This window comes from Gouania willdenowi, unplaced genomic scaffold (assembly GCF_900634775.1).
Source record: "Gouania willdenowi unplaced genomic scaffold, fGouWil2.1 scaffold_431_arrow_ctg1, whole genome shotgun sequence".
Lineage (NCBI taxonomy): Eukaryota > Metazoa > Chordata > Actinopteri > Blenniiformes > Gobiesocidae > Gouania > Gouania willdenowi.
Genome location: NW_021145193.1, coordinates 177,702 through 249,790, shown reverse-complemented (window position 1 = coordinate 249,790; position 72,089 = coordinate 177,702). Strand labels below are relative to the sequence as shown.

The window sequence follows — 72,089 nt, the reverse complement described above, 5'->3', positions numbered from 1 at the left end:
CTGTGGTTGTTGTGGTTGATGTTGAAGCAGGGCTGGTTAGGAGAGGAGCTGTCTGTCAGTGTGTCAGCTGACAGTGCACTTATCATTTCAGTTTTGGCTCTAATTATTGATTTATAATCTTATTATTTTTTATTATTTTAATTTTATTTGTTGAAATAGAGGTTCCTGACAAAGTCAAAAAGCCTTGATCAATAAACACATGAATGTGACTTTTATGTATTTAAAAACTAAAAACTAGTCGGTGCTGACACTAACACAAGACAAAGGTTAAAGCGTTCTCTGGTGGTCTACTGCCTTTATGGTTAAACACATTGATGTTAAAAACAGCCAAATGAAACTGCACTGGCAGTGTTTTCAAATGTTCATTCACTTTCTTTGCATAGGTGCACTTGTGGAAACTGTGTAACCATGGCAACAGAGTCAGAAAACATCTTCTCCAGGGAGATACCACAGCTAATGTCAATCATTAGTTAATGAAATAGTAATGATTATTATCTGCTAGCCTGGCTCACTTATCTTTTCATTTTTATATGTTACAAGAAGAATACATCAGCTTCTAAAGACACCTGCTTGTATGGTGGATCATCCAGGTCTGGTAGTAGTGTGTCTGAATGTGTTCTACCTGCAGAATGCATTCATTATATATACAGTATATAGAGCACACTATGGACCTCTACAGCTATGGAGATAATATGTTTGAAATGAAAGACTGAAATCACACAAATCAATGTATAAACATGAAACTTTTATTGTTGATGACACACACAAGTCATCCAAAACACATTTTTACACAATATGTTGTGTTTTCAGTGGTTCTAGGTACTTGGCATATAGAAGCTTTGTGAGCTGGTGTTGGGCTTTTGGGTTCCTCTCCCTGCTTGTGTTGTCCTAAGAATAAGAACTGAGTTCCCAGACGACCAAGGACATTATGTGGGGTTCAGACCTGCCCTTGACTGAACCTGGACACATATCTGCCAACCACCTGCTGCTTCTCAGGTCTGTCAAACTGAGCAGACAGATCTACAGGGACGGGGATTGACATCAGCTGGGGCGGAGTCCTCCAAGACCTTTTCAAATAGGAGGTCAAGGAGCTGATCCACGTAATCTGTGATACAGAAAAGCACTTTATTATCTTTACTGTTTAAAACCTATGTTGTTGTGTTTTCATATCTAATGATGGTCCTAACTAATTTTTTATTTTTTTTAATTTTTTGAAAAATATGCCTCGCTATAGTCTTTTGATTTTGGGTGATTTTTGTTTTTCATCATTTTTTGTGCCTTACTGCTTTCTAAGTCCTGTTTAAGTATGTGCATTATATTTTCAGCAGTTTTTATGGTGTAAAGATGGTCCTAACTCAATTTTTTTTTTTTTTTTTGAGAAAATATGCCTTGCTTTTGCCTTACTTTTGATTTTGGGTGATTTTTGTTTTTCATCATTTTTTGTGCCTTACTGCTTTCTTAGCTATATTTAAGTATGTGCATTATATTTGCAGTAGTTTTAAGGGTCTAATGATGGTCCTAACTCATTTTTTTTTTTTTAATTCTGCAAAAATATGCCTTGCTATAGCCTTACTTTTGATTTTGGGTGATTTTTGTTTTTTGTCATTTTTTTGTGCCTTACTGCTTTCTTAGCCCTGTTTAAGTATGTGCATCATATTTGCAGTAGTTTTTAGGGTCTAATGATGGTTCTAACTCAATTTTTTTTTATTTTTGAAATTTTTTAAAAAAAAATGCCTTGCTATAGCCTTACTTTTGATTTTGGATGATTTTTGGTTTTTGTCATTTTTATAATACTGAGTTCACGACACGATTCTCTCAAGATTTATTTTACAAAATGGGACTGTAGACAAATGATGATACTACCTTTTTTTTTTGGGGGGGGAACTAGAAAAATACTGTACTATTTTCCTTTTATTTTTGATTGTTAAAAGAATCCATTGATAAACTATTCAAAACAATGCAATTGAACTAAAAATAAATCTTGAATGAAATAAATAAAGGAATAATAAAAATGAAGAAGAAGCCTATTAATTTAAATTCTGGTTCTCTAGTAAACAATGCAAAACTACATAATAGTTCTTTTTCTTTTTAAAAGTGCAACTGAAAATGTATTTTGTGCCTTAACAATTGGACTTAAAAAAAAAAACACTCTGCACTGTCTCTTACGTCAGATTTGTTTGGACCAGCAGAGGGCGCTGGTAACCCAGTGGTCGGTTGGCATGCAGCTAATTTACCGGTGAAGAAGAGATGCTATGCTAGCAGACAGAGCTAATAGAAAAACATGACTTTTAAAGATATTCATGTAATATTACAGATATTCTTTTGGGGCTAAAGGGGTAAGGAATCATTTATGAACATGTTTAAGAGTAGAAGGCGGCCAGAAAGAAAGTAGTAGCAGATTCTGCCCGCCTCCAACACCTCTGGAAGGATAAATAGATAGCGGCCTCTGCTGTTTAAAAAAAGTACTGCAATTAATTTTTCAGAGCATCGATGTGAACTGTGATACCTATGAATCAATTTTTAACTGCCTTACAATTAATCGTTACATCCCTAGTGATCATGAATTAAAATGATGGTATAATTGTAATTTAAAAAATATGTTGCTGTTGTAATTGTAATTACATTAGAAATTAGTTCAGATAATTTACATTGTAATAGTAATTGCCATGAAAAATCTATAAAACTTATAATTTAGTGCTAAACTTGGGAACCATGTTACAGTTCTATGTACAGTTCTATATATAGTATTATTTGAGTGATACTTTTGGGTGTGACCAATACTAGACTGAGTATTACGTGGCCCACGTCTGGTCCAAACCTAAAGCTAATAAATGATTGCTAATCAGGATGCAGCAAGTTAAATTTACTAAACAAGAAATATTGAAAAAATATGTTAAATCTTAAAATAAGAAGGTCCTGATAAATATTCTAAAGCGTTAAAATAAGCAGAAATGGATGATTATTAGATTAAATTACTTGAAATCAAATTTCCTCCAGCACAATAATAAGTGAAATATACTGACGATAAACAAATGATATTTTTTTTTTTTTTTTTTTTTTTTTTTTTTATTTTTCAAATGAAAGCTTTGGAACAAGAAGAAAACAACTAATCTAAGTAAAAACTGACTCAGTATTAGTGAAAAATGATTAAGCTGTTTCTTGATACAAGTTGACTCATTTTGAAATAAACTTAAATCTATATTAAAACCAAGTTTTTGTTCTTAGAATAAACATCTTATCAGAATCACAACCAGTGATACACTCCACAGGCCAGAGAAGGCCTCAGTGAGAATTGAACTCACGACCCCTGGTTTACAAGACCAGTGCTCTAACCTCTGAGCTATGAGGCCCTGTGTGTGACACACACATCTCCAATGATCAGCGTATGAGGATCCCTCTTTTTCTGATGTAGCTTCTGTTTTCCTGAAGCTCTCTCAGTCTTCACCATGCTGTTAGCTTGTGTTGTTCTCATTAGAACAGAACTCTTATTCATTCCCATTCACCAGTGAGGAAAATCTATTATCCACCTTTACATGGATCTTGATAGAACAAGTAGAACAATTGTTATGATAGATTAAAAATGCTGCACTTTTCCTGGTCATTTTTGTTGCGTTCAGTGTGTAAACGAAGAGTAAAAACGGGACGTTCTACCTTCTCTCACAAAGCAAAAGTGTTTGAAAGCAAAAAATACACCTCTTCCCTATTGGTGAAAAACACACATCAACCAATCAAAATGTGATGACAACTCATGACGTGTGGTTGCTGAGGAAGCGGTAAAGTGTGTGTGACGCGCTGCAGCGCTTCAGACAGAGCAAACAGAGACGATGAGGGACATGATGAGTGTCTTAGGAGGACGACTAAGTCGGTGAACCATCTTGTTTATAGAGGAAAATAAATGTTCTACTCTTATAAACAGCGCTACATAGAGGAGAGGACATGGAACATGTAACAGACTGATCTCAGCTGCTCAGGCAGCAGAGGCTCCGCCCCCTGAGCTGAGCCCTGCAGACAGAGGAGGCTGTGACTCTGAGGAAGGAGAACAGCAGGAGTCCAGATAAAGACACTGTCCTCCCATAGTGCAAAGGACCTGTGTCTAATGTTATGATACTGTTCATCATCACCCACTGGTTCAGAGACACAGATGATGGTCAAAAAGCCCCCAAAGGCAGACTGAAGTGCAGGCTCCGCCCCCAGGTGGACACTAGGTGATGGGACACACCAGGTATTAATGGAAAGACAATGAAGCCTATGAATGAAAACAAACTTTCTTGTAACAATGCTTATACACTGTCTTGTTGGTGTAAATCTACATGTCTAATAAACTTAAACCTACACCATCCTCCCAGTCCTGTTATTCTATACAGTACTTAACAGAAACCTAAAAGCTGCTTGGTCTAGTTATTTTATTTATTTATTTATTTATTCAGTTCATTTCCGACACGGTTGCATTCACAGAAATTCATTTGACATTCAGAGCAAAATCATCATTGTTTTTTTTTTTTTTTTTTTTTTTTTTTTTTCCATGCCGGAAAGGGCGACGGAAAAAAGCATTATGCTTATCTAGATCCGTCCCCTAATTTGAACACAGATAATTTTACATCCAACCTCGTTTCTTCCCCTTTTTTTTTTTTTTTTTTTTTTTTTTGTGATGTGTTCTCGTCTGCAGTCATTGTTCCTGTTGTTACTCCTCATCACAGTCTCCCTCGTGCGTCCACGACATATCCACTTGGGTATGTGTCCTTTGGACACGGTATTTCGTGCTGAAGCAATTGCCTCGTTGAGAAGATTTTGTCAATGGTGCTCAATGACCAGTTGATGAGTTCCATGTCGTTGCTGTAGAGTTCAATGGAGAGTTGACTTGAGATCTGTATGTGTGTAAAAATGTCCTCCTCGTTTTGTTCTTAAATTGTTTCAGATTATCTGACTGTTGTGTCTCTTTGTCAAGGCTGTTCCAGAGGTTCATGGCTCTATACACAGTACTATGTTTGCCAACGTTTGATATGATCCTGTTTGGTCTAAACACATTATTATGTCTGAATTCGTAGGGATTTTGATTGTAAGTGAAACGTTTTTGGATTTGATGTGGTAATTTTTTTGATGAAGCCTTAAATGCATGTATTTGTGTGTTATAGTGTATTATTTCTTGCAGTTTTAGGTATTTTGACTTCTCAAATAAATCGTTTGTGTGTGTGTTGTGTGGTACTTTATGTAAAATTCTTATAGCTTTTTTTTGTTGTTTAAATAGTGGTTCAAGATACGTTTTATAGTTATTACCCCATATTTCGGAGCAGTAATTTAAGTGCGATGCTATGAGTGAAGAATATATTGTTTTAAGTGATTTGGTATGTAGGATTTGTTGAAGCTTCCATAGGATGTAACTGCTTTTGGCAACTTTGTTTTTAACTATTTGTATATGTTTTTTCCAGGTCAGCTTGTCGTCCATCCACACTCCAAGTACCCTATATTCTTTAACTTGTTCTATTATTTCCATGTTTAGTTTCAGTCTTATATCTACCGTTTTATTTCTCTTTCCGAAATTAATGAATTTTGTTTTACTGATGTTTAGGGCTAATTTGTTTACATCTAACCAAGTTTGAATTTTTAATAGTTCCTCATTTGTTGACTCTATTAGAGTGTTAATGTCTTTGCCTGTGCATAGAATGGTTGTGTCATCTGCAAACAATGTTAGTTTTAGGCAATTTGTGACTTTGAAAATGTCGTTTATGTATAGAATGAACAGTTTTGGCCCCAAAATTGAACCCTGTGGAACACCACATTGTATGGTTTGGCATTTTGATATGTGTTCTTCAAAGTCAACATATTGTCTCCTGTATTTTTTATAACGTATTTCTGCTTTTAATGTTTTTTCTGTTATATATTTTTTATATAATATGTTTTTCTTTTTGCATACGTTGGCTATTTTCTTATTAATCCATGGTACATTGTTTATTTTACTTTTGGTTGTTATTTGTTTCAAAGGGCAGCATTTATATATTGTCGTTATTGTGTCTGTAAATGTGTCATATGCTACGTTCACGTCTTCTTCCTTGAAGACACTTTCCCACGTCTGTTTTTATCTGTTGTTTAAAGTTTTCTAATTGTTTTTCTCCTTCCAGTCTCCTGTATGTCTGTGTGTTATGATTTTCAAGGTTTTCTTCTCTTTTGTGTTTAGTATCATAAATATTGGTAAATGATCAGAGATGTCATTTATTAATATACCACTCTTTATATCTGTGTTTTGTATGTTTGTGAAGATGTTATCTATCAGTGTTGAGCTGTGTTTATTAATTCTAGTTGGTTGCGTTATGAGAGGTTTTAATCCATTTGTGTACATGCAATTGGCAAAGTCTTCAATGTGTGTATTTTTTAAAGGATTTAAAATGTTTATATTGAAGTCTCCACATATCAGTAATCTCTTATTTTTGATTTCTTCTATCATTTTGGTTAGTTTCTCATTAAATATGTCTATTTTACAGTCAGGTGCACGATACAAACAGCAGATTATTATCTTACGTCCCTCTGGACTTGTAATTTTCACTGTTATACATTACTTCTTCCACAGTTAAACTCAAAGACTCTATTATCTCCATATCTATATTTTCTTTTATGAATAGTGCTACACCTCCTCCTGGCTTATGTAATCTGTTCTTATAGACAAATTTATATCCTTTTATCATAAAATCCATGCCTTTTTTTTCATTCATCCAAGTTTCTGATAGTGCTATTATGTCAAACCTATACAAAGTAGAGATGTAATCCTTAATGTCTTCAAAATTTGCATACATACTGCGACAATTACAGTGAACAAGTGACAGACCTTTTTCCTTCTTATTTTCCACTTTGAAGTCATTCTCTGTGTAGTAATGGCAGTTCGTGTATTGTTTCCAATGTGAAAAGTTGTTTGGGTCCACTTCGTCTACTTGATTAATCTCCCGTTGTTGATGTTGATGATGTTGCGGATGATTTTTAGTGATTCTGTCCATATCCATGACTTTTATCAGTGTTCTTGACTTTTAGGCACCTCATTCGTATTTTTCCAGGTCTTCCATCCTTTGGACTAGAACGGGTTTTCCATTTTCTCCTCCTGGAGGTGTGATGTAAATCCTGCAGCCTCTGGTCCAGTTTTTCACAATTTTTCCTTTTCTTCAGTTGGCGTGCTTTCCATGCGATACTTGCATTCTGCTTCGTCAGGTTCTCGTTCATAAACACCATCGTTCCGGCCAGTTTTCTTCCTTGTTTCATTATTTCAGCTTTATATTTCACGTTGGTGAATGTAATTTTCACATCTCTGGTGTCTTTGCGTTTTGGCAGCACTGGCGGGTAGTTGATGTTGTCTGGGTTCACTTCAATACCTTTCGAGTCCAGGTAATCAATCACCTGTTCTTCAATCGATTTTTCGTCTTCGCTGGTCTGATCCTCTGTTTGTCTTGTTGCACTGGCGTAGCTCCTTGGCCTTATCTTTAGGCCCGTGATGATGACATCCTTTTCTCTTTCTTTTCTTTCCAGTTCTTCAACCCTCGCATCCAATGTTTTTATCTTTTCTGCATTCTTTACATTTTCTTCTTTCAGTACCTTGACATCATTCTCCAGTATTTTCAATGATTTCTCCAAGGCATTCGTCATGTTCTCCATCTTCGTAGATAGTTCTTGTCTTAAGGACATGAGATCCTGTCTCATCTCCTGTTTCATGTCCTTAATCATTTCTTTAAGCTCTTCTTTGAATAGCTTAAAGTTCTCTTCCATTTTTGTTGGCATGTCTGGGCCCAGTTTTCTCTCTTCAGATGCAGCTGGTCGCTGCTCGCTGGTAGTCAAGGTCGTGTTATCAGACGGGAGTATAGCTTTTCCCGGAGAGCTCTGAAAACACGTCTTCTCCCTTCCTTGCCCACATCATCAAAAAGAATGAAAGAAGAAAAAAAAAGCAGATCTGAGTTTATAATTTAAATTTCCTACAATAGTCAAGGATGGACATCTGGACTAGAGCTAATATTTATTTAATAAGAGCTTTAAAAGACATGGATGGAGACATGACGACATTCATACAGACTTATTACTAGGGATGTAACGATTAATCGTAAGGCAGTTAAAAATCGATTCATAGGTATCACGGTTGATATCGATTTTCTGACAATTGAATCGCAGTACTTTTTTTAACCAGAGGGTGCTATCCGGAAGTGTTGGCGGGGACGGAGTCTGCTAATACTTTCTTTCTGGCCGCCTTCTACTCTTAAATATGTTAATAAATGATTCATTGCCCCTTTAGCACCGAAAGAATATCTGTAATATTATTTGAATATATGTAAAAGTCACGTTTTAGCTCTGTCTGCTAGCATAGCATCTCTTCTTCACTGCTAGAATATCTGCATGCCAACCGACCACTGGGTTACCAGCGCCCTCTGCTGGTCCAAACAAATATGACGTAAATCAGTGCAATCACGGTTTTTTTTTTTTTAAAGTCCAATTGTTAAGGCACAAAATACATTTTCAGTTGCACTTTTAAAAGAAAAATAACCATTATACAGTTTTGCATTGTTTATTATGGAACCAGAATTTAAATTAATAGGCTTCATTTTCATTTGTATTATTCCTTTATTTTTTTAATTCAAGATTTATTTTTAGTGAAATTGCATTGTTTTGAATAGTTTATCAAGGAATTCTTTTGACAATGAAAAATAAAAGGAAAATATTACAGTATTTTCTAGTTTTTTTCAACAAAAAAAAATTTGTCTACAGTCCCATTTTGTAAAATAAACCGTGAGAGAATCGTATCGTGAACCCAGTATCGTGAATCGAATCGTATCGGGAGTTGAGTGAATAGTTACATCCCTACTTATTACGCACACAGAACTGTTCCTTTCTCTGCCTCCCTCTGTGTGTCTCTTTCTCTTCAACTCTCACACAATCACACACAGATACACGGCCAGGAGCGTGAACCACACATGTGTGGGTACGGTCGCTCTGTCACGTGCGCACGCACACACACACACGGACGTCGCAAATGGAACAGGCTTCATCGAGGCATTACTAATAATGATGTAAAAAAAAAAATAATGATTTCTTCCGTCAACCAATCCGTGGACCACGTGCGTGCCGAACCGTGGAGAGCGATCCGTGCCGATCATGGATCAATGATGATCCGTTGCACCACTATTGACTAGCAAATGGTGTGATTTGGCAGAGAAAACCTTTGGATGTGCTGTGTATTGACACAGACGGCACCGCAAGGGTTAAAATGTGAACTACAGACGGTTCTACAATCTCCGTGATTTGGGAGATCGTCATGTTTTAATCCATAATGATCTAATATCGTCAGATCACACATCCTAAGCTCCTATACCAGGGGTCTGCGACTCCGGAGCCTCACGTGGCTCTTTGACTCTTTTGCAATGGCTCCCTATAGGTATTAAAAAATATCAAAAGTACCGAATTGTTATTTCTAACAGAGGGCATTAATGATAAATGACATTGACACCAAATAAAATCACAATATAAAAATAAATCACATTGTGTAATAATAACTCTACCACCTCCCTACTTCTCCTCCTAAAACATCTACAGACCATCAATTTTCCTTGCACCTGTGGCTAACCTTAAGTTTTAAAACCCAGGTAAGATAACTAAACCAACAAAATGACTAGTCTGGAAGAAAATAGGGATTTTATTTGTGTGGGGAAAAATGCCAATGTGCCGGCTTAACATGCATGCCTGATATGCTGCAATAAATGAGCAATTAGTATGTGTTGACTGACATGATCATGTATTATAAAATTAAAGATATTTTATGGAGCCTGACAAAAACATCAACTAAAAAAACATTGAGAGGGCATTTTTTTCAGCTCCGGAAGGACTTTAATCCAGGTGAGATGAGGCAAAATGGCCTCTTCCAGAATAAAGGTTGCAGACCGTTTGTCTATACTATATCACCAGATACCAAAGCACAGCTATCCTGCTCCCTCCTTATTTACTTTTTCTGAACCTTTAATGGTTGTCATTGAGGAGGGACCTCTTCTTTATCTTGTGACTGTTCAGCTACATTTTTCTCAACCTCTTCCATCAGGTCCTGACTGGTTTCATTTGTTTCCATCTCTGCAACATGTTCTTTTACTGAAACCAGTTTCTATCTATATGAAGTTATGAAAAAACACCATGACATCTCAGCTACATTAAACTCATGGTCCTGCAGTTTATTTTCAGGAAGTAAGTCACATGTGTATTAGGAGGATATCTGACGTTTAGAACTATCAGTGGTGTGAGATGTACAGTGGATGGTGAGGGAAACTATAAGTTCCTGGACAGGAGTCCAAAGTAATATTTATCCATCATATTGGCTCTCATTATGATGAAATCACTTTTTATCAATAATTTACAGTTTTTTAAAAACAGAACATCTTTTTTTTTTTTTTTTTTTAGTCTAGAATAGTCTTCATTGTCATTGTACTCGGTGGTACAGCGAGGGGTGCTTGCATAGAGCTACAGTACACCACAGAGCATAAATTAAGAGACAGGAGCAAAAACAAGGGCATTGAGTATATACAAAGGTAATAAAAAAACAACGCACAACATTTAAAAAGTTAAAAAAAAGGTTTTTTTTTTTTCTTAAAATGAGACATAGGTGAGTAATTTACAGAAATAAATAACAGTTTAAGCTGCTAAAGTGTTAATTGCTAAAGGGGGGGGGGGTTATGGGAGATTGTTCGTGAGTGGGTGTGTGTGTGCGTATCTATGGGTGTTTGCAGTCCGTATGGCCCAGGGGAAGAAGCTGTCAGTCTGCTTGTGTGAGACTTTGTTGACCTGTAGCGTCTTCCAGAGGGCAGCAGGTCGAACAGGGGCTGGGCAGGGTGTAAGGGGTCTCCTGTGATGGCCGTGAGGTAGGGCTGGGCGATATATCGAATATACTCGATATATCGCAGCTTGTAGTCTGTGCGGTGTTGAAAATGACCATACCGTTAAACTCGCGGACTTTTTTTTTTTTTTTTTTTTTTTTTTTTAAATATCTTAGTGGCATTATGCACAAAAGGTGCACTTAAATTTTGTGTTGTTTTGAAATGTCATCTTAATGACAACATGCACAAAATATTGTTAGTGGCATTATGTACAAAAAGTGCACTTTAATTTGGTTTTGAAATGCCATGTGAGTTGCATCCTGCACTAATGTCTTGTTTTGAAATGTCTCTGTGACAATTTTGCACAGAACGTGCACTTTCTGTTGACAATTTTATGTTTGAGCCACTCACTGTTTAATAAATACAGTTATTGTCAACTTTGACTTAGTTGTGATATCCCCTTTTTTGCATGAAAGTTTAAAATTGGCATATATTAATGCAGTATGATCAAGAATGTTTTAATGTAGTAGACATATAGAATCATCATCTGGTGTGATTTTGTGCATCAAAGTGTTTAATTCAAGGGTAATGCAAATATCGAGATATATGTCGTGTATCGTGACAGGCCTAAAAATATCGCGGTATTTATAAAGGCCATATCGCCCAGCTACCGTGAGGGACAATTCTGTGGTCTTTTTTAGAGATATACCAGTATTTGTTGTGTGGATGGGAAGTAGCAGGTTATAGACCAGAAAGAAGGTTTTTATATTGACTGTTTTCTGTTTCCATCTTAACATATAATGTCTATGTTTCCACAGGAGAATTAACAGAAGTGTTGGTGTAAATGACATGGATGGCATCACTGCACAACAACAGGTCGTGTAGCTGCTCTCCACATATTTTAAACAAGTGTACTGGCTGCACAACATGCTATATTAGCCAATCATACACCATAATGCTTTGTCATTTTTAATCCTTCACTTTCATAAAAACACAATCCTAATATCACACAGTGGTAAATGAAGTAAAATACACTTAATATGATGCTACTGATGTCTTTTGTGTGTCTTGTTGCTTGAATGTGATATAAATAACCTTGTCTTACGTTGCCTAAAAATAAATCCTTCATTTAAAACCTGACTCACTGATCATGTGACAGTACATTTATCTCCCTGGTCCAGTATTAAGAATTCATATCAACAGTCAGACGACAAACTATAATGTAACAGTAATGATTTCATCTCCTTCCTAAAATCACCAGTTCTACAGATCAGTAAATGAACAATTATCAGTTGTAATAATGATCCATGCATGCTTTAGAAAAAGAAGGTACCACATACAATCATCACCATCAATCTATGATCAGCTGAATCTATACACATGATCAGTGTGAGTGAGTGAGTGAGTGATGTCAGTGTTTCTAAGGTGAGTGTGATATGATGAGTGAGTGAGTGAAGGACAATTGTTATTTGTTCATCTGTCTTGTGAGTGGATCATTTCTCAATGGACTGGTGTTGAAATCATTGATGTCTCATGTTATTTTATTTTTCTATTGAGATCATAACCATTGAGGCATTTTATGTCATTATATTCCTATGGAATATTTGATCATCTTAAAGTTAAGAAGCACATCAACATGTGATGAATAGTTGACGTATTAACTAGCGTACTGTAGTTAATGAGATTTGCAAAATGTTTGAATGTTTTAGTGTCAATATTAAGTTTTCAAACAGTGGCTGAAATAACAGGTCATTTATTTTATATCATTTTAAAAGATGTAACAAAAATGTTTTAAATAACAGAAAAGCATAACAACAGGTTACATGTATTTTATTTTATTTTTATTTTGCTGAAATTCTGTACTTGAATAACTTAACAGTAGCATAACTTAACATCTGCATTGTTTCACCTCATGAATTAAATCAGAGGGTCCAGCTCTGATAGTGGGGTCTCCTAACCCTCTCCCCCTGGTCAGGGGTCTGTAACCTTTACTCTACAAGGAACCATTTAACCTCATCTCACCTGGATTAAAGTCCTCCTGGAGCCATAAATACCTTCTCTATGAAGACAATACAGTGTATTACATTATATGTATATGTTTGATTAAATTTGATTTGATTTTTTTTTTATTGATCATGTAAATAGAAACCTAAGAACAGCTTAAAATAAAATAAATCAACATCAAGAAATAAAACAGTATCTTTCATCTTCAAATTCTTACACATCTCAGTTTACATGAACATAGAGCTCGGCCATTTTGCTAAAAAAATCTCAGATTTTTAAAAAGAATAATTCAAGGTTCGATTGATTTTCAATATTTTTTTAATGCACTTTAAATGAGTGCAGACATCAGATTTATTGTCAAAAGTGCAACTTTATTTCTGTGATTGTCCTCAAGAGTTAAAATGCATAGAATAATCTCAAAATAAAGTAAATGAGGCTGTTATTCAACAATTCCAAACTTTAATCCAGGGTTAAGCAAAGTGCAACAGCAAACTTCACAGTTGCTTAAATTTTCTGATAAAGAAATCATATAACTACATATTTTATAACATTACAGTTAAAATAATAAACTCTTCCCTTAGCATCTCAGCATAGTGTGAATAAAAAATTGAACATGCCTGTGGCACACACACACATATATAGCCTACTCAATGGGTAAACAAATCTAAACAAAGAGGAGGCGGGCTCACATCGGAACGCGAAAAAAAAACTGTGGTGGGAAAAAAATAATAAAAAAATAAATATATAAATAATAATTGAAACTCAAATTTTTAATTAAAATTGTTTTAATCTACAAATTGATTAATCGATTAAATCGTTTTTTTTTGTCCGCCCTAGTCTGTAGATGTTGCAGGAGGTGAAGTAGGAGGTGCTGAGTCATTGCACAACTTGATTTTATTGAGGTTTAACAAATTGTTATATCATGATTTATTTGTCATTAATCATTAATATCCTCTGTAAAAAATAACTATTTATTTCAATAGTTTTGGCTCCCATTGCATAGAGTCAAAGAGCCACATTAGGCTCCAGAGCCAAGCAAAGTCAAATCAAAGACCCGCCCACAGCAAGGGATGTGGCGGGTCATTCTGTCCAGGCAGACGAGTTGATAGCTGATCACACAATTCCTGCTTGTAGTCACTATGTATTAGCAGGCTTGGGGAGTAACGGATTACAAGTAACAGTGTTACGTAACCAGGATACAAACAACATGTAACTGTAATCTGTGACAGTATATTAAAAAATGTGTAATCAGATTACATGTTTTTTTTTTTTATAAAAACTGGGATTATTTTGAGGGATTACATTTTAAAAGCAAGCAGATATGCATCAGTGCATCACCACACCAGTGCACGTTCACTACAACAAAAGAACACGTTAAACAAGCTGTAACAATCTTGTGATGACGTAAACAGCGCGGACACCGTGCGCTTGTCTGGAAACAGACCAACGTGTCCGTGGACTCACAGAGCTGAAGAGTTTTCTAAACAGAGTTGATGGATCAGTACGTGTGTTTTATGTTTCTGTGTCACATCAACACTGTAGTACCGTGGGGACCTCTACACAACAATCTGAAGCAAGGCACGTATGGCGTTATATTTGTGCCACAACTCTGCTGTCAGTGCACGTCTGAACTTTATCTACGACTGTAAATGGTCCACGTTATAAAGATTATCTGTTGATTGGATTAAAAGTAAAGCAGCGAGTTAAAGATATGTACACAGAGCTGTGTGTGCATCTAAAGAAATAAATATAACCAATAGAAGCTGATTTTTTCATCAATAACTTTAATGCACTTTGTGTTTTAATTAGATAAAATATTTAATGTGACTCTTCCAACAGCTCAGTTATAGGCCTGTACAACATTATTTAATGCATGAGTGGGGTCAGGTTAAACTATTTTATTTTATATTGTGCATTGTTGGAATGTCTGTGCTAAATAAACATTTTCTTATTTTTAATTTATTTATTCTTTAAAACATTAATTTATACAATTGCAATGTTTTAATTTTAGTGGTTAGTACTAGAGATGGGCGGTATTGACAAAAAAATTATCCCGATAATTTCTAGTATTTATCACGATAACGATAAAAATCATGATAAATAAAAACCCATAAATAACTTTACTGTAAACAGGTCCTTACAAACACAAATATATGTGAATACATCACTAGACACATTTAAAAAGGCTACAATAACTGCTGACTCAAACAGCTCATAAGCTGATATTTTATGGAATATATTTGTACATGTGGATCACTATTATTATTATTATTATTATTATTAAAAAAGCACATTAAAATCACAAATTACTTCAATAGTGTTTTTACTGCTGATGAAATATAATTAAAAATATTCCGTTCACAAGTTGGGATGAATTAATGGTGACATTAGTTAATATTTATTCAACACAACGTGTGAACATGTTTAGCTTTTATTCTCCTACAAGTGTTAAATCTGATCATAAACAATCAATGGCTCTGTGGTTTTATGACAGTAAAAGATGTTTTTTTTACTTGGTCTATTAGTCCTTATACGGAGTGGTTAGCATTAACCCCGTCTGTGTGTCGGTGGGTTAGCTTAGCATAGTTAGCTTTAGTTGAGTTTCCAGTTCATAATCGTTGCTACAGGTTCATCTCTGTTCCGTGTTTGTAGAACTTTGGGTGGATCTGATGGAGGAACTTGGACTGGTTCACTTTGGTGGATGGTTGTTTGGTTTTAACCCAGTAGTGGTCCATGATGTTTCACTGCAAGGCAGCTTCTGGTAGCCGTGACAAACACCTCACACACACAGACGGCGGTGTGTGGGCGGTGGCGGTGCACGTCAGAGCTTCCGTAAACAACGTTCCGCTCCAGAGAATAATAAGTTGTTGACAACAAACAGTCTCAGTTTTGGTCCGTGGAACATGTTTTTTTTTGGGGCATTCTTGGCTAAATTGAGGGACAAATGGCCCGTGGCCCTAGCTAATTTCTGAATTTATTGTTTATATCGAGGTATGACAAATTCTTACCGATTAGAATGTTTCTCACGATAAATCATAAAATAACGCGCATTCCTACTTAGTACACATTCAGAGCCAGAAATGCAATGGGGGACTAATAATTTGCATAATTTCTTTTGGTGTTTCAGTTTCGGCCAAAAAATTTCATTTGGGTGCATCCCTAATGGAAACTCCTACATCATGTTTCATCAATGACCCTGTGGGCGGGTCATTGATTTGACTTTGCTTTTATCGACAGCTTGAGTCATGAAGTAAAAACGCAAATGGAAAAGACAAAATGAAAAAAGCAAAATGGAAAAAGAATGACTTCATTTGTATATTTTTTCATTATTGATTCTCTTTATATTTCCACATGCATTTCCTTTTAATTTTGGCGTTCCTGTGATTCCATAGAATCTAACATTTTAATGTCTTGCTGCCTGTAGATTAGTAGGAGGGCATGGGGAGGGACCACACCACAGCTCTGCCCAAAAGGTTTTGTGAGGATGTGATTATCACAGTTTTAAAGGCTTTAATGGAGGTCATAGTAACCTGTAGACAATAGTTGATGCTAAAGATAAACAATCAAACACACAAAGAACGTCTAACACCGTCATTCACTCACACTTCCCTGTGGGAACGGAATGTAAGACACTGTGACTCTTTCTTCACTTATGCCCCGCCCATTCTCCAGCCTTCCAGCCAATCAACACTCAGAATACATGTAAACAAAACTCACATTGGCAGAGAAAGCTGCATATAAACACGATGCCTTCACGACCATGGGAAACTAGTTGTTCCCTGTGCTCCAGCAGCAAATGATGAGAATGAGCAATGAAAAAAAAAAGGTGAGAAATGAAGTTTTCTTGAACTTTACTGTTCACAGGAATTTAAAAGTATTTTCTTACATTTACCAAAGACCTGACTTATTACACTTTAAGACAATTCAGAATTCTTTTAATTTCTGGATGTTTGCTTTTATTTACAATTATTTATTTATGTTTATGGTTGTGTCTCTTATTATACAGTTATATTTGTTGTGCAGCCACTGGAACATTAGAACAAAACCTTTGTGAGACTCAAAGGAATGAGAATGTGTTGAGTTTACAATGTGTCTGTTACCACTTTATTTACACAGCCTGTTCTGTGCTTTGAATTGATTTAAGTCATTGCAGTTTTGGTGTGTGATCTGATGATATTAGATCATTAAGGATTAAAACATGACGACGATCTCCCAAATCACAGAGATCTTAGAACCGTCTGTAGTTCACATTTTAACCCTTGCATTGCCTTGTCTGTGTCATATGTCTGTGGTCCATACACAGAACATCCAAAGGTTTTTTTTATCTGCCAAATCACACCATTTACTAGTCAGCGTGTCAGCATTACAGACATTACAGAATTAGTAAGCACTTAAACAGGGCATAAGTACGCTCTATATTACAGATATTTTTTGGTGCTAAAGGGGTAAGGAATCATTTATGAACATGTTTAAAAGTAGAAGGCGGCCAGATAGAAAGTATTAGCAGATTACGCCCGCCGCCAACTCTTCTGGATAGCAAATTTAAATTTTCACAGTATCGATGTGAATCATGATACCTATGAATCGATTTTTAACTGCCTTACGATTAATCGTTACATCCCTAATGAAATTCAATTATTAATGTAAATATTAAAATTTTTACTAATGCACCAAGATAAAGCTGTAGTTTCTACTATTTACATCATTAGTTTTAATGAGAATGTTTTCCATATCCAAGTAAAATTGATACTGCTTGATATCCTTAAATCAATCAAAAGTGAATCGTGAATCAAATCGAATCGGGCACTTGTTATTCGAATCGATACCCAGCCCTAATGATACTGATACCATTGCTATTTTTATGACACCACAGTATTACCGTATTACCGCCCATGCCTAGTGTGTGTGTGAATTTCTCCCCGACACGGTGTCAGTTTGGCCTGAAACTTTTTTTAACAGCTTCCACTTGGGCGACCGTGGCTCAGGTGGTAGAGGGTCGTCTTCTGATCGAGAGGTTGGGGGTTCGATCCCAGTATCTGACTATGTGTCGAAGTGTCCTTGGGCAAGACACTGAACCCTAAGTTGCTCCCAGTGGTCGACTAGTGCCTTGCATGTCAGTCCTGTCCCACTGGTGTGTGAATGTGAGAGTGATTGGGTGAATGAGCTGATATGTAAAGCGCTTTGAGACTGTTTCAGTGGTGATAAAGCTCTATATAAAATCAAGTCCATTTACCATTTACATAGTGGTGTAACAATACTTTGATCCACATCAATTAATTAATTAACGATCCATTTACATTGATGCACAATGAAGACATGGATGAACATCGTCATCTTTAAGATACACCTTTATTTTGAAATAAACATACGTCCCTGCCACTATTTCCTGGTTGGAAATAGACTGTAGCTCCGGTGTTAGCCCCGCCCCATCGCGACCAATAAATGAATGATGAACCTTTTCCATCAGTGTTATATGGTTGGGTTTAGATCTTAACACTAGCATGACCAGAGTGGTGTCATTTGACACCTATACCTATAAAGTCCAAGCTGGTGTCAGATGGCGGGTGTGAACAACTCAGCTTGTGACCATTGTTATGTTACTGAGGCCCCTCAGCTAGGGTGGGGGGGTGGCTGGGTTGGTTTCAGGACACAAAGACCTTTTGTATTCTCCTTTGTTTCCCATACAGAAGCTACATAGAGGTTGCAACTTATATTTCAACTTTTGCAACAGAAAGTAGTAAGTAGTAATAGTGAGACGGCAACAGTTTGTTTGCTGCATTCTTGGTGAAATTTATTTATTAGAGATTTTGTGAACAATTCTGGCACTGCCACACCTCCTTTATGCATTTGCCACATGCAAACTTGACACAATACATACAACGCTTGGTGGCACGGTTTTTCCTGCAGCAACACTTCACCTGGCACAATGCCCTTTTCCCCACATCGGGTGTGGGTGGTTGTTGCTGAAGGTTTTGCTCATTCACCTCCTTGGCTGCCATAGGAGACTGGGCAAGCTCATTTGCAAGCTCCAGCAAGAAGTCCACCCTTCTCTCCTTGACCCCAGTGCATGCCTGATAAAGCACGTGTGTGTTCAGCGCTGCAATGTCAATCATGTTGTAAAACACAGCGACTGGCCAACGCCGTGTTCCTGAACGCACAGTGTACTGAACCATCTGGTCCATGACATCCACACCGCATTTCATGCTGTTGTAGTCGGTGACTGTGTTCGGCTTTTTTTTCCGAGTAGCCTCAGTCTCCACCACGCTGTGCACGCTACTGAGGAGGCAGACAGTCTTCTTTCGTTTGGGCACATAAACAGTCAGTGTGGCACCAGAGGTTGAAAACACTTCTGTGCTGAATTCCTCACGGGCCAAATTCTTTTTAGCTGAATCTGGAAGCTCCCGGCGAATCTTATTGACTGTGCCAAGGAGGGTGGTCTTCCGGCTGTGCAGTCGACGTGCTAGTGACAATGAAGTGAAGAAAATTGTCGGTTGTAACAGTTCTTCCTTTGTCCATAAACGGTTCCATAAGCTTCATCACCACATTTTCAGACAATTTCTCCCCAGGTGGACGACTGGGGTCTTTGCCAAGATATGGGATGATTTTGCACACATACTTGGATTTAAGGTCACATGCCACCCAGAACTTGATACCAAACTTGTCCGGCTTCGTACTTCCGCATTGGGTCAAAGGTTAAGAGGGATAATGTCAGCATAACTGATGGTGTAAACAGAGATTTAGATTGTTTTTCCCTGTTGAAGCATTGATTCTTTGTGCATCTTGTGCACTTTCTTCAAATTTGTAAAATAATAGCTTAATAAAATAATCATGGACCTGGTTAGTGAATGGTGGACCTCGTGAATTTACCTTTTTAAAGTGAGAACTCAAACAGTCCTTTTCACACTCGGAAATCTCGCTTTACCATAAATAGCAACAATACATTTTATTTATAAGCACTTTTCAAAAACAATAAAGGTAAATAGTGAATACTGTTAATACTGTTTTCTTTTTCTAATTTTATTTATTGTGGTTTATTAATTGATCACAACACACATGGCTCATATTAATTTGGCCATTCTTATCCAATAATTCCATATAATGTTATTTGGATTAACAAACATCTACCTGGGAGAAACTGGTTTCTCAACACTGGCCATCATTTACACCAACCCCCAAAGTTTGTCACTGCCTAGCTGCACATTCCGATCGAAAGGCTTTATTTACATAAGAGAGGTGGCCCACTGAGTTGCAAATGAGTGTCATTTGGCGGCCTCTGGGCAGGGCAACAGGAGTAAGAAAACCTTGGGCATGCTAGTGTTAACTTGTCATGTGGCAGTAAATTAATGCCCTACATTACCTACATGACATGTGACCTTTCATCTACAATAGTTTAAAGTAGGGACGTTACATTCTGATATAGATATCTGATACTAGTCCAATATTAGCAAAAAACTATTATCACATTATATAGGCCTGTATCTAAAATGTGTGATATAAACACTCTGATCTAATCAGTTCATTCCATACTCCGCTCCAGCTTTTCTAATTAATAGGTCAGTTTTTTTTCTTTTTCTTTTTTTCAGAATGTTGCAGAATCGGTAAAGTTAAACTGTTTCCACTGAAGACCTTCATTTTCCTCCACATCATGTGATCTCTGAACAAACTGATAGTTTTAGTCAATTTCAAAGTGATGACACTGCAAAGGATAGATGAATATTTCTAGATCCTTCATGTTCATTCTGTCTCTTCCATCCTTCAGGTGGAGCTGATTCCATGCTGATGTTACAGGTGAATGGAGGATTGTGGAACCACTCAGCCGTGACAGCAAACATGGACTCCTCAGAAAAGGTGAGAAATGAGTGGAACAAAACCAGTGAATGTAGAACCAGTGAAAGACACCATTATGGCTGTACTCATACTGCCAGCTCAGGCTGTTCCAAGCTCACAGCAGGAATCCCCCCTCCCTGTCCCTTTTCTGGTACGGTACAACGGACGTGATCACCAGCTCAACTCGGTTCACACAGAGAAACTCATCTCGTTCATTTACGACACACATGGCATTACATCATCATTAAGTGACTCTGTTCATACCTGTCAAGTTTTGGATTTGAAAATAAGGGAATTTTTCTGGCGTCCACTACGAGCCGTCCCACCCGCCCAACCGAGCTCCGGTATTTTATTTATTTTTTTCCGGAAAAAAAGATATATAATACAAAATAAATACTAATGAATAAAAAAACAAAATTAAACAAAAACGTATGTCAAAAATAAAGTAAGATAGAATTAAAAGGTAGATATAAATTGTAGTGACAGTGATTATTCTGACTGCTCATTTTTAATTATTTATGTCATATAAAAATGTATGAGAACAACATTAATGTCACAGTCATCATATTTCCCCTCAGGGATCAATGGTTTACTGAATCTGATCCGGTTTATTGTTTAGGTTAATTTAAATAAAGTTTATCAAAACTTAATTTAAATGGTCCTGATGACATCATTCTAGACCATAATGATTACACAAAAACAAATGGAGGCAAGGATGCATCAGTTATTTCACCACTAGGGGTCAGAATATTTGACAGTATCAGAAGTTATCATTAATCTACGATGTTTCAGACTCTACAATCCCTGGTATTGATGGTCTAGTACACACATTATCAGTGCTCTCCAGAACATTTCCCCATAAAAAACATTCCTTGCCTCACGGTGACAGCGTTTCATGTTGATTCTGTCCATTTCCGCGTTTAACCGTTTTCATTGGTCGATTCCGTGATTTATTGTTCCCTATTGGTGTTCAGCTGCAGCTGAGGGGAGGGGCTTCACGTGTGTCTGTTTATGTCTGCAGCAGCGAATGAAGTTGTCAATTGAAACAGGTGAGGGGGGAAAAAACTAGAGATGAACCATAGATATATTAAGAGATGGACATGGTGCTGTTAGTATCGATACCTTTGTGAGAAAGTATAGTATCTGATACTAACTTTTTGGTATTGACACTTTATTTAGTTTTTTGACAACACTATTCTTACCAGTGGGAAAGTTCTTGATGATATATCTCTGCTAATCACGTCTATAACGTGCATACAGCTCTGAGCACAGATATATAGAAGGTAGATGAACCACTCCTCATGAAAAAACAATGTTCAGCTCCATCCACAGTATGAAAAAATGATTGAACCATGAAAAAAACACATTTAAAATAAATACACAAGTGAGGGGAGGGGGTGCAAGAAAAGCCCCCAGGTCTATAGAGCACTGGAGGAAACCCTGACCCACCAGTTGAGAATTACTGCTCTAAACAACTGACAGTCTGTAGTAGGTCTCCATCTACTACACCAAATATATTAACAAAACATATTTTTCTGTGTTTTGAAGAATTGTCGTTGACATAATCATTATTATTTATCATTAACTTATTCAAATATCATTCAACTACATGAAAACAGCAGATCATCAGTATTAAGTCCCTCTCTAACTACTACAGATGAGATGGTAATAAAATACTGTTTAATGGTTTTTAAATCATTTTTATTTGTAAATGATCATAAAAAATAGAATAACTTAAAAATGACTTCTTTAACAGTTACTGTAATAGGCTGAAAACAACCAACAGTCTGTATTATATCTCTCTATCCACTACAGCAAAGATATTAATAATAAAACACTCTGATTTTCTGATGGTTTTTATTGATTAAATAACCTTAAATACTGTCATTAATCAGTAAGAACTTTTTTTTAAAAAAATTACTCTCGTAGCATAAAAATAACTGACAGTATTTATTGGGTCACATCTACACACACCTCTACTACACCAAATATATATATAGAAAAACACTAAAATATGATAATAATCAACTAAAAATATAACTTTTTTTCATTTAAAAATGATCGTGTTGATGTTTTGAACCCAGTATATCGTATGGTATTCTGCAAATTAAATACGATTAAACATTTGATTTATATTAATTAATTTATAAAACAAGTAAAGGAAACATCTCATTTTCTATATTCATAAAAAGATCATTTATGAAAAGATTTTTAGCTTGTGCTAGTAAGATGATTATTATCATTATGCAGATCTATCCTAGAATTTAATGTAACTAGAGACAGACCTAATAAAGGTAGTTTATGGTTTTCAGGTTAATAGAGTGACCTTTGAATAATTTATTGGTAATAATTACATTATTAATTAGTGATGCACTAAAAATCTGACCAAACATGATGTTATAAAGACGTGAGTAAACGACGCAGTCAGTGCACGCTTGTCTAGAAACAGACCAACTTGTCTGTGGACTCGTGGAGCGTCTGTATTTAATACATGTGAGCACTACAGAGTTGATGGAGCAGTAAGTGTGTTTTATGTGTGTGTGTCACTTAGACACTGTAGTTACATGTAGCCCTCCATTAACACAGACCTTTAATACATCACAACTGTACTTGGTCTACGTTATAAACATCATTATTCTGATAGAATTAAACGGTGTAATCACAGCTTCAATGCATTTTGTGTTTTAATTAGGGCTGCACCATTTTCACAAAAAACCTAATTGTGATTTTTCTGACAGATATTTCGATTTGATTTACAATTTAAAAAGATTTCATACATTTAAAAGCATTTTTTTTCCCAAATTCTGTTTTCCACATCAATTCTTTAAAATTCCGTTTTTTTTAGAAATATTAATGAATTATTTCAGAAAATATTAGTTTTTAACTCCTGTAAGGAAACAAAATACTAATAAATAAATAAAAAAAAACCTTAATTCCTTTTGAGCACAATTATTTTAATTTTGTAATGTAAAATAAGTTTGTAATATGCTGCTCAAATGAATGAATAAATGAATGAAAAATAAAGTAGATACAATTAAAAAGAAGATATAAGTTGTACTGTGAGAAAACAAAATAAAAACTAATAAAAAAGGAAACTATAATTGAACAAAAATGTATGTCAAAAATAAAAATGTCATTTAAAAAAATGAGTAAAATACAATTAAAAGGTAGATATAAGTTGTAGTGACATGGATTATTCTGACTGCTCCTTTTTAATTATTCATGTCATATAAAGATGTATGAGAACAGCATTAATGTCACTATATTTACCCTCAGGGATCAATGGTTTACTGAATCTGATCAGGTTTATTGATTAAGTTTTGATCAACTTAATTTAAATTAACCTCATTTAAATGATCCTGATGACATCATTCCAGAACGTAATGATTAAACAAAGCTAAATGTGCAAACATCACGTGTAAGAAGTGTTTTTTCACCACTAGAGGCTAGAATATTTTACAGTATCAGAAGTTATCAATAATCTGTGATGTTTCATACTCTACAATCTCTGGTATTGATGGTCTACAACAGAACAACTTTATCCAGATGTTCTGTAGCTCTGATCAAGTGAAGCTGATTAAAGCTGAGTCATGTTTTCACGGAGCACAGCAGCGCTATGAGAAACAGACAGAGCTTCACAGACATGTTAAAGTTAAACAGACACTGGTGTCTCTGATGTAGGAGTCAGTGATGATTTGTGTAGTTTTTTACCAGGTTAGACGGTGTTTAGGTGGTGTTTGAAACGACTACAAAGAGAGTTGGAAGGACATTTCTGCATAAAAAATGTTCTTTCCCTCACAGTGACGGTGTTTAAGCCCAATTCTGTGAATTTCCGTTGCGTTCACCTGAGGTCAGGTGTAGATGTAGTTCTACAATTAGACACTAGATGGAGCCCCAACATAAGTATTAGGTCTAAGCTCCTCCTTCCACTACTTTGACTGAAAATCTATCACACCTGTGTGTTTGGACTCTCAGATAATGTAGTGGAGGAGCTCAGAGATGTTGTTAGTGAGTGTCTTCAGATTTATTGAATTATTATGTTTATTTTAAGCTCCTAAAAGCACGTATTTAAGTTAGAATATAGGTCATGTTAAAGTACACAGGCTGATTCCATGTTTATATGTATTTTGACTAGGGATGTAACGATTCACTCAACTCCCGATACGATTCGATTCACGATACTGGGTTCACGATACGATTCTCTCACGATTTATTTTACAAAATGGGACTGTAGACAAATTTTTTTTTTTGGGAAAAAAGCTAGAAAATACTGTATTATTTTCCTTTTATTTTTTATTGTCAAAATAATTATTTGATAAACTATTCAAAACAATGCAATTTAACTAAAAATAAATCTTGAATGAAATAAATAAAGGAATAATACAAATGAAAATGAAGCCTATTAATTTAAATTTTGGTTCTATAATAAACAATGCAAAACTGCATAATAGTTCTTTTTCTTTTAAAAGTGCAACTGAAAATGTATTTTGCGCCTTAACAATTGGACTTTAGAAAAAAAAAAAAAAACAGTGATTGGACTGATTTACATCATATTTGTTTGGACCAGCAGAAGGCGCTGGTAACACAGTGGTTGGTTGGCATGCAGATATCTTGCAGTGAAGAAGAGAAGCTATGCTAGCAGACAGAGCTAATAGAAAAACGTGACTTTTACAGATATTCAAGTAATATTACAGATATTCTGTCGGTGCTAAAGGGGTAATAAATCATTTATTAACATATTTAAGAGTAGAAGGCAGCCAGAAAGAAAGTATTAGCAGACTCCGCCCGCCGCCTACACTTGTGGATAGCGCCATCTGCTGGTTAAAAAAATACTGCGATTCAATTTTCAGAAAATCGATATCACCCGTGATACCTATGAATCAATTTTTAACTGCCTTACGATTAATCGTTACATCCCTAATTTTGACCCAAATGTAGTTAACTCTACAGCCAAAGTGTTTGGCTTTATCAATTTGTTTGTTTAGTGACATCTTAGTCAAAATACATTAAGGTACTATTTGATCCAATTGATATAATATATATATATATATATATATATATATATATATATATATATATAGTGATTTCATAGTGTAATTTAGGTTAAAACAATGAAGAATAAAATCACAGATATGTTAAGAGTAATAAATATTGGTTAAGAGTTTCAGATAAATAAGGTTACATAAATACTAAAATTAATAAATAAGTTTATGGGTAAAATACATTGTTAAAAAGTTAGACTTTAATTAAATAGGATAACATTTTTACAGCAAAGCACATGATTTAATTTTACAAATAGAAATAGTTAAACATTGTAGGTTGATTTAAAAACATTAAATATTAAATAGCAGAAAATTAATTTATTTAATAAATAAAATGTTTAAAATAGGAAAAGCTCAGATGGTTCATTCTTTTAAAAACATTTGATTAGAGCTCATTCTTCCTTTCTCTCTTTTTCATCCTTTTCTTTAAGGTTTTCAACCTGCTACAAAACCTACAACAAAACTGAATAAACTTTTAAAAGCTGAGGTGATCTCACGTCTTACTTGTGTTCCATCCATGTTCTTTCAAGCTGGACAAGCATTGTAGAAAATAAGCTTAACAAGTATCTGGTATGGTATTCTGCAAATTAAATATGATTTAAAATTAGATTTAGATTAATTAATTGATAAAAGAAGTAAAGGAAGTTTCTCACTTTCTACATTCATAAAAAGATAATTTATTTAAAGCGTGTGCAATTTCCCTTGTTTAATTTTATGAGACATGTGCATGATATATGTGTGTTTTTTTTTTTGTTTTTTTTTTTCACAAATCTATTTTATTTTGTTTGGTGTATTTTTCTGTAATGTATGTTTTTTGGAGCCATTATGTGTATTCAAAAAAAAAATGAAAAAAAAATTATGCCAAGATTCACGGCTCCGCCCTACAAACACTGTAAAAGTTAACAATAATCCATGGATCTCTTTTGGTGTCCCACTTCTCTAGATGATCTGCAGCAACTTTGAACCCTGTCAGTGAAACGCCCTATGAAAAGTGTTACAATAGGACATTTGTCTCATATTAAATTATCTTCACTCTGTAGGGGGCGCTAACGCGCCAATATCCATTTTTCCACATTGAGCTGGTTTAGGGCTGGAGGTTTAACAACTGATTCACAAATGTTTGTTTGGTTCCTTCTCTGTGTTTAATCTCTAACTGTTCTACAGGACTCTGGAAGCCAGAACAAAGTGACACCTCAACGTTCTCAGGACGATGAAGCTCAGCCACAACAAAGAAACAAATCTAAGAGAAAAACTTCAGAGCAAAGAGTTCAACAGCAGAGCCAAGCTGGAGTTAAAGCTAAACATACATGTGACCAGTGTGGGAAGGCCTTTACCAGGAAATCACACCTCACTATACATCAAAGAATCCATTCTGGAGAAAAGCCATTTAACTGTGACCAGTGTGGAAAAGCTTTTACTGAGAGTTCTAACTTAATAAGACACAAAGTCGTTCATACTGGAGTTAAAAAGTTTGAATGTGATGAATGTGGAAAGACTTTTAGTCAATCTGGAAACCTCAGTCAACATGTCCTCATTCACCGTGGAATCAAAGCTCACAGATGTGAACAGTGTGGAAAGACTTTCACACTAAGATCACATTTAACTCTGCACATGCAGACTCACTCCAGAACAGTGTTGTATCACTGTGACCACTGTGGGAAAATATATAAACACAAAAAAAACCTCACTGAACACCTGAGATCTCACACTGGACATGAAGTGTGTCCCTGTGACCAGTGTGACAAAGTTTTTACAACATATCAAAAGTTAAAACATCACCAAAGCAGCCACTCATCAGAAAGACCTCATAAATGTGACACATGTGGAAAATCTTACAAGAGGAAATCTTACCTTAATCTCCACCAACGAGTTCATGAGAAGAATGTTCTCAGATGTGATGAGTGTGGGAAGACCTTCAGCACTTCATCTGTTCTCCACTCACATCTCTGTGTGGATGGAGACATGGAGCAGGAATCATCTTCAGATCCCAGCGACACACGGATGGTGACGACACCTTCTGGTTCCAGTGTTGGACTGAAGAACCCAGAGATCAGGCTGCACAGGATTCCAACATAAACCTGCTGTCAGCTGGAAAATGGACACCAACAGTTCAGGAAGTTGTTATTGTTGAATAGTGTTTAGTTGTCTTTTGTATTGTGTCCATAGTTTAACGTTTGACTTATGTTGCTGCTGCCTGTTGGCATGTTGGACTGTTTATTGTTCAGTGTTTTAAAATAAATAAATGTGACACATTGATTCCAGTGCTCATTGTTTTTTTACTCTGTGATTTTCTTCCTTTGAATCATCACAATTATCAGGCAATTTAAAACGTGTGTATTTAATCAAAATCATACAAATGAGACAATGTTACTATTAATATTATATTATACATTTATTAACAGCAGCAATGGTCTGATAACAGGATGCTGAAAATGTATTTAAATCTGTAATGTAAATACAGATTAAAGGGTTTACAGTTTGGAAGGCATGGACAATATTCAACAATAATTAACATATCAGTTCCTGCAGGATCTTCACTTTACATTTACTGGATTTTGTGACCATTTTTATTTACATTCATAATATTTGGTGAAATATTTGGAGGATAATTGCTGAATTTTGGAAAAATTGAGAAATCTTTCAACAAATTGTGATTAAAAGTGAAATAATGATGGTGAAACTGTAAACACTGCAAATATTGTGTTGTTTGATTTAATCTGTATTTACTCATGTTTTCCTGTGGGCTGAACTAGATGCTCTAAAGCAGGGGTGTCAAACTAATTTTAGTTAACGGGCCACATATCTTAAGTGGCTCATAGATTTTACACAGGAAAACGATTCATTTTAACATTATTGTGTCCGTTTGCACTTCTACGTAGACAAGAAATACAAAATATGTAAGAAAGTGACTATATCCAAGCAATAAGTGATAAATATCAGTCCTAACAGATCTACACTTTACATTTCATACATTTTGTCATCAATTTCTATTTAATTAAGGGAAACATGTCATATTTTGAGGAAAATAGAAGGATTTTGTAAGAATTTTAAGTTTCTTCAACTGTTTAAAATGAAAAATGAATGAAATCATGTGATAAAAGCACCAGGAAAACTGTGAGAACCTGTAAATATTGTTGACTTTGGAATTGAATGGACAACAACAAATGGTGATTGGAATGGAATGGTTACATGGTGACTGTGATGTGGTTCTTGATTAAATAAATGATGGCATAGCCAGGATATACATTTTTAGTGCTTTTATTCCATTAAGTGAACAACAACAACAAAAAAAACTCCAGGATGAAGAGGAGCGCTAGACAAATAAACAGAAAAAGAGAATAAATATTTACAATAGATACAACTGCACATGCAACAAAATAACAGAGGCCTTCTGGCTTACCTTCATTGCACCCAGGCAGGACATACACTGACAGGGAGAGCAGAGACTGGCTCCCTTCTATAGCCCTTGGCTCCTCCCCCTTGTCCATTAAAACCCATAATCAGGGTTTTCTACCTAAAAACCCATTCATTTCCTTTTATTATTAATTCAAGCCCGTTGTATCTGCCAACATGACATTAATTAAATTAGTTTTGTCACGAAAACTGCTATTTGCGCTGACGTCACCGATGACGTCAGACGCCGACGTCCCGCATGTGATGGATAAAACCCGGAAGTGTGCGCGGTGCTCGGTTTGAATAGATGGATGGTGAAATGAGAGATCGTACGTTGTCTACTTTATGGACTACTAACTATGGCTATGGATGATTTTCACGGTGGCCTTGTGTGCACCCAAGACTACTGTGATGGATGGATGGATGGAGAAACCGGGCGGAAAACGGAGCGGATAAACAGGTAAGTAACTATCGCGTGTGTGTATGTGTGGATGTAGTTAGAGAGAGAGACTGCTGCCCGCCTCTTACCATGCTTTGCCGTAACGTACGCTTAGGGACGGGTTTGCACCGTCACAGTGACATCTGGGATGAAATCCAATCAGATTAAAGTACGGACTAGTTGGGAAGGTCAAAAGGTCAAACCTCGGACCACAAAGAAGAGCAGACGTGTGGACAAACTTTATATTTGATATAAATGAGGGACAGACAGTACAAAGCTGTGTGTCAACAACAAGCCTGAAGCGACACCTGCAGGAGAATCAAAGTATTGCACTACTGACAGATTTTATTCAAACTTTGAAACATTTGAAAACATTTCTTTCCTTATATTAGATCACATTCCTTAATGTTGTGGTCAGTATTTTTCTTTAACCATAATTGGGATTCCCAGTTGAAATGCTGAACAGTGAAATGATAGAAATGTATTATTTTATTACATTTAAATATCTTAGAGTTGCTCATGCTCAGACATTTGCAACATAATAAAATCAGATTTTAGTGTCATACATGTACATGCAGCTCTCTGTATCATTTTGTGTAACTTAATAGGACACAACTATCAGGCTTTGTGTGTTTCTGTTGTTGTTTGTGTGTTTTTAAAGTTCTTTAGGGGATTTATTTTGCTATTCAGTCTATTTTTCTCTCATTTTGTGTTTTTTTGTTGTTCCTTTTGCTCATTTTTCTGTCATTCTGCCTATTTGTGCTGTTCTTTTGTGCATTTAGTTCTTTTTTTATTATTATTTCCTTTTGCATACAAACACTTCTTAAAATGACTTAAATTTCCAAAAAAAAAAAAAAAACATTAGGAAATGATTTACAACATTTACTTTGTTTACAGATTACTTGGGTAGGTTAAGGGTACGGCAACCGTCGTTTAGTTTATTAAATTATTTTACTAAAACCATGATAAAGCTGTTATTAAGTCAGTGATTCTCAACATGTGGTTCTTTATCATTTTAATAATGATGCCCCCAGATAATCTTTAAAGGGGGAAACTTTTTTAACCCCTTTTTTACCTTTTCTTTGGACATTTTGCAACTTCCTTTGTCCCATTTTTGTCCCTTTTACCTTTAATGTCATTTCTCTTTTTTTGCCACTCTTGACTGCTTTTGTCCCATTTTAGTCAATTTTTATTCTTTTCTTGCCAAGTTTTTGCCACTTTTGGACCATTCTTTACCACCTTACTCATTTTTTGTCACATACTCATCACTGTGAACTCTTTGTTTATCTTCTCAGAACAGCATCAAGTGATTGACTTGATCACCATTCAATCAATCTAACTGAACCAATCTGTTTTCAACAATGAATCCCTCTGTAAATAGTGAGGGGGATTCACTTTTGTTTTCATAAAAGTGTGGGTGTCGCATCCCCCGCATCCCTCACAGGTGAGACGTGTCTGGGTTGTGTTTTAATTTTAAAAAAACAATCATTTTAAAATTTATTATTTTGTTTTTTTAATCAACTACTAGACATTCCAGGCGACCGCACATGGAATCACGACCCCAAGGTTGAAAAACACTGTTATATCATTTCCATTATAATTGAGCTGTTTTCATGATTTTATAATGCAATTATAAAGCCTTTTATTTTAATACTCATTTTTATTATTTTAATTTGTGCCATTTTTCCATGTTTTGGTGCCTTACTTGAATAAATGTGCTCCATATTGTTGCCTTGCTTTGTTGGACAAATACGAAAAATTATTATTCTGAATAAATACAGTTTTAAACACATAAACAGTATTACCTTTATTGTTAATATTATTCCTTTAAGCCATGTTTGAGAGATATTTTGGACGTGCTGCGTCTGCTACACTGAAGCCAGAGTTTCAAACCCAAATTGCAGAGTTCAGAGGGTCATTGAACGCAGCATGAGAGAGAGTAGATGACGTTGGTGCAGCAGCAGCAGCAGCAGTGTCCATCAACTCTGTAGTGGACCAACCCTGGATGTCCATCAACTCTGTAGTGGACCAACCCTGGATGTCCATCAACTCTGTAGTGGACCAACCCTGGATGTCCATCAACTCTGTAGTGGACCAACCCTGTATGTCCATCAACTCTGTAGTGGGTCAACCCTGGATGTCCATCAACTCTGTCGTGGACCAACCATGGAGGTCCATCAACTCTGTCGTGGACCAACCCTGGAGGTCCATCAACTCTGTCGTGGGTCAACCCTGGATGTCCATCAACTCTGTACTGGAACAAACCCTGGATGTCCATCAACTCTGTAGTGGACCAACCCTGGATGTCCATCAACTCTGTAGTGGACCAACCCTGGATGTCCATCAACTCTGTAGTGGGTCAACCCTGGATGTCCATCAACTCTGTCGTGGACCAACCCTGGATGTTCATCAACTCTGTAGTGGACCAACCCTGGAGGTCCATCAACTCTGTCGTGGACCAACCCTGGAGGTCCATCAACTCTGTCGTGGACCAACCCTGGAGGTCCATCAACTCTGTCGTGGACCAACCCTGGAGGCCCATCAACTCTGTCGTGGACCAACCCTGGAGGTCCATCAACTCTGTCGTGGGTCAACCCTGGATGTCCATCAACTCTGTAGTGGGTCAACCCTGGATGTTCATCAACTCTGTAGTGGGTCAACCCTGGATGTCCATCAACTCTGTAGTGGACCAACCCTGGAGGTCCAGAACTCTGTCGTGGACCAACCCTGGAGGTCCATCAACTCTGTCGTGGACCAACCCTGGAGGTCCATCAACTCTGTCGTGGACCAATCCTGGAGGTCCATCAACTCTGTCGTGGGTCAACCCTGGATGTTCATCAACTCTGTAGTGGACCAACCCTGGAGGTCCATCAACTCTGTCGTGGACCAACCCTGGAGGTCCATCAACTCTGTCGTGGACCAACCCTGGAGGTCCATCAACTCTGTCGTGGGTCAACCCTGGATGTCCATCAACTCTGTAGTGGGTCAACCCTGGATGTTCATCAACTCTGTAGTGGGTCAACCCTGGTCGTCCATCAACTCTGTAGTGAACCAACCCTGGTCATCCATTGACTCTGTAGTGGACCAACCCTGGTCGTCCATCAACTCTGTCGTGGACCAACCCTGGAGGTCCATCAACTCTGTCGTGGACCAATCCTGGAGGTCCATCAACTCTGTCGTGGGTCAACCCTGGATGTTCATCAACTCTGTAGTGGACCAACCCTGGAGGTCCATCAACTCTGTCGTGGACCAACCCTGGAGGTCCATCAACTCTGTCGTGGACCAACCCTGGAGGTCCATCAACTCTGTCGTGGGTCAACCCTGGATGTCCATCAACTCTGTAGTGGGTCAACCCTGGATGTTCATCAACTCTGTAGTGGGTCAACCCTGGTCGTCCATCAACTCTGTAGTGAACCAACCCTGGTCATCCATTGACTCTGTAGTGGACCAACCCTGGTCGTCCATCAACTCTGTAGTGGACCAACCCTGGATGTCCATCAACTCTGTCGTGGACCAACCCTGGTCGTCCATTAACTCTGTAGTGGACCAACCCTGGTCGTCCATCAACTCTGCAGTGGACCAACCCTGGTCGTCCATCAACTCTGTAGTGGACCAACCCTGGATGTCCATCAACTCTGTAGTGGACCAACCCTGGATGTCCATCAACTCTGTAGTGGACCAACCCTGGATGTCCATCAACTCTGTAGTGGACCAACCCTGGATGTCCATCAACTCTGTAGTGGACCAACCCTGGATGTCCATCAACTCTGTAGTGGACCAACCCTGGATGTCCATCAACTCTGTAGTGGACCAACCCTGGATGTCCATCAACTCTGTAGTGGACCAACCCTGGATGTCCATCAACTCTGTAGTGGACCAACCCTGGATGTCCATCAACTCTGTAGTGGACCAACCCTGGATGTCCATCAACTCTGTAGTGGACCAACCCTGGATGTCCATCAACTCTGTAGTGGACCAACCCTGGTCGTCGTTCTCAATTCGTTGCATAGTGAGAATTGTTTTTATTAAACCAGGGGTGTCAACCTCATTTCACATCAGGGCCAGACATATAAAATATTTATCTGTATCTCCTTTTACAACCTAAACCTAAATGAATGTTTTCTGATAAGTTTGACTCTTGGTTTTGTGGTTTTAAGCTCCACCTTCTGACCCCAATAATGTAAACAATAATAATTACTTTTATTTAAAAAGTGCCTTTCAGGCCACTTAAAAACACTACAATAAAAACTGTATAATAAATATTAATTTGTAGTGTACACGTTAGTTTAGATGCATACTGTTGTTGCTGAGTAATGGTTTGAGTAGTAAATAAAATCCAATCGTTGCCATAGTTAATTATAGATGTCATAATGTTTTCAGTCTTAATTTAGAGCGTTGACCAATTTATACCAAAACTTGACAATTTTTATTGCTCGTGTAACCAGGTTGAAAATATATATTTGTTTTATGTTTGAAATATCACCAAATCCTGATTAATATGGTTTTATATGGTTAAGAGGTTTTTTATTGCCAGTAAGTATGTATAAATGTTGTTTTCAAACTAAAATGTTAATCTCTGTACTGTCACTTTAAGAGGCTTCAGGCCTACTACCGTCATCCCCAGGCTCCTCTCAGTCTGTGCAACATTGAGCTGAGAGGAGGTAGGTTAATATTTTACTCGTCAGTTTTGAACAATTATTTTGGATTTATAATGATGTAGACTTTGTTTTATCCATGTACAAATGTTGGTCTTTAGGTTATGAACATGTAGTTAATGTGTCAGTTGAATTTAAACTTTGTAAATTGACTTTTTTTGGTAAGTTTTATGGTGCACATTTCCACGTGTTAGCTTACAGATTCTCTTGTGCATCTGCTAACAGGAGCTTGAGGCCTGTTTGCTGTCACTGTGTGGAAGAGACTGCATGTTACAGAGCCTTATGTGTTTTTCTGTTCATTTGTACAGGTATGTGTTTATTAAGTTCATTATAATGTCTGGTATGCTGTTCATTTTGTTCACACTGGTGGCATTAAGCATGTGAAAGAGATTTACATTATACGTTTAGCGATTTTATCATTTTTTAATTCATTTTCACATTTTTATTTAAATATGTTTCTGTTTTGTGATACCGAAGATTGTATTAGTTATGTATAATATCAGTCTGTGCAACACTGAGCTGAGAGGAGGAGCTTGAGGCCTGTTTGCTGTCACTGTGTGGAAGAGACTGCATGTTACAGAGCCTTATGTGTTTTTCTGTTCATTTGTACAGACTACATCACTCTGCCTGTATTAAAAGACCAACCAGCAGCTGATTGTGGCTCTTCTTGATTTCACCACAACACAGAACACAACGCAGAATAGACAAGGGTTAACGGATGTGCATCGAACTTAAATGAAAAACTTATAAAGACTAAGCACACCCGTTACACTTGCCAACTAAATGGAGTCATGATTAATTCATTCAAAATAAATACTTTATAAACTGTTATAAAAAAGCAAACACCTGTGATGTTAAAATTGATTTAGCACAAACCAATTCATCTGAATAACCTATAACATTTTTAATAAGTGGAAAAATGCTGAATCTTTAGTTTTGAGAAGAATTATAAGTTTTACGACTTGTAAAGTTTACGATTTACAAATTTTCATTAGAATAATTAGGTGTAAACTACAAAACTAAGAGGGCAGTGTTCACCACAAACAATCATAGAAGTACTTGGATCAATTATTCACAGTCAAACTCAAGCTTTAAAGAAGGCAAGGCAAGGCAAATTTATTTATATAGCGCATTTCATACTCAAGGCAACTCAATGTGCTTTACATGATAAAACATTCAATTGTTTAAAATCAATAAGAACATTTAAATCAATAAGAACATTTAAAATCATCAGTAAAATCAATTAAAATCATCAGTAAAATCATCATTACATAAACAACATGACAAAAAATCTCTCTCTCAATCATATGCAGTAGAGAAAAAAAGTGCCTTTAACTTTGATTTAAAAATGTTCACATTGGATGCTGACTTCAGCTCCGCTGGCAGTTTGTTCCACTTCTTTGCAGCATAACAACTAAAAGCAGCATCACCATGTTTACTGTGAGCTCTGGGCTCCACTATCTGACCTGTGTCCATAGATCTGAGAGACCTGCTGGGTTCATACCTGACCAACATGTCACTGATGTATTCTGGACCAAACCCATTCACAGATTTATACACCAGCAGCAGAACTTTAAAGTCTATTCTGAGGCTGACTGGGAGCCAGTGTAAAGACTTTAAAACTGGAGTAATGTGCTCTGACCTCTTTGTTCTGGTTAAGACCCGAGCTACAGCGTTCTGAACCAGCTGTAGCTGTTTGATGCTCTTTTGGGGGATTCCTGTCAGAAGACCATTACAATAGTCCAGTCTGCTGGAGATAAAAGCATGGACCAGTTTCTCCTGGTCTTTCTGAGCCATTAAACCTTTCACTCTGGAGATGTTCTTTAGGTGGTAGAAGATGTTTTTGTGATAGATTTGATCTGACTGCTGAATGTAAGATCTGAGTCAATCAGAACACCAAGGTTTTTGACTTGGTCTTTAGCTTTTAAAGATCGAGACTCAAGATAATTGCTGACAGCAGTCCTCTTTTCCTTGTTACCAAAGACAATCACCTCCGTCTTGTCATGGTTTAGTTGAAGGAAGTTTTCACTCATCCAGCAGTTTACTTTTTCTAAACAGTCACACAACACCTCAATGGGACCATGGTCATCTGGGTTCAGTGATAGATATAGTTGTGTGTCATCTGCATAGCTCTGATAATCAAGCTTACAGTTCTGTAAAATTTGTCCTAAAGGAAGCATGTAAAGGTTAAACAGAAGGGGTCCAAGAACAGATCCCTGAGGAACCCCACAGGACATTGGTAATCTGTCAGATTCAAAGTTTCCAATGCTTACAAAATAGCTTCGCTCCTCCAAGTATGACTTAAACCATTGCATTACTTTTCCATTTAGTCCAACCCATGTTTGCAATCTGTGCAACAAAATTGTATGATCTACAGTGTCAAATGCAGCACTTAGATCCAACAGAATGAGAACAGATACTTTTCCTGAATCAGTGTTCAACCTTATGTCATTGATCACTTTGATAAGAGCAGTTTCAGTGCTGTGATGAGAACGAAAACCTGACTGAAATGTATCAAATATTTTGTTGAATGTTAAGAATTGACTCAGTTGGTTGAAGACCACCTTTTCAATGATCTTGGCCATGAATGGAAGGTTGCTGATTGGTCTATAGTTAGCCAGTATAGAGGCATCCAGTGTTCTCTTTTTTAACAGCGGTTTCACAGCAGCTACTTTCAGGGATTTTGGTACGGTGCCTGATTGGAGTGAGCAGTTAATTATCTGACACAAATCAGTGACAATTGACTTTACAACAGTTTTAAAGAAGTTTGAGGGTATTGTGTCAAGGCAACACGTTGATGGATTCAGCTGCTGAACAGTTTCCTCTATTGTTTTTGGGTTCACTGTAATAAACTCTAACATTGTAGTTGACTCATCCCTCAGTGGTTGAAGCTGTTCAAGCTTTTTGTGATTTTGCTGGTTTGTTCTGATGTTTGACCTTATTGATTGTATTTTTTCATTGAAATATACAGCAAATTCATTGCATTTTCCAGCTGACAGTAATTCAGGGGCTATCTGATCTGGGGGGGTTGTGAGCTTTTCAATTACAGAAAACAACGTGCGAGAGTTGTTGACATTTTTGGCAATAATTTCAGAAAAGTATTGCTGCCTTGCTTTGAACAAGCCATCATTGAATTTTCGCAGACTTATTTTGTACAGTTCTAGATGAATTTGGAGTTTTGTTGATCTCCATTTACGCTCAGCTCTTCTACAGTCAGATTTCAAATTCTGCATTATCTCAGTCCTCCTCCAAGGTGTTTTCTGTGTGTTTGGTTTTCTCTTAGTTTTGATTGGAGCCACCACATCTATGACATTACAGACGTTTCTATTATACTCATCCAGAAGATCATCAACTGTCTCAGCACTCAATGTTGGTGTCATTGCTATGGCTTCCATAAACTGTGCACTTGTGTTCTCATTTATGTACCTTTTCTTTAAACACACATAACTAGGGGGAACAGATGTTACAGTCTCTAGGTCAAAAAAGACACAGAAATGATCAGATAGAGCTAAGTCTCTTACATCAACAGCAGAGATATCAACACCTTTAGAGATAACCAGATCCAAAGTGTGACCTTGAGTGTGTGTCGGACCAGTCACATGTTGTGTAAGACCAAAAGTATCCATTAAAGCATACAGTTCTTTGGCAGTATTGTCCATGTTATTGTCTACATGAATATTTAAGTCACCTGTTATTATTAAAAAGTTGTATTCAGTGCATACAACTGACAGCAGTTCAGCAAACTCATCCATGAATTCTCCAGAATATTTTGGGGGTCTATAAACGACTAAAAACAGAACTCTTGAATCACCCTTCAGTAAGAATGACATATATTCAAAGGAGATAAAATCACCAAATGTTATTTCTTTGCACTGAAATATTGATTTAAAAATGGCAGCAACTCCACCACCTTTCCTGCAAGTACGACACTTATTTAAATAAATAAAGTCTTGTGGTGAACTTTCATTGAGAATAGTATTACTGATACCATCATTCAACCATGTTTCATTGAGAAATAAAAAGTCCAAGTGATGTGTCAAAATAAAATCATTAATTATTAGTGACTTGTTAACAAGAGATCTAACATTAAGAAGAGCTAATTTTAAAGACTTTACTGGAGACACTGGTGGACTTTTTGGATGACATGTTATAGGAGTCACATTTTTATCTCTATTAAGCTTTTTGTTTTTCTTTAATTTAACAATTTTACCTGTGTTACCTGTCACCACAGGAATTAAAGAAGCTGCATTAACTCCATAGGGCCCTGACTTTTTCTGGTTGTTCCTAAAAATAGAGCTATTGCAGTCTGGACCCAGCACACATCAGGCCTGTGTCGCTCTAAGTTGAACACAGCTGGCCTGAGGAGAAGAGTGATCCTGAGCCTGGTATCGTCGAGGAGGGATGGGTGGTGCAGATTGACCATGGTGGGGTAAAGGGTGGGGTGTTAGTCTTGTGCCAGCCAGAACCAGCTCGTTCATCTGGGCAGTTAAATCCAAGAAGGCAGGGGTAGGAGAGAAGCTGGATGAGGTGGAAGTAGGTGAATTTTGGGGTGAAGCAGGTGGGTCCTGAGATGCAGGGGTTGGGTTGACCTCTTCATTTTGGCGATTTTTATTTCTTGCTGGAAGCTCATGGACTCCATGTTCTTTCCTTGTTGTTTTGTTCTCCGATGGTACATGTTGTCCTCTGTCTTTATCAGAACTGATAGCAGTGTGACTGGTGAAGTAAAACAAGTTGGATGTGAAGAGTTTTACTCCAGCCTTGTTTAGACACAGTCCATCTGCTCTAAAAAGATGACGACGTTCCCAAAAAATAGGAAAATGTTCTATAAAATTTAGTGAAAGGGCAGCACAAGCCGAAGACAGAAATTTATTCAAAGAGTAAATCCTTGAGAATTTCAGATCTCCTTTGCGGACTGGAGGTATCGGGCCACTGATGAACACTTTAGGCTGCAAACAGCTCACAGTTTTTAGCAGATGGGTGAAATCCAGCTTTAACACCTCAGACTCCTCCTTGGCTAAATCATTTAACCCAAAATGAATCACAACATTTTTCAAATGTGGGTAATCTGCAACGATATGCAAGATTTTGTCAGCCAGGTCTGATACTGTGTCATTAGGTAAGCAGATCACTTTCACGTTGCTGCTAAACATCTTCTGAGCATCTTTAACAGAAACGTCTCCCACTATCAGTGTGTGAGGTTGTTGCTTTGACCTACCATGTCACTTTTGTTTTCCTGAAGCACTTTCAGTCTTCGCAGTTCCAGAAGGTTGTGTGTTGACCTCATTAGAGCAGATCCTAGGTCATTCAGCAGTGGGACGAATCGATTACCCAGTTCTACATGAAACTGGGTTTGTGACTTGCTGATACTCCTGCCTTTAGCAGATGTCCACTTTTGTGCCTGGGCAGACAAGGGAGTTGATGTTGAGGCTGCAGTCTGCGAAGCCAGTGCAGGCCAGTCCGTCTCATTATTGATATCAGGGCGCTTTGCTCGGCCCGTTAGCCTTTGAAGTGGATATGACTTTTTCTTAGGCTTAGCTCCCAGAGTATTCCAGGGAGGACTCGCACCTGTTGGCTTATCAACGGGAACAGGATCCTCCCTAGGCCTGATAGCTTTGTTAGCACGGGCTGGTAGCGAGTTAGCTTTATCCACTCCGCTGTTTTGAAACAGCGGCACAGTCGTATCATTATCATATCCACAGTGTCCATTAACCTCAATGTTTACTTGTATTCCTCGCACTGTAGTCTCCAGTTCAGTAATCTTTTGGAGAAGACTGCTGTATTCTGTTGTGGAAAGAGCCATTCTTCTGCTAGTTAGCTTGCTACTTGTAGCTAGCTAGCTTGCTACTTAGCTTTCCAGTTGAGCCAGCAAATAAAAAAGCAGTAGATGATTACCTCAGAGCCAGAGTCAGATGGTAAATGATAGAGTTTGATGTTGAGGTATCGTATCATTTCTCAGAAGAAAAAGTTCATGTTTAGTAAATAAATTCCTCTGTGAGCTCCGCTCTGCTCTTTTGCTGCTGTCAGCTCAGCTGCCTATGCCACGGGCCGGCCCTGGTGGGTTAAATCACGGTTTTTTCAACACTAGGGTAGTGACCCCATATATATATATATATATATATATATATATATATATATATATATATGTATAATTTTTTTTTTTTTTTTTTTTTTTTTTTTTTAAATAAAAAAATACATTTTTAAATAAATTAAAACATGTTATAATAATATTAATTTAAAAAATAATTCAGACCTTGGCAGCCCACTGCCCCTCCGGGTCGTGACCCTCTGTAGGGTCACTTGGAAATAAAATAGAGTCACCTGAAATGTCTTGTGATAATGAAAATTTAAAAAAACAACTGATTAAAATTATACTTTTACTTTGTAAAAATACATATTTAAAAAAAATAAAGTAAATAAATAAATAAAAATAGTAATTTTTAAATAATTAAAAAATTACTTAATTAATTAATTAATTAATTATTTTTTTTAATTTATCTATTTTGCACAATTAAAAAAATCAATACATAATAGTCTGTCAGAAAGTCTTACGTTTACAGTTCTTTTATTCTGAAACTGTTTAGTTGTTATGTCATTTCCTTTCTGAGTGCATCCATTCTCAGTACTAACACTACATTCTAAGGGATGAGGGCTCTCTGTGTGCGTGACTAAGTTAAAGTAAGTGTATTGTTTATTAAGACTCTAATATTATCATCTGACTTGTTTAGACATTGTTTACTCCCACTTGCTTTGCTTTCCTGTATCTTATGTACATGTTAGAATATTTTCTGGGTGTATTTTAGGTCTTTATAGGTCACGTGACTGTGTTATAAGTTGTGGTAAACTGTGAAATGTGTAGCTAACTTTATTCAGCTTTGTAAACTGTATTCCTGTGTGTTATATTGAGGTTTACACATCTTTTATTTGTACTGCTAGATTTCATTTAGCTTCTGCATCACGTCAGACGCACCTAGATGTAATTAATACTCTCTGCTCATGCGCACTTCAGGTGATTGGTCCATGTGGTGCAGTCGCACCTGCCTCCACTAGAGGGAGACAAAAACCACTGAATCATCTAGAATCCTTTCATTAGTCATTAACCCTTTACATACCTGCACATTGGCTGTTTTGCTGTTTATTTGGGTTTTTTGAGTTATTATATTTTGATGGTTTGATTCAATGTTTATTCATCTGTACAACATTAATGGTGTTGTTAATATTATTATTTGTACATGATTGATGATAATAATAATATTATTTTTTGTACATTATTAATAAGGTCATCTTATTATTTGTGTCCTTTAAAGAACCAAACACATACCCATAATTATTTGTACCCTCACCATCATCCCTGCCTGTAAACCAACTTCAATAATAAATACACTGGTAACATATTCTCTGTGCCCTTCTCTCTGACCAGTATTATCCCCTTCAGAGTGTCCCACTCTATCACAATCTCAGAAACTGTACTCTCTACTTTCACTTTGTCAAATATAAATCTATATAAAATGCAGTATATAAATATCTGAGCCTGCACTTATTGTTACTTTGTGCACTGATACTGGCTACTCTGTATTTGTAAAACAAACATGATCAAAACACTAATTTTAGAGAAAAAAGTCTCCATAAATGTGTGATATAAAATGTGAACCAGTCACTGAGCTGTCAGTTCATTGATGTGACTTTATTTTATGACTGTGTAGTTGGTTAATCATGACCTTGTAACTTTTACAACTTAAACTACCTCTTTTTTTCACTTTAGAATGACATTGCAGGATTTGATCCATAGTGACGCTCTGGTCCCTTTAACTGCCTGCAGCCCATGAAGGTGAAGATCCTAAAGGTAAAGGCCCAGACAGCAAAACATGTTTAATGTTAAATTATGGTCAAAAAGGTTGATTTTTGGTTAAGGTCGACAATTGATGGTGAATCAACCATCAAACAATCATCCAATTCTAGCCAATAACCAATGTTGAAAAGATGTCATTGAATCAATGTTGTTTTGTGGTCGAATTTTAATGATTGAAATGCCAACGTCTAATCAATGTTGAATCAACATATGCTGTTTGTCACCCACTCCCACCCTCTTCCCCTCTATGAGCTCTGGGTGAGAGCATTTTATCATGGGCGGGGTCTATCAAGTTTCCACAAATAATGTGTAGTAGAAGTAGTGTTTGTGTGTCTTTTTCCAATGTGTGTGTGTGTGTGTGTGTGTGTGTGTGAACCCTCCATGAGTGGCTCTGATTGGCTGCAGGCGGGTCAGAACTATGAAGGCTCTGCAGTATCCTTTTACACAAGTGTTCTCAACCTGGTGGTCAGGACCCCATTTGGGATCATGAGACTACTGGGAGGGGGCCACCAGATGCCTTCAAGAAACTAAAAATACTTTTTTGGTTTCAACAATTTCAGCCTATTTTTACTTATTTTTACCATTTTTCTGCAACTTCACCAAATGTTCCATATTTTAACCTATTTTCATCACTTTTTCTTGCCATATTTTTGTTCCTTTTAGTGCGTTTTGTTGCACTTTTTTCCCTCTTTCAAGAAATTTTCAGCACTTATAAACCCTTTCCACCACTTTCTCACCTAATGACACATATGTTAACCCATTATTGTCACTTTTAACCTCTTTTCACCATATTTCATGATTATTTTTGAGAATTTACCCACATTCACCATTTGTCATGCCCATTATTTGAAAGTTTAAATTGTTCCAATATTGACACTTTGAACCCTTTTTTTTAACACTTTTTCTGTCCATTTTTGCCCACTCTATTTTGTGACTTTTAATCAATTTCTGTGGTTTTTAAAATCCACCATTTTTGGTCACTTTTAACCCATTTTATTTCTGATTACAACACTGATTTACATCTTTAAGATGACTATAATAATAGTAAACATTCCTGGTTAACAGTGGATATTATTCAGATAAATAAATACGTGTTAATCACATTAGAACAATGGACAATCATTTTGCTGACTTTATGATGGGGCCCCTAAATGCACGCACACACACAGACACACACACACACACACACACACACACACACACACACACACACACACACACACACACACACACACACACACACACACACACACACACACAGCATTGTGCCTCTCTGAGCTACTGCTGTGCTAACAGACACAGACAGGTCTGTAATCAAAGGAATCAATGATATTCATCAACCTCAGTGAACTCACTAACATTTTTCAGCTCATGGACAAAAGGAAGTTATTGTTATAACTGCAACAAATAAATATATCTCTGTGATGTCTACAAAACACTGACAAACACAGACAGACAGACAGATACTGACAAACACAGACAAAACTGACAAACACAGACAGACACACAGACAGATTTTCAATTTCAACAATTAATCCCTCTATAAAAAGTGAGGGAGATGATTTTTAGTTTTAATTTTACGTGAGGGTGTGGATGATGTAAAAAAGCATTTGATGAAGACAATTATTCTGAAATGTGTCGGTTTCTGAACCACTTTATTATTGATGTTAACAAAGATTTTAGAACTCTCACATGAACAAATAAATGACTTTGATCACCGTGCTTTCCTTTTGTTGTTATATTGGAATAGTTTTTGTAACGTTCCACAACAGACGAATTCACTCAGAAAAACAACATACAAATCGATGCTGAGTGACAGCTGAGTGCAAAAAAAAAAAAAAGGCAGCCGAATGCCGGTGTTGTGCCAAAATCTGTGACGTGAAAAAATCTGTGACCACAGGTAACGACAGTTCCAACCCCTGTGGCTTCTCGGTGGACATTTACTCCCCCTTAAACTTTTAAGCATTAACTTCACCCACCAGAGCATCTAACGCTGAAAACCACCACAACACCATCACTGTTTAGTCCTTCAGAAATATTCACTGTTACATTTTGACAACATTCAAAGATTTGCATCAGTACGATTGGCCCATAGAATGTGACATCACTGTGCACCAGCACCTCCTAAGAACTTTGTACAGTTGACTTCTGCTGTGACAACTAGAAGCACACGAGCCTCCACCAGGGGGCAGTGTACCATAGCCACAATCATCCTTCTAATAGAAAGCAATAAAGGAATGGAACGAGCTCACAACACACCTGAAAAGTCAAAGTGAGTGTTTTCTGTTCACTGTAGAACTTCAAAAGTGTCTGTGGAACAATCAAAGCTGCTCACACGGACACTGAGGTGGACACTATGTTTGAACCACATGACTTACAACTTACCAACAACACATTCATGTGGATTTGATGAAATGTACTTTGTGTATTGAACTGATGGTAAGTGTTTATCAATAATAAATGAGAGGATGTGTTTGTCCAGGTGTGTTACTGTAAATGACAGGTGTGGATGTCATGTACAGGTGTGATGCTGTTCATGTGTGTGCATGTGAGAGTGCATGTTCTGACTGTTCTTAACTCATTGTTCTTGTACATTTTACTATAGTTATTGATTGTATGTTATTGTATGTTTTATACAGATGTAAACTAGCTGTTTAGCTATAATCTGGTGGAGAACATCTGTCTTTTTTATCAGCTTCATGTCTCTATGCAGTGTCCCTTCAAAATAAGACTACATAAATATATATCCTAATAATACTATTATAACTTCAGTCAGCTGATCCTGTCTGACACTCCCTGCATTCTTCTCTGAAGTCACCTGATCACCAACAGGCTCATGCATGTTTACTTTATCAGGAACTATTTTCAGGTGTGTGTGTGAGTATTTTCAATGACCTATTTCCCAGTGGTACCCTGGGATTTCCTTTTTGAACTAAGTGTCTTATGTATGAAATAGTGTGTAGTGTGCAGGAACAAGTGTGGAACAGAGATGTAACTAAAGTGCAAAGCACTACTTTAGTTTAAGGTTTAGTAACAACAGCTTTAATTTATGTTAGATGGAAATGATTCAGTGGATAAAATCTGACATATTTCCATATGTCATAAGTTGATTATGTAGTGTCTCTTTTCTAAATCAATCTAATGAATAAATAAAGGATGAATAGTTGAGAATAAAGGACATCCCTGTGTGAAATATAGATGAAATGTGTCCATTGGTGATGATTTTAGTCCAGCCTTTGTTTGAACCCACTTCATAAATAGTTACACTTAAATATATAAATACATAAATACAGCCACTCTAACTGATCAAAGGCTTTCCAAAGCATCTAAAGCAAATCTGGTCCTTTAGAGCATCTATTTCTAGTGTTTATTGTCATGTACACAGTAAGGAAATAAAGGGTATTTATTATTGTAATTGTTAATAATTGAATTTGAACTTTAGTAATTGAGAATATAATTGTAATTGACTTTCAGGGGACAATAATAATTGAAATTGAAAAAAATGGTGGTCACTGTAATTGTAATTCAGTCGTAATTAAACATGGGTAATTGAAGACGTAATTGTAATTGAAAAATGTAATTGACTCCAACCCTAGAAAGTGAAACAAACTGACACATATGTTGAATTCTACCTATAATAACGTATAAATCTCTAGCTACGTGTAGTGTAACGCAGTGGCTCCCAAACGAATAGTGCCCAAGGTATACCTACGTACATGTATTAATCTGAAGACACACATTGTGTGTGTGTGTGTGTGTGTGTGTGTGTGGGACCAGCTTCAGGTTGGACTGGTTCTACATATTTTATCCAGTGAAGTAATGACGGTGTGTTAGAGTCCCAGCACACACACACACACACACACACACACACACACACACACACACACACACACACACACACACACACACACACACACACACACACACACGTACAGAGAGAGAGAGAGGGAAGCGCGCGCACGCACACGCACAGGCACGCGCACGCACAGCCAAACACGCACGCACGCACCCACGCACAGAGAGAGAGAGGGAAAAGACACACACACACACAAGAGAGAGAGGTGGCGCCCCTCACTGGCCAGTTTAGTGCACTACACACTTGTGACACAACATTGTGATTTCTCACTTCTCCCCTGCCGATAGAATAGTGCCATTACACACAGAAACTATTTTTATTTTTATTTTAAATTTTATTTTGATTTCATGTTTGATGGGCAACACACACTCAAACACACACACACAGATGAATACAGTATTTCATTTTATTTTATTTTAATATTACTGTTACCATCATTATCATTTTTTATTATTTAAATTGTTAGTTTCTGTTGGCTTTGTGGTTGCCCCCTGAAGAAACGACATCTTCAATGAAAGAATGAAATCACCTTCAACTCTTACGCTAATGGAATGTCAACATCATTCAAAGGACCAAGCATCAGAAGGAAATGGACAATCAAAGGTGTGTGACCTTTCAGGACTCAAGGACTCAACTCCCATTCAGCAAAGCAATGCTGAAATAACTCGCTCAGTCCCAAGTCAACTCTTCATCGTCTATGAATGGGCCGCATGCCAATGCCCCATCATCAAAGACTGAGAACCTGTGGGCGTCGGAGTGGACACTCCCCCCACCAATGAGTTAGCGAGTTAAATGCCACGACTACTGCCTGAATGATGGGCAGCAACTGCAGACTGGTCACACGTCTGATGGAATATCTTCACCAAAAAAAGACACTGTTTCAAAAGCCACAAGGATACCAAGCCACAAGAAGTCCACCACAGCCTTTGGTGGTAGTGCTAAATTACTTTAGCCTTGAACTTTGGCATGGAGGGGGACAACTAGCAAATAGCCAACAAGCTTCTCCTTCGCACAATACTAACCCCTCTATCTTCTGACTGTGCACTAGATTATTTTGTTTTCATTTATTCTCTCACACGCAGACAGACCAGACATACAGTCACACACCCACATTCATAACTATGAGAACTTCACACAGAACCCTTCTGTTTGCCACATGAGATCAAGTGTGCCCATCATTTATCTTTGCTTTTATTCATTATGTTGCTCATTTATTTACACTGCTTTGGCCTTTATGAGAAAACAACAAACAAAGGGGAAGAAAATAGTGAGTTTTGTTTTGGTGTGTTCCCCCGCCCCCCCCCCCCCCCGTTTTTTTTTTCTGTTCAGGTACCAGCTAAAGCCTACCAGGTACCAGGTACCAGCTAAAGCCTCAGTAGTGGGATCGCGCCTGTGTTCAGGTACCAGCCAATCCCAAGAGTTTTGTTTTGGTGTTTTTCCCCCTTTCTGTTCAGGTACCAGCCAATCCCAAGAGAGGTTGCCAGGTGTGTGGAGACTACCCTTCCTCAGACAACAACCAATCATCTACAACACCGACCGAAATGACCCACACGGCAGTGAAGGTCGCAGAGCGGGCAACATGGATCCAAGATGATTGCCGACACCAGCTGATGCTGAAACGGAGGCTGACCGAACAATGAAGGGGGAACCGACAAGGCCACTGCTTTGTTTATAAGCCACACCAAATGCTCATAGCTAGGTTGAGGATGGACAACCTCACACCTAGCTGCAGGAATACAGTCATAAACCCTTCTTGCTACGATTGAGGAAAATACTCAAGGTTCTTCACTCATGATGCCGCCAATCAAGTGATTTTTGCTTATCTAGATGCAATAAAGGATAATAATGATGAAGTTTTTTTTTAAGGTTTATTTCCACATTTTTCTTGTGGAATATAATAATTTTGTTTCTTGATTTGGTCGTTGATGCGACCAAAAGTGGGGAATGTTATGGTCAATTATTATATTCATCATCATATCGTCAAATGTATGTTCATGTGTACAATTTGTCATGTTTTAATACATGAAGACTCCATTACTCTTCACACTTTCGAACAGCTGAATCATGATTAAACAGTACAGATCGTATTATTCTCAGTGCAGCACAGTCTCTGCCAAGGCCAGAATCTCTGCTCGCATGCAGCACACACTATCATGGAGATAAGGGTGGCGCCACATCTTCCTCATAACATACACATCTTCATCATCCTCAAATCTTTCCACTATTGGGCATCTGACTCCCTCCCTTTTGTCTCTCACTGTTGGGACCTTTTCTTATCTGTATAAAACCTTAAGCTGAAACTGTTGGGGAGGGCGCGGCACTTCCTTCGGACGTCCGCCTGGACGGACGCTAATTTTGTTTCACTTTGTTCCATCTTGTACCTTTTTTACTTAGCAATAGAATAAACTTTTTTATATAAAATCATCAATGCTTCTCCTGGACTCCATCATTCAACCAGAGCAATGAATCATGTCTTCAAATGAGGTCAACCGTAAATTCAGCTGTAACACTGCTAACAGCTAACGCTCTGCTAACAGCTAACGTTCTTGAAGTGTATCAAAGTATTTAACATCTTGATATTTTGAACAAAGATGAACTGTTTCTTCTACATCACAGCAAAGAGCTTAGAGGCCTTCATTTTTGAGTCAGTGTACCACTGAGATATATTTAAACTTGGGGGTCAAACAACAAGCTCCCTGTTTCACTGATTGATAGGTTGTCTTTTTGTCATCTATTTCTAGAGCAAGGTGATTCCATATATGGTGATGAGATATGACCCTGTAGGATGATCTTTCTCTTGTCTATATAGACACTAGCTCATAGTATAGATCATACTTGGACTGCATTAACAAATGTGGAATCATGAAAATAATTTAATTTGGCAAAATCATGTTAATTTGTGCACAACTTAAATTGTTTGAAGCTCGTTCACAAAGCAATTATTTCCATATTTTCCAGCGTAAAGGATGTTTTTTTTTTTTCATTCAAAGTTGAGGGTGTGAACAATGTGGGGACTTCTCTCATTGTAACACCATGATTGATCACATGATCAACCAAAGTGGTTCAGATCTCATCAGAGATTACAGTCCTTTGCTTTCCTCTTCCTCCTCCTCTTCCTCTCACTCCTCTGGCTCCGCCTCTGTTCCCAATATTAGCATCCATTGGTCCAAAACAGAAACACTCACCTGTTGTCCTTTCATGTTGAAGCTCTGATTGATAATTGTAAAACTGTGTGACAGGTGTTTGGTCATGTGTTCAGTTAGTGAACATCGTAGAGCAATCAACTTTATCATTATAAATGACAGTGTGATCCTGGTGAAAACAAGAGATTTTCTTCATGAAAATTGTATCAAATGCAGACAATTGTGTGTATTGTTTAGAAAAAAGTGTATTTTACAACTGAAATGTAAGTGTAAAGCAGGGATTGTGTTTGTATTTTAGCAGAATTGGTTCAGGGAGGGTTGGTGCATGAGTTACATGTTGTGGTCATTGTGTCTCAATACAGTAACTGGTGATGCATCACAGCAGAATGAGGGTAAACTGGTTTCACATGTTTATACTGGGAAGGAATGAAGGCGTGGAAGAGACCTCACCTCACACACACACAGTCACAGAGCAGACACACACACACACACTGATGAAGAACTGACCAACATCTGAAACAGGAAGGACAGCAGACCTCCAGGAACAAACTCTGCAGAGAACAGGTTTGAGTCTGTGTGAGAGAGAGATACATTTATGTATTTATAGATATTCTGTCCATGCATGTATGTATATATACATATGTACATGTACTGTATGTATATATGTATGGATGCACGTGTGTCTATATGAATATACGTATATTTATAAAAGACAGAGACAATTAGAGATAAAATGCCATAGATCATAGACAGTTTTTACAAATCATAGACATTATAATACAGTAAGTGTGTGTGATATTATAATAATAATAATATTGTGCTATTAGAGGGTGAGGGGAGGAGACAAAAACAAGGTAATAATAAACTAATATGTGGGGGAAAGGCAGGGGCGTAGCACCACATTTTGGGCCCTGGGTACAAACCATCTTGTTGGGCCCATCTGTCCTACTATATTTTAATGGTTTATCAAATATTGTGTTTGTGGCATATTTTAGCTACAATTTAAGTGGCGGCTGGACACACAGACAACGTACACGTGTACAAACGTTAATAAAAGGTAAATATAGAATAATTACAATCATAGGGACACTCTGGCTTTACCTATTTAAGAATTAGTGACAGCAAAATATAGTCTTCAAAATCATTTTTTTTAAAATAACTTTATTTCCAATTTTTTTTTTTACATGCAAAATGAATGTTCCAGTATTTAAATGTGTGAGAGTGCACATAGTTATTTTCAAACTAAATGATATATTGTCTAAAAAAGATGTGAGTGTTTTAAATCTCTGAAGAACTGAGTAAACAGTTGTTTTCCCTCATTTCACCTTATCTCCCTTTCTTTGACTTTTTGTCCTGGTTTTCCTTTCTTGAGGAAAGACATGCTGCTTTCTATCTCCTGCTCCACGTCACATCTACAGTTCAGACTGTAGCAGCACATGTGGGTCGTACCATTAGCACTGTTTTAAAGGGGTGGTAGCTAGGACCCTGATGCAGCATTAATAACTGTGTTTAGTACAAAACTGTGATCAACAACCAGTTTATTTTCACACAGGGCCCTTCATATATATATATATATATATATATATGAAGCAGACTTCTGAGCCCCCCTTCCCCCACTTTAATTATGTGGGGACGAATTATTTACCTGACATATATCTATTTTAATTCAACATGCCAGCTATATATGTATGCTTGATATGTGGCAAGAAAATAGCAATTAGCATGTGTTGACTGACATTATGTGTTATCAAATTCAAGGTATTTTTTTTTCTTGTAGCCCTTTTTTGTAGCCCTTCAAATACATTATATAAAAATAATATTCTTTACATAACATTATTCTATATAATTTTAACTGTACAGCATTTTATACACTATGCAGGGCCGTGCAGAGATCTTTGGAGGGGCAGGTGCTCAAAGTTAAAAGGGGGCACATGGAGCATATTGAGAATAGTAGTGTTAGTGTAATAATAATAATAATAATAATAATAATAATAATAATAATAATAATAATAATAATAACAATAATAATATTAATAATAATCATTATAATAATAATAATAATAATAATAATAATAATAATAATAATAATAATAATAATAATAAATATTCTGATAATATAAACAAAAATAACAGCAAATGACAACATTTAAAGTGTTGCTATGCAACAGAGGCAATAATCATAATAACCAGAATCATAAACAATGACAACAAGGGAGATTGTGAGATAAAAATAACTAGAAACTTTGCATTGCTGCAACAATGCAACCAGGAATGTGAATCCACAGATAATGAACAGCATTTTGTTCAGTAATTGAAGAAAGCATAATTTAGAATTACAGAGAATGACCACAGCAGGACTTGAATCAGGGATTGTTTGAATTTAGACGCAGGATCTGATCACACTAAGCTACAGCTGCCCATGAGATAATGAAAGTAAAAGTCCACCTTGTGGAAGCAAAGTAATAGGAAATGCAAAGCCTTCCAACTTAAAGTATAATTATTAAAAAAAAGTAGAAGATTGTAGCAACATTTTAAGTTATAAATTGTAGCTCTAGCTGCAGAATTAAAGCTTTAACAGCAGTATTGCTAAAAGTAAAAGAGCAACAGCTGACACACTCTAGCAGACCTAATCAACCACTCAATCAATGCATGATCACAAAAAGTTGCACAAAATATTGAATAACATTAAAAGTAAGAGGTTTATCATTTTACAAATTAAATATTATGATTGCCACTGAGGAGCAGAACAATTTAATCTTTGAATGGTGTAAATCGGTTAAGATTTGCATAATTAATGAAAAACGGGATTCATTAAAAAATTCATATAAATTTTTTTTTGTCAGAGTGCAACCTCTACAAATTACTGATAATTGTAGATTAGAGAATGGGCTACATTTTAGTGCTATATTTGAGTCTCTGAGTCAAATATTAACAGAGACATGACAGTTTACAGTAAAAGCATAAAACCTAATATTACATTAAAAGTACAAGTGTTAGCATTTCACAATTTACTTAGCAACCTTTTCACTATGAAGTGGAGCATTTTGATATTTGAATAGTGTAGATCAGTTAAGTTTTGGCAAAGTTGTAGCTCTTCAAATTGTGTGGAAGAATAAGAAAAATAATAAGAATAATAAAGAAAACGGATCTTAAAAGTGGGAATGCTTCGCATTCGCACAATAAAATAAATGGTTGTAAATGTATCAATATGTGCTAGTGTGAAGTTTAGTGGATAGTAAAGGAGGTGTAGTGGTGATGTGGTTGGTACTCAGAGAATAAAACTACAAATAAATAAATAAATAAAAATACTCATGAATAAGGGAATAAAGGATCATGAACACGATATGTAAGGTACAGCTGAGAGGGATTAGGTGTGTAAGAAATCTATGAGTGAGAGCCATATGGAGGGTGGTTTGTGAGGTGTGTGTGTGTGTGTGTGGGGTGGGGGGGGGGGGGGGGGGGGGGGGGGGGTGGGGGGGTTGTTCTGACGGAAGTATCTTCCAGTGTTTGATGTGTTTGAACCTTTTACATTTCCAGTTTATGATGATAGTATATATATGGATATTTGTAAAACACTGTAAATAACATTTGCCTCTTTATAACACTTAGAACTTAATTGTACATTTTGTTATATATACAATATATATAGTGAATCTCTATTTTTAATAGTTATTCTGTTTGTGTGAACATCGTTCTATGTCACACATGGTTTGGCAACTTAAACTAGTGTGTGTGTGTGTGTGTGTGTGTGTGTGTGTGTGTGTGTGTGTGTGTGTGTGTGTGTGTGTGTGTGTGTGTGTGTGTGTGTGTGTGTGCGTGCATGTGTGTGTGTGTAGGTGTGTCTCTGCTATGGATCAGGACATGGTGAAAGAACAACATGAGATCCAGACTGAAGATCAGAGGTGAGACCACGTCAGAGCTCAGCACTCACACCTCTGTACATCAGTGTTACACTGTGTGTGTGTGTGTGTGTGTGTGTGTGTGTGTGTGTGTGTGTGTGTGTGTGTGTGTGTGTGTGTGTGTGTGTGTGTGTGTGTGTGTGCGTGCGTGCGTGTGTGTGTGTTTTCAAGGGCCAGGAAGCAGCTCACACCTGAACCTGGACCTGGACCCAGCTGTGTGTCCTTTAGAAGTGACCAGTCCATGGACAAAATCATTAACTTCAAAGGAGGTCCATCTACTGACCCACAGTGAGTCCACATAAAGAAGGTTGCTGGTTGTCTTCCTGATGGTCCAGGGGCCTCATTTATTGATCCGTTCATAGAACTGGTTCTAAATATGTTCAGACCAATGAAATGTAGAATGTGCACCAGTACAAAAAGAATCAGTATTTATGAAGCGTGTGGACAGAGGTCGTACACACAGCAGTGTTGATTCATCTCTCAGTCCATGTGGACTAAAGTGTTAATCACTTTTCTTTGTTTTCACACTAAATACAGTCACCAACTATTTCCTCAGTCACTAGTTATTATTATTAATAATTATACATTATTATAATTAGTTCACCACCTGATAAACACTAAACAGCACATTTTTCAAACACTAACACACTTTAGGACCAATGCTTGTTAACAATATAAAATAAACTGTATTAATCTCTGATCAATGAATGGATCATATACTGTGTGGTAAACAGAGGAGATAAACACGTATATTTATATAAACATATTATTACTGATGGTTTAAACACATGGAGACTGTGATCATCTCAATAAAAAGTACAGGATACTTTACAGTTTTTTATTGATAACAATCATTGGTGGAAAGTGAAGTCACATGATCTAAACTCTAACACATGTCCATCTGTCCAAAGCACAAATGTTGTTAATTACTGTAAATGACTGATTTAGTCTTTATTACATCATATACAATCATTTAGAACCATCAAAGATCTTATTTTATAATCAAACCTGACATAAATCATTCAAAGTTAAAGATCAGATGTATTTAATGTAATGCTCTTTGTTGTTAGTATTGTGTAGTTCAGTGTGTGTTTCCATGGTAACAGTGTTGTGGTTCAATGAGCTTCTGTTGAGACGTGTATGAAGTGTTGAGTTGATGATGAGATTAACTGTTGATCTATGGCTCAGAGACATGGCCCTTGAACAAGACTCTGGCTGCAAGAATAGATGGTTTTGATAGCAGGGCTCTCAGAATCATTGAAAACATCAGGTGCACCCAGCAGGTGTCCAACAAAGTGCTAGAAGGCCACACATGTCAGCCTAAAGCGTCTTGCTTAACTGCGCTGGTTTGGCAATGTCCTCCACCTACCTCCTGACCATTCGGCGAAAGCCATTCTCCAGTTTGACCCAAGGGCAGCAGGTTGGATACGGCCACGAGACACACAATGGGTCGACATCATTATAGGCAACCTCAGACAACACAGACTTGCCGTGGAGAATGCAGATCTGCTGGCACGGGATCGCCAGCTTTTGAAGAAACTGGTTCACCTGGTTGGCTCAACGCAAAGGGACGGGAGACTGCCCTCACCACAGGAGCCCTAGTTAGTTAGTATAGTATGTGTATGGTGTTTTCATGTTTATTTATTATTTTTGTATATATACAGTATCTATATTTTTTATGTTTTAAATGTTTTCCCTTAGTGTGGTGTGTTAAAAAGCCAGGGTGAAAAGTGGCCCATTAAGAGTGGCAAGCAACCCCAATCAAAAACCCCCACCCAGCTGCCCTATCTGGTGGAGTGGGGGGTGAACATGACTCAGCACTTTTGATGAACTATGTTTGTTATTTGATGTGGTGTTGATGTAAATCTCAGCAAACAGTGGAAGGTGAAAGAGAAAAGGCTTTTTAGGAATGGTCTCCAGTGTGTAGGTGAGTCTTAGACAGTGTGTGATCTTCAGATTAGTGAAGGATTGAAGACAAATAAAGCCTCAGTCCAACAGACTTGTTCTCCTGTTCAGTGGAAACATGCTGAGATGTTCCCCACATGAGCTGAGCTCCAAAAGCTGCTCCACACTCACTGCACTGTGGTTCTGCAGGACATCACCCACTGTTACTGATGTTCACATGATGTTAGCAGAGCTTCCTGTGCTTTCCTCCAGCTGCTCCTCAGCATGTCTGAGTGTCTGTGTCTTCTCCACAGCAGCTTGGAGGGTGTGGATGGTTCCTCTGGAGCTGAGCCTGACTCCATCTTTATGGTGTGTACGTCTACAAAGACACTAAACCTGTGTCAGCCTGTGATCAAACCACTGTACACACACACACACACACACACACACACACACACACACACACACACACACACACACACACACACACACACACACACAGATGATTGGAGCAGACCTTCACTCATCACCTTTAATGTGTTTGTGTTCCAGCTGCTAGAGGACAACATCATCAGCTTTGTTAAGGCTGAACTCAAACACATGCAGAGGATTGTGGATGGAGATGATCCAGAGTGCTCAGAGAGTCCGATGGAGGGTGAAGATGAGGAGCAGAGGAGGAGCAGGGAGGCCTTTCTGAACATCACACTGTATTTCCTGAGGAGGATGAAGCAGGAGGACCTGGCTGAGCTTCTGCAGAGCAGTAAGAGCATATGAACATCTTCACTGTGAGGAACATCACATGAAGGACACAAAGCTGGCTTTTCTTTTTCAAAGCATGATTCAATCAGTCACATTTAATCTGAGGAACCATCCAGACTGAGAACATCACACACTTTGATCTCCAATGTTCAAACCTGCTCTGACTTCTCCACTCTAACATTAAGTTTGTCTTCATTCAGGAACAAAGGCTCATCGATACCAAGGTGAGCTGAAGTCCAAGCTGAAGAAGAAATTCCAATGTGTGTCTGAGGGCGTGGCTAAAGCAGGAAGTCCAACCCTCCTGAAGGAGATCTTCACAGAGCTCTACATCACAGAGGGAGGGGGTGGAGAGGTCAACCAGGAACATGAGGTCATACAGATAGAAACAGCATCCAGGAGATCAGACACAGCAGAAAGAACCATCACACTAGAAGAGCTTTTTAAAGCCCCTCCTGGAAGACCTCGACCAATCAGGACAGTGATGACAAAGGGCGTGGCTGGCATTGGGAAAACACTCTTAACACACAAGTTCACTGTGGACTGGGCTGAAGATAAAGCCCAGCAGGAGGTCCACTTCACATTTCCACTGACCTTCAGAGAGCTGAACGTGCTGAGGGGGAGGAGCTTCAGCTTGGTGGGACTTGTTGATCACTTCTTCTCTGGAAGCAAAGAAGCAGGAATCTGCAGCTTCCAGAACTTCCTGGTTTTGTTCATCTTGGATGGTCTGGATGAGTGTCGGCTCCCTCTGGACTTCCTCAGCACTCAGACCCTGACTGATGTCTCAGAGTCCACCTCAGTGGAGGTTCTGCTGATAAACCTCATCAGAGGAGAACTGCTTCCATCAGCCCTCCTCTGGATAACCACACGGCCTGCAGCAGCCAATCAGATCCCTCCTGAGTGTGTGGACATGGTGACAGAGGTCAGAGGGTTCACTGACCTTCAGAAAGAAGAGTACTTCAGAAGGAGGTCCACAGATAAAGAGCAGGTCAGCAGGATCATTTCCCACATCAGGAGGTGTCGTAGCCTCCACATCATGTGCCACATCCCGCTCTTCTGCTGGATCACTGCTAAAGTTCTGGAGGACGTGTTGAAGAGCAGAGAGAAGGGAGAGCTGCCCAGGACTCTGACTCAGATCTACAGCCACTATGTGGTCCTTCAGAACAAAGTCAAGATGGTGAAGTTTGATAGAGGAGCTGCCACAGATCCACACTGGAGTCCACAGAGCAGGAAGATGATAGAGTCTCTGGGAAAACTGGCTTTTGAGCAGCTGCAGAAAGGAAAGCTGATTTTCTATGAGAGTGACCTGACAGAGTGTGGCATGGACCTCAGAGCAGCCTCAATGTGCTCAGGAGTGTTCACACAGGTCTTCATAGAGGAGAGCAGCCTGTACCAGGACAAGGTGTTCACCTTCATCCACCTGAGCCTTCAGGAGTTTCTGGCTGCTCTTCACGTCCATCAGACCTTCATCAGCTCTAAAGTCAACCTGCTGGAACATAAACCACAGAATAAGTCATGGATGCTTTTATTTCAAAAAAAAACTCTTAAGTTTCTCGATAGTAGAGGTCAGCCTGACTTAAACCTTCTCCGTCAGAGCGCTGTGGACGAGGCCTTACGGAGTCCAAATGGACACTTGGACTTGTTCCTCCGCTTCCTGCTGGGTCTTTCACTGCCGACCAATCAGAAGCTCCTACAAGGCCTGCTGACACAAACAGGAAGTGACTCACAGAACAATCAGAAAACAGTTAAATACATCAAGAAGAAGCTGAGTGAGAGTTTGTCCACAGAGAGAAGCATCAACCTGTTCCACTGTCTGAATGAAGTGAATGATCACTCTCTGCTGGAGCAGATCCAAGAGTCCATGAGTTCAGGAAATCTCTCCACAGAGAAACTGTCTCCTGCTCAGTGGTCAGCTCTGGTCTTCATCTTACTGTCATCACGAGAACATCTGGAAGTCTTTGATCTGAAGAGTTTCTCTCCTTCAGAAGAAGCTTTTATGAAGTTTCTCCCAGTGGTCAAAGCCTCCAAGAAAGCTGAGTATGTGACTTTAGAAGAACATGTCTTTAATTCTGTCACAGACAAACATCTGTAAGGTTTCTCTGATTCTTCATCAGGTTGAGTTCCTGTGGTCTCTCAGAGAGAAGCTGTGCAGCTCTGTCCTCAGTCCTCAGCTCTCAGTCCTCCAGTGTGAAACATCTGGACCTGAGTAATAATGATCTGCAGGATTCAGGAGTGAAGCTGCTGTGTGAAGGACTGAAGAGTCCTCACTGTAAACTGGACTATCTCAGGTCAGTGGATCACATGTTCCATCAACATTGTCCTGTTCCTGGTCTCCTCACTTGTTTCCTGAGTTGTGGATGTTTTTCTGAATCCAGTCTGTCAGGTTGTGTCATCACAGAGGTGGGCGGGGCTTCTCTGGTAGCAGCTTTGAGCTCCAACTCCTCCAGTGTGAGAGAGCTGGACCTGAGCTACAACCATCCAGGAGACTCAGCAGTGAAGCTGCTCTCTCAGAGACTGAACACTCTGAGGTGAGACACATCACAGCAGCTCATCACATGTTCACATCAATCCCCATCACATGTGTGACAGAGAGCTGTATCAGAGGAATGTGATGAAGGTGTGAGAGGTGGGACACTAAAGGAGGAGGACTGGGACAGGTTAGAGGGATGAAGGACAGAGATAAGAAGGTAGTGAGGAGTGAGGAGAGGCTGATGGAGAACTATGAGGAGCTGATGAAGGAATGAGAGAGAAGATCAGAGGAGGTGGAACTAATCAGTGAGGATTGTGTTCATATAAAAATATAAATATAGATTATGAAATTACATTTAAATCTTTTCTCTGACACAAAATTAGGGATGGATAAATTACTGCCCGAATACTTAAATAAATGATTGCATTTCCAGCTGTGAATGTTACTAACCACTAAAAATCAAAACCAATGTTTCAAATATTCAATCAAATAAAAGTAGAGTAGGGGATTTTTTCCTGATACACTTTTTAAGTTTTTGTTGAAATTTTCTTAATGTTCTGACAGAAATTGAGATCTTATGTTCTCTGAAAAAGGAACAAATACAATCCATCATGTGTAGCAGCTGTAAACCTGTAAAAACTTTGACCAATGAAAAAATATGGTTAGTTTTTTTATTAACCAATCACGTCTCTCTGTCTCCCTGCTCGTTCTCCACCCCACGCGTGCACAAGCCCACACTCAAAGTACGTCATTGGTGACAGACTTAAAACAGAGTTTTTGATCATGTTTTTTTAACATACAGTATATAATGATAAAGTTTAGTGTTTACTTACTGCTGAATGAGATGACGTAGTTTCTACACAATACAAACGATGAGCTTAGATCCACTTCTGCAGCAGCAGTGCTAATGCATGTGAGTGAGACGGAGCACAGAGGGGAGGGGGGTAAGCTACATTCAAAATCATGCTAGCTTTCAAAAATCACCTACCCTGCCTTTGAAATATGAAAATATTTATTTCATTATTACATTCCAACAATGCATAATATAAAATAAAATAATAAAAATTTTAACTTGACCCACTCATACATTTATTAAAACAGAAATATGTATGTTTTTAAAATGTTTTAAATCTATTTCAAACTGTAGACTTATGTTACAAATATTATTGTTTAACAATTGTTAGAGTTTTTGAGCTAACTCTGGTGTTCAGTATCTGAGATTTCATACAGAGAGACATAGTCAGAGGTTTTGCTGAATCAATCAATCAATTTATTAGAGATGAACAGAAAATGAATCAACAAGTCATAACAAGTCAATAGAAGAACAGACACTCATCTAAAACACAGCTGTGGTCCTCAGGGTCTGCTCACTCCCTGGGCCCCAAACATAGATTTATCAGTGTTTTTATATATTTAGAAATCAAATGATCAGCTCCTTGTAATTAGTTAAAGATGTCATTTACTGGTGATTTAAAGCAATACAAATTATGTTTAAGATTTATTGATTTATTTTTTTATTATTGATCATTAGATCAGATGTTCGGAAACTGTTTGTCCTTGTTCTGAAAATGACAGCTAACAAGTTGACCTGATTATATTTTATGAATAGATTTATTGAGTATAAAGATATATAATTATAGTATTACACACAAAAAGAAACCATGAATAATAATCCATTCTAACATTTCCTCTCTTCACATTGTTTAATAGTGTGACTATGAAAAATTATGAATAAGACAAAATATTTAATTCAGACTATGTTTTAATATGTTATATTAACGTTATTTGGAAATTATTATATCAGGTTACTTAAAGTAAGCTTGTTAATTTATTTTATTTTTCCTTCAATTTTATTTCAAGTTATATTCCTATTTTGTTTACCATTGTTAGAGTGGGACAAAAACTTTTATTTAACTTTAATACATTTATTTGGATTTACTGTTAGACTATGTTTTAATATAAGAAAAAAGTTATAAGTAGAACAGAACAGAATACAAACATGATTTGTGTTTAAATTAAATATACATAGTAAACTTGAAATTAGCCACTTACAAACAATAACTGAATACATGCTCATCAAAATCAATCTTATAAAACATCACATGATTACAAAAGATGTTGTAAGATTTATTCAATACATATTTTATAATTTCTTTATTACATACAACCACATAGTGAGGTGAGTCTATGATTGCTATGTAGTGTGTGTGTATTTTATTTTAATATCACTTCTCTTTCCATGTGAATGTGAAAACCCACAGCAGGAACCTTAACTGATTGATTGATTGATTGATTCTTATTTCTTAGTGAGGAAAAATACATTCACGGTCCTGCCTGCCCACAGCGACCAATCAGGAAATGACTTTCAGAAATTAATATCAATCTTTATCAAATTTATATGGAAGCTTTTGAAGCACAAACAACAAAAACACGTGATCACCCTCTAATATAAACTGTGCAGAAATAATCTATCAATATTATATATAAACTTTTGTTAAATAAAAATCAATTGAAGCACAGTGATATCGGTTACTCATTTAAATTACAATTATATGAATCCATATTAGTTAATTAGTGTTATTCTATCAGCTGTTCTATTTCCTAACTGAGCAGGTGATTTGTTTAAGATTATTTTAATTTATATATAAAGTAATTCATCGTTGCCCTCTCTTGTAACATATTATATTTATTAAAAATGAATAAATCATAATTAAAAATAGACTAAATCAAATACTTATCCAATGGTTTCTGTTCTCAGCTGGTGATGTCTGTATCCTGTGAACAAAAAACTACATTTATATACATTTCAAAGGTTGATTTTAATTTTTTTAATATTTCAAGTTATAATTTCTATCTAATTCTATCCATGTCTACATATTTATTTATCTATCTGAGGATATAAATACACATAAGGGTTTTAGTTGTGAGATTTTTCGAACATAAATAGAGGAAAATGACAATATTTTACACAGTTGTAACATAATATTCAAACTAACAGAGATTATTAAAGAAGTGAATAAAAAAGTAAGAAAATAACTCAAAGAACTGTAAAGTAAATCAAATCATTAGAATAAAACAGTAATTAGAACAAAACAGAAATGTAACTAGGTGTTATGTTAATTTATGCCTCTACTAATATTTATATAGATTACAAGGGAACAGATTTGTGATTGTATTTATGTCTTTATTATCTCTCTAAAGAGTCCTAGTTAAATCTATAGACCACGTACCATGTACAGTTCAGCCCCCCCACCTTTGATTAGACGTTTTAGGTGGTGAGGTTGTTTTTATAACCTCAGGTGATCAGCCACTGTTCTGCATTCTGGGCCAGGGTCTATACAGTATATATGATTCCTCAATATATGAAATAATGTTATCCATGTCTGTTATTAAGATCATTAGTTCATTTACCTTTTAACTAAAAAATATGACTTTTATTCAAGCTACAACTGTAAAGTGTTGGGGAGTGTTACAAAAAAATAAAGTCAATCAACTCTATTCATCAAGAGAAAGAAAACAGTATGAAATCTATAAATATGATATCCAAAAGTTATTCTAACTGTCATTTCAAAAATATCAACGTATGACCAACAAGAACAAGTTTTTAGTAATTCCTTTAAAAAAAGATCCTAACCCATCTTAAATTATAAATATTTAAAGAATTAAACAAAAACTGGTATGTGTGTAAGTCTGTATGTATGTGTGTATGCATATATGTGTGAAAACAGCTATCCTTCTATCACATGATCACTCACTCAAAGACACGCCCTGGTACATTTTTCATTCATAACACGTTTCTCTCAGTTATACATAAAGTGTCATCATCCATCAATCAATCACTCAATGACACGCCCACTAGCACACTCACACTCACAACACGTTTCTCCCATACATACAGCATGACATCATCCTTATTCATTCACCCACACATACATATACTGTGTGTGTGTGTGTGTGTGTGTGTGTGTGTGTGTGTGTGTGTGTGTGTGTGTGTGTGTGTGTGTGTTGTTTCCATAATATCTTATTTAATCAATGTTTATATGTTGTAATTATTCTGTTGTGTAAGTGTTTATTTTCTAGGTCAAACAATGTTATTTTTCTATTCTTTCTGTATCAGTTGTGAACAAGTTGTGTTGTGTGTTATCTAATGTTCTTTCTACCAGTTCACTGCAGTTCACACAAGATATAGTTTCATAATCATTCATTTCATTCATGTCAAAAAGAGGAGAAATTCATTTCTGGTTTATCTATTAAAGCTGTTTTAATTTAATATATGTTGATTTGGACATTTATGATTTAAGATCAGAAAAACATTTGTTTGATGTGTGTTTTGTTTCTATGTTTATTATTATTAAATAATGTAATAATGTGAAAGTTGTGACTTTTTAGGACATTAGTGATTTTAAATGAAATATTCAAAAACAAACTAAAACATAAATATTGTTGTGGTTACTATTTTTTTCTTAGTCTTTATATATTTTAGGTTTAAAAATAAAATAATTACTGGTTTATGGAGGAGATATTTTCATGTGAAACATTTCAAATCTAACTTTGAAACAAAGGCTGAACTTTTGTAAAAAACTTTCTTAACCAAAATATATTTTAGTTTATTTTCCTAATTTGATATTACAATTTAAGTTTTTTAGTTTGTTCAATAATTAGTATTTTTATCTTATTTCATTATTGTATGAATTTTTTAATTAAACATGAGAAAAATTACAGAATTATTAGTGTTATCTATAAAACCTTATGGGAATATAACATATAGTTTTGATTTAATGATTTTTAAACTGATGTGTTTCATGTTAACATACACCAGAAAACCATTAAGAGACCAGCAGACACCACCACCACTAAGCTTCTATGTAATATTAATGTTCAATGTTCAGGGTCAAAGTTCATTCCTAGTGGTTCAAAGTCTCCATTTATTCAGAGTTTATTATTTAGCAGCTTTAGCATTATTGTTTTCTGTGACGTGTCCTTCAGTCTTTACTTGTTTTATCAGGAGGGAATGATTAGAACACTTTAGTTTAGTCTTTTCCCAGCAGCAGAGTTTTTTCAGAGTGTTTCCTTTTGAGGGAGAGTTCATTCTGTATTTGTCCATAGTATCCATAGCAACGGTCATCTACCAATCACTAACAGCCACTGGTAGATGGTATGTCCCAGATCATTCTCATCTAGATTATCATTTTTCTTATTATTCTTATTTCATATTTATATTGATATTATTATTGTTGTTAATATTTTCATTTTTCTTACTCTTATTTTTATGTTTATTGTTATATTATTATTCATATTATTATTATTGTTGTATTTCTGTTTTGCAATAGGCTGATGTTTTGGTGCTTGTGTCTATATGTTTTTATAATGTGTCTGTGTTTGGCTATTTTCAAAAAACAAAGTTATCCTGATTTTTTATTTTATTTTATTATTACCCAAGAGGTTTTTGGTAAATTGTCATTAAAACAAAAGTATTTTGTGTTGTCATATTTGGTGGCTTTGGAGATCAACTTATTTATTTATTTTTTTATTGACTTATTTAAGTATTTGTTTAACCCATGTGGGGTCAGCCTGGAACTAAAACAGGGTTTAAATGTCACGTAATTGGTTAAAAAGTAGGTAAAAACTGATTAAAATTCTATTTTTAAAGTTTTTGGAATTATTGTTTTTCAAATACACAATACAAATACAATAAATATCAAATAACTGTATCTTATACTTTAACTTTGTGAAATATATGAATCTAGTTCAAATAAAATTCAAAAAAATAAAGTTTATATCAGAATAAGCCAGGGTCTGTAACACACAGACATCATCAGTTCTCAGATGAATATATGCACTATTAGCTAAACTTCACAATAACACTATAACAATGTATTAGATTAGATCAGCTGACATGAACCTGAGTCACTGCACCATCTATGTTTATGTCACGTGACTCCAAAATCCTTTTATGCACACCACAAGGAAATAATCTGACTATTTAAACGTTATTTAACAACTCTCCACATCCATTACACACAGAACACACAATCATAATAACACACTCCATCTCCATCACCACCACCTTGTAAAAATACTGTAGTGTGACGTTAAACTGTATGAATAGATATGAAAGTGTACGGTGGCACCATGCTCTTACTTTGAGCTGCAGGGAGGGTTACCATGGTTACAGGTGTCCAGATGTGGAGGTGAGCTCTGGGGGCGTGGAGATAAAGTCTCTCATGAGGTGACGAATGTCCAGGGAGTTCAGAATCTGTGTGTGGGTGTGTATCAGAGAAAGGTGTGTGAGTCTTTTCTGGGTCATGGTTCTGCGTACCCATGTCTTCAAAAGTCAATGTAAACCTGTGTTGATTAGGCCTAAAAATAATTACATAAAAATATAAAATACACGTAATAGCCTACGTGTATCAAAATCATTTCCCTAAATATTCATAAAGAATTTATAAATTATGCTAAATATTTTTCATAGACTACATTTAAACATCTACATTCTCACCAATAGGGGGAGCTGCAGCACCCCCAGCACCCCTACTTCCTGTGGCCCTGCTGAATATTCAGTTACTGTTGATCAACCTGATTTATGATGATATTAATGTTTGTAAACACAGACAGATTAGATGTGATCAATACGTTAGATCACATGATCACATGAGTTCTGATTGGATTTCAGCCTAGGTGACCAAATAGTGTAAATATACATATATATAATAGTGTATAGTTAAGATCAGAGGAGGTGGAACCAATCAGTGAGGATGAAGAGAGGAACACTTTGAAGGAGATGAAGAAGGTGAAGCTGTTGAAGACAAACCAGTAGAAACATGGAGAGCTTGATGGAGATGGCATCAGGTTTCTGAGCAGCACTTTGGACTCTTTAGGTGTGTAAATCACTGCCTGTGTTTGCTCCTGCAGGGCGGACCATGGAGGAGAGCAGAGGATCAAAGCTGGTGTGAGGAAGTGTAAGTGTGTGTGTGTGTTCATTCAAAGTGTCCTCATGAAGCTCTGAGTGAATGAACATGTCAGTGATACAGAGAGAATGAAGCATCACATGATCAACTGTTGTTTCTTTGTGTCTCTTCAGATTTCTGTCACATTCACCTCGACACAAACTCCATCAACAGAAACCTCAGACTGTCTGACAACAACAGGATGGTGACATGTGTGAAGGAGAAGGAGCTTTATCCTGATCATCAGGACAGATTTGATTACTGTCAGGTTCTGTGTAGTACTGGTCTGACTGGTCGCTGTTACTGGGAGGTGGAGAGGAATGGAGATGTTTATATAGCAGTGAGTTACAGAGGAATCAGTAGGAAAGGAGACATTTATGATTGTTTGTTTGGATTTAATAATCAGTCCTGGAGTCTGAGATGTTACAGTGATTTTTACTCCTTCAGACACAATAAGATAGAAACACCTACCTCCTGTCCCTGTGGTTCCTCTGGTAGAGTAGGAGTGTATGTGGACTGTCCTGATGGACGTCTGTCCTTCTATGAAGTCTCCTCTGACTCTATGACACTCATCTACACCGTCTGTACCTCCTTCACTGACACTCTGTATCCTGGGTTTGGGTTTTGGTTCATTGGTTCCTCAGTGTCTCTGAGTCCTCTGTGAGACAGACAGACAGACACACACACACAGACAGACAGACAGACACAGCTACACAGACAGACAGACACTAAGACAAAGAGACAGACACACTGACAGACAGACAGACAGACGGACACACTGACAAACAGACACACACAGCTACACAGACAGACAGACAGGCAGACAAACAGACACACAGACAGACAAACAGACACACAGACAGACACTTAGACAGACACACAGACAGACAGACAGAGAGACAGACAGAGAGACAGACAGAGAGACAGACAGAGAGACAGACACACTGACAGACACACTGACTGACACACTGACTGACACACTGACAGACAGACAGACAGACACACACACACAGCTACACAGAAAGACAGACAGACAAACACACATCTACACAGACAGACAGACACACAGAGAGACAGACACATAGACTGACAGACAGACAGACACGCAAACAGACAGACAGACAGACAGACAGGCAGACAAACACACACACACACACACACACACATAGACAGACAGACAAACAGACACAGCTACACAGACAGACAGACACACAGACAGACAGACAGACAGACACAGCTACACAGACAGACAGACACACCGACAGACAGACATGCAGACAGGCAGACACATAAACTGACAGACAGACACAGCTACACAGACACACACGCACAGGCAGGCAGGCAGAAACATAGACAGACAGACACACAGACTGACAGACACGCAGACAGACAGACAAACACACACTAACACACACATAGACAGACACAGCGACACAGACACAGCGACACAGACAGACAGACAGACACAGCTACACAGACAGACACGCAGACAAACACACCTACAGACAGTCAGACACACAGACAGACAGACACACAGGCAGGCACACAGACAGACAGTCAGACACACTGACAGACAGACTCTTAGACAAACAGACACACAGACAGACAGACACACAGGTAGGCAGACAAACACACACACACACACACACACACCTACAGACAGACAGACAGACACTTAGACAGACACACAGACAGACAGACACACACAGCTACACAAACAGACAGACAGACATGCTGACAAACACACACACACACCTACAGACAGTCAAACACACAGGCAGGCAGACAGACAGACAGACAGACACACACACAGAAAGACAGACACACACAGAGACAGGCAGGCAGAAACATAGACAGACAAACAGACAGACAGACAGACACACACAGAGACAGACAGGCAGAAACATAGACAGGCAAACAGACAGACATTTAGACAGACACAGACAGAAAGACACACACACCAACAGACAGACACACACAGCTACACAGACAGACAGACAGACACACCGACAGACAGACAGACAGACATACCTACAGACAGACAGACAGACACTTAGACAGACACACACAGCCACACAGACAGACAAACACACAGACAGACACACCGACAGACAGACAAACAGACACACTTACAGACAGACACACAGCTACACAGACAGACAAACACACAGACGGACACACCGACAGACAGACAAACAGACACACTTACAGACAGACACAAAACAGACAGCCACACAGACAGACAGACACAAAACAGACAGTCACACAGACAGAGAGATAGACAGAAGTGTCTCTGAGTCCTCTGTGAAACAGACAGACAAGATAACTGACTTCCTGTTTGGTTTTGGGCGGGGTTATAATGTATCTTTTTGTTCATCTTGGGGTCAATAATACATGTAAATTTGATGTGAATCCATTGAAAAATAGCAAAGATACAGCATTTAGAATGTGACGGCGAAGGATTTTACAGTGACATTATAGGCCCCTCCCACTGATCACAGACTGTTTTTTCTATCAGGACCTGTTCCCATCTTATAAGATTCATCCAACACTATTTTGAAGTCAACACGACATATCTTCTTTCCGGACGCCTAAAAGTGGAACCCTCTGAGAACACAAAGCATGAGGTCACATCTGTCTCATGTTCTTCTTCTCCACAAAAGTGAAACTAGTCCTAATTCACATGTTTTATTATGAATGATGATAAATGTGTACAGAATAAAGCAGATGATGTTAGTCCATCACCTGAGGATTATAGAGGGGATACATTTTCTATCAGGCACAGTGAGACAGGCTGAAATCATTTGTATCTCCTGATAACATGTTCTGATCCACAGTCCTGTATCACCATGTGTCTGTGTTGAGAATGTATGAATAAATGCTATGAAGTTATGATGATCAACAGAGGCTGAATAAAAAAATACACCAATATCTAAAGATCAGATCTCCTGTGTAAAGGAAAGTGAGTTACATCAACAACTACTGTGGGCAGTGCTGCAGTAAGTTCATCAGAACATCATTGAGTGAAAAAGGTGGATCTGAGTCTGACAGTGTGTTCAAATGTTCACAGTGGTGTTGATTTTACTGTATCACAAGTTGGACACATTGATCTAAAGACTGAATTACAGCGTGTTTGAGTCTAGAACCCAGAGAGTATTTAGCTAACGTTTAGTTAGCAGGCTGGTCGCCTAGCAACATTACACTATCATAGAAAAAGGAGAATATATGACATTGTCAAGCAGATCTATGAATACTATGAACTTTAACAACATGTATGTACAGAATAGCAAACTGCATTTATTTAGGTAGACATGTTATTGTTATTATCAAATTATATATAATTTAGGACTCTATTGTGTCTGCTTTATTTGATTTATAAGGTATACATGAATTGTTTAATGTGTAATAAGTTTAATATTCAAAATATAATTATTTTTATTTGTTAACAATTTAGATTTTGTGTATTTTGCTCAAACTGTCTTTTTAGTGTTAATCTACTGTCTGGATTATATCAGTTTTGTCTTTGCTTACATACATGGTTTTGTTGTTCGATTTAGATTAAGATGAAATTAGATGTTCTGGGAGTATGGGGTATCGAACCTCCTGATAGGAGCTGTTCGTTCCCTGTATGACCGGAGTCAGAGTCTGGTCCGCATTGCCGGCAGTAAGTCGTAATCGTTTCCGGTGAGGGTTGGACTCCGCCAGGGCTGCCCTTTGTCACCGATTCTGTTCATAACTTTTTATGGACAGAATTTCTAGGCGCAGTCAGGGCGTTGAGGGGGTCCGGTTCGGGGGCCTCAGTATTGCATCACTGCTTTTTGCAGATGATGTGGTCCTGTTGGCTCCAACATACCGTGACCTTCAACTCTCACTGGATCGGTTCGCAGCCGAGTGTGAAGCGGCCGGAATGAGAATCAAAAAAGGTGGAGTGCCTTCTCCGGTTTGGAGATGAGGTTCTGCCCCAGGTGGAGGAGTTTAAGTACCTCGGGGTCTTGTTCACGAGTGAGGGAAGGATGGAGCGAGAGATCGACAGGCGGATTGGTGCGGCGTCTGCAGTGATGCAGAGTCTGCACCGGTCCGTCATTGTGAAAAGGGAGCTGAGCCAAAAAGCAAAGCTCTCGATTTACAGGTCGGTCTACGTTCCAACCCTCACCTATGGTCATGAACTTTGGGTCATGACCGAAAGAACAAGATCACGGGTACAAGCGGCCGAAATGAGTTTCCTCCGTAGGGTGGCTGGGCTCTCCCTTAGAGCTAGGGTGAGAAGCTCAGTCATTCGGGAGGGGCTCAAAGTAGAGTCGCTGCTCCTCCGCATCGAGAAGAGCCAGATGAGGTGGCTCGGGGACCTAATTAGGATGCCCCCTGAATGCCTTCCTAGTGAGGCGTTCAGGGCACGTCCCTCCGGAAGGAGGCCCCTGGGAAGACCCAGGACACACTGGAGAGACTATGTCTCTCGGCTGGCCTGGGAACGTCTCGGGACGTCTCGCGACCCGGAAACGGCTAAGCGGGAGAAGATGTATGGATGGATAGATGTTCTGAAAACAACATTTAATTATCGTATGTTAAAAAAGAACCATGAAGCAATCTTGAAATTAGTAGTTTTAGACTAAAAACAAGCAATATTGTCTTTTTTTTCAAGCTGTAATGTTTAGAACAATTTTCTTAAAATCAGAAATATTAACTTATTTTTGGCCTATTTAGACCTGATTACTGTAAATAAGAAAAATTAGCTTAGTAAATAAAACTTGAAATAGGAACAGCTATTCCAAAAACAAGCACATTTCACTTAAATATGATAATGTTTACAAGAAAATATTGCTTAAAATCAGAATTTAATGAAAGACAATTTACCTTAAAATAAGAGTTAAAAAACAAAACAAACATTTGAGACATATCTTTCTACACTTTTATTGTGCAAAAATCACAATGTCAAGACCACAAACCAGAGCAATAACCAATAGCCCCACACGACTGTAGTTTAACATCATTGAACAGGAGCCACATTTTAAAAGAAGGGACTTAATGCTGCTGAACTACTTAAACTAAAACTGATGTTTAAACTGTCTTAATCATGAAACTTTCTCCATTCAGCCATAGATTTTTTGGAGGAAGTAGTCATGTCCTTCTCATGGATGGCATCTAACAAAACCTCTGTCTGTAGCACAGACAGGAGGGTAGCAATTGCCCGTCTGCACCATCTACCATCTCGCGTGGCCCGCCATGCGGACGGGCCCGGATCACACCGGACAGGCCTCCTACATGTACACTTCACCTCACTCCCAGCTGGTCTGGCCCATTCACAAAATGCACCACACACCCATACCCAACCCTTGGGGGGCTGGATGGTGGGACTGGGGGTGGAGGGGGCCGCCACCTGTGTCACTATGTAGTGGCGTGGGGGCGGCACTCCCACCTCTAGTTACCCTACTAATCCCTCCAATTTTAATCACACCTCAACATGCCACCCCCCGGAGGGTGTATCTTCACCTACACCCTCCGGCCTATTACACCACATACACATATACCGCTCCCCTCCATCCCCCTTCTTTTAATTACACCCCATACATTCGCTAAACACACACACTCACACAGGGGATAGGGAAGTGCCTCTCCATTGGGGAATGGAGAGGCACCATAACAGGGTGGTGGGTTGGTTCACATATTTGGGCCTCTCCGGTGGGGGCCTGGCCCCTCTGTTGGTGGCTGGGCCACTGCATAGAGTAAAAATACATCAGGATGGTGCGGTCGGGCGTGGCGGTGGGTCTCGGGGGGGCTTTGCTGGGGTCTCTCTTTGCGGGGTCTTTCCGGGCGGTGTCGGCCTGGTGGGGCGCGGGGGTGCTTCCTCCCCTTGGGTGTGGCTTGGTGCTTGTTTCGTCTCCTGGTGGACTTGGGGGAGGGCCCCGCGGTGTGCGGACCCGGGGCGGCCTGCCTCGCCGGTTTGGGGGGTGGGTGTGCTGGGGGTGTGCTGGTGTCCTCGCCGGGGTTGGGGCGGGGTTGCTTGGTGCCTCGGAATGATGCTGTTTACTGGGGGGCGGCGTTAGCTGTTCCGGTGGTGGAGGTTGCTGTCGGCCGCCTGGTGGGTCTGTCCTGCCATCTGCGGACTGGTGGGTGGGTCCGGGGCATCTTTGGCTGGGGGCTGCTGTTCCGCACTTGATGTGTGCCGTTGGGGTGCCTCCGTCCTCGCGGTGGGGATCGCCGGTTGCTCACGGGCCGGTGGGGGGCGCTGCTCCGTGGCTGGTGCTGTCCGGGGGGCGGCGGGCCCTGGGCTGCTGGCCTTGGGCTGTCCGGGGCTGTGCGGTCCTGCTGGGCTGTGGCTGGCTCCTGGACGGGGGTGGGGGGTGCGTCCCGGGGGGCTTGGCCCGGGGGCTTGCCCTTGGGGGGTCCTGGTCCCGGGGTGCTTGGCTGGCTGGCCGGGCCGGTCCTGGCGGGGGTCTTTCGGGGCGGGTGGCGCGTGCCGCGCCCTTGCATACCTACTGGTACGGCCCCTGCTTGGGCAGTGCCCCGTGAGGCAGGGTGTCGGGGCCGGAATAGGGGGCCACATCCCGGCGAGGCGGTCTGGCTTGGCCCTTGGAGGGGGCCCTGGCTTTAAAAAAACTGAAGCTCGTGGCGCGGGTGGCATCAACAAAAGGCGCGGGGGCGTGGGGGTGGGGGTTCTGGGGGTTGGGGGTTAGATCGGTGGCGTGGTCCGCTGGGTCCTTGGCTCCTTGGGGCTTTCTCGGGTGTGTATGGGGGGGGCGATGGCTGCCTCTCGGCTTTGGATCTTGGGGGCGTTCGGGGGGCTGCTTGGCCATGGGGTGGTCGCCGGGGGCCCCTAGATTGCCCGCTCTTGCTGCTGGCCTGACTGCTTCTTCGGGCCCGGGGGCGGCTCGTGGGTTTTGCAGTGGCGGTTCTGGCCACTGGCCTTGGGCTGTGGGATAACACTCATACTGGGCTCAACCATAGACACGTTGTTCCCAAATACCTGTTTTATGGAATCTCCACTCACTTCTTCCTCTGCTCACAGCCACCACCATTATTCCTAAGTCGCACACTGGTCACCAAACTGGCTTGATAACACAACAATAGGCACAATATACACAACCACAATTTCACATCGCATCACTTGAAA

The 72,089-nt window shown here is 38.1% G+C and overlaps 1 protein-coding gene, 1 long non-coding RNA gene and 1 other non-coding gene across 3 annotated transcripts; 2 read left to right on the top strand and 1 right to left on the bottom strand.

The window, feature by feature from the left end:
• Nucleotides 1–3,277: 3,277 nt before the first annotated feature.
• On the bottom strand, nucleotides 3,278–3,350 carry trnat-ugu (transfer RNA threonine (anticodon UGU)). Its single transcript has one exon. It is a non-coding gene; the product is annotated as a tRNA-Thr (tRNA).
• A 46,114-nt stretch (nucleotides 3,351–49,464) lies between these two features.
• LOC114460356 (uncharacterized) lies at nucleotides 49,465–53,157 on the top strand. The gene is made up of 3 exons (XR_003673591.1): nucleotides 49,465–49,589; nucleotides 52,862–52,927; nucleotides 53,096–53,157. It is a non-coding gene; the product is annotated as an uncharacterized LOC114460356 (long non-coding RNA).
• A 2,005-nt stretch (nucleotides 53,158–55,162) lies between these two features.
• LOC114460355 (NLR family CARD domain-containing protein 3-like) lies at nucleotides 55,163–65,748 on the top strand (the record flags this gene model as incomplete). The annotated part of the gene is made up of 6 exons (XM_028442283.1): nucleotides 55,163–55,177; nucleotides 55,361–55,568; nucleotides 55,768–57,601; nucleotides 57,679–58,092; nucleotides 64,947–64,993; nucleotides 65,116–65,748. Coding segments are annotated over 6 exons (3,048 nt in total), but the record flags the coding sequence as incomplete, so codon positions are not given.
• Nucleotides 65,749–72,089: the final 6,341 nt, after the last annotated feature.